This window comes from Triticum aestivum, chromosome 6B (assembly GCF_018294505.1).
Source record: "Triticum aestivum cultivar Chinese Spring chromosome 6B, IWGSC CS RefSeq v2.1, whole genome shotgun sequence".
Classification (NCBI taxonomy): domain Eukaryota; kingdom Viridiplantae; phylum Streptophyta; class Magnoliopsida; order Poales; family Poaceae; genus Triticum; species Triticum aestivum.
This window is the reverse complement of record NC_057810.1, coordinates 597285579-597357667: the sequence shown is the minus strand read 5'-3', so window position 1 is coordinate 597357667 and position 72089 is coordinate 597285579. Positions and strand designations below refer to the sequence as shown.

The 72089-nt window shown below is 48.3% G+C and overlaps 2 protein-coding genes and 1 long non-coding RNA gene across 3 annotated transcripts; 2 read left to right on the top strand and 1 right to left on the bottom strand.

The window, feature by feature from the left end:
* Window positions 1–27945: 27945 nt before the first annotated feature.
* Window positions 27946–31424, top strand: LOC100415861 (HVA22-like protein a). Its single transcript, XM_044558159.1, has 6 exons — window positions 27946–28053; window positions 28145–28234; window positions 29213–29239; window positions 29353–29475; window positions 29794–30034; window positions 30972–31424. The coding sequence occupies exons 2-6, from the start codon at window positions 28179–28181 to the stop codon at window positions 31089–31091; spliced, it is 567 nt and encodes a 188-aa protein (XP_044414094.1). The 5' UTR covers window positions 27946–28053; window positions 28145–28178; the 3' UTR covers window positions 31092–31424.
* Window positions 31425–31663: 239 nt separating this feature from the next.
* On the bottom strand, window positions 31664–32475 carry LOC123138226 (ATP synthase protein MI25-like). Its single transcript, XM_044558158.1, has one exon. It carries the CDS (start codon window positions 32446–32448, stop codon window positions 31807–31809), a length of 642 nt encoding a protein of 213 aa, XP_044414093.1. The 5' UTR covers window positions 32449–32475; the 3' UTR covers window positions 31664–31806.
* Window positions 32476–32525: 50 nt separating this feature from the next.
* Window positions 32526–53254, top strand: LOC123134534 (uncharacterized). The gene is made up of 3 exons (XR_006465661.1): window positions 32526–32673; window positions 41536–41538; window positions 53241–53254. It is a non-coding gene; the product is annotated as an uncharacterized lncRNA (long non-coding RNA).
* The last annotated feature ends 18835 nt before the right edge of the window (window positions 53255–72089 follow it).

The window sequence follows — 72089 nt, the reverse complement described above, 5'->3', positions numbered from 1 at the left end:
GATATGAACAAGCTACAGCACTCTATAATTGTAACCAGGGGCATGGATGGATAGAGGATGACATGTATATCAAAACATGTTTATAGAACATCTCCAGATTATGCATAGAATGATTTGTAGAAGCATGTTTATATAGCATCACGAAATAAAAGATTCAGCCTAGTAAAACAGCAACATCATGAACACTACTTAACAAGCTCGATTCACTCACCACAAGTCATTGCATGACAAGATAAGCATAGCATCATCAAGAAGACATGTTTGTGTAACAAACCAAGTCAAGAACAAGTCCATAGCATGCAAGGATCAACTATAGCAAGCTTGGCCAAATTGAATAACACGTAAACAATCTGCCAGGAAACATTTTGAAGCAAAAGTAGAGCACGAAAATGACATGCTAGACTACTCCATAATTGTAACCAAGGACATGAATGGATAGACAATAACCTCAAGTTCAAAACACCCTTACTGAAGTATCTCAAAATATGCATGGATCTCTCTGGAGCATCAAGTTTACATGGCATGAAAATAACAGCAGAACAGGGACTAAAATCAGCAACATCACGATGCCTAGTTTGCATGCTTGTGCTAGTCACCACATTGATCACAAAAATACATGGTAAGCATCTCTGTAAAGAAGACATGGCATAGTTAAAAACACATGTATACATCAACCTCATAGGATGCACACATCAATCATGGCAAAAATGACAAAAGAGCTCGTTCTGTTAACAAACAGCAGAAAACATCATGAAGCACTCTTACAACGATGATTCAGGCACCAAGATGACCTCCAATGAATATGATGCAATGGAATGAAATGATGTACTCGTTGAGCCGAACAATTTGACATATTACACGCACGAAACGGAGCTACGGATGCAGAGATATGATGGCATGAATATGGCATGAAAATTACACAGATTCGGGACTTAGACGATTTCGGGGAAAAGTCAACCTCAGGTTTTGGATCCAGATCTGGCGCGCATTCCGAGGTTGGCCGGACCGGGGTCGGGCTTGGCCGGAGAAGAGGAAGACGGTCGGGAACGGGGCGGCGTCGGTGAGGGGGCACCGGATCCAGCCAGAGCACGGAGGGCGGCGCACGCAGGCACGCAGGGCGCCGGTGAGGAGGGTGGCCGCGAGCTCCTCTCCATGGAGCTTCGCACGGAGGGCGACGGGGCAGCCGGGGCTCGAGCAGCTCCCGCGAGGCATGGGGCCGCTCGGCGGAGGCGGAGGCCATGCGGCGCGGCGGCGGGGCCACGCCGGCAGCGTGCAGGGCGGCGAGGTCCGGCGAAGCGGACGGCGGAGGCGGAGGGCAGCCGAGGCGCGCGGCGACGGACGGCGCGGGCCGGACGGCGGCAGCTCCGGCCGGGCGGGAGGAGGGGCGCTCGGGCGAGCGGGCCTCACGGACGGCGGCTCCGGGCGATGATGGCCCGCGCGGGCTTGCCCCGGGCCCGGGCGGGCCGCGGTGGCTGGCGCGGTGGAGGAGGAGAGAGAAGGGTCGGCGGCGGTGACGTGGCGGCGCGTGAGTGGCTGCGGGACTAGGGTTTCGTCTGCGATTTCGGGGGAGGGGGACTAATATATAGGTAGAAGGAGCTAGGAGAGTCCAAATGAGGCACGGTTTTTGGCCACGCGATCGTGATCGAACGACCGAGAGCATGGAGGGGAGTTAGGTGGGTTTTGGGCCAGTTTGGAAGGGGTGTTGGGCTGCAAAGAGAGAGGGGCTTTATGGTTACCCGGTTAACCATTGGAGTACCAAACGACCTCCAAATGGCACGAAACTTGACAGGCGGTCTACCAGTGGTATACCAAGGCTACTTGGCAAACCTCGGGCCATTCCGAGAAAGTTTAACACCCGCACACAATGAGAGACGAAAGGGGAACGCCGGAGAGCACAGGAGTGCCGGATTGCAAAACGGACAACGGGGAAAAGGCTCGGATGCATGAGAAGAACACGTATGCAATGCAATGCACATGATGACATGATAAAATGCAACACACAAGCAAATGACATGGCAACGACGGCGAATAACTGGCAGACACCTGGCGCATCGGATCCGGGCGTTACAGAAACAACTTGGGATCGTCCAGTCTGGACCGCATACTCGACCGCTCGTGCTAGATTCACGGCACCCCCGATAAACCAGCCAATCACACTAACAGAGATTGCTGGCTGTTCAAATAGGCCGGTAAGATAAATGCCGAGAACAAGGACAAGGGGCTGCACAGCGATGATGACGAGGAGCCCCGGCGCCCGAACACTGGAGGACAGAAGAAATTTCCCCCCCAGATCAAAATGGTGAATATGATATATGCCACTCACATCCCCAAACGGGAGCGAAAGCGTGCACTTAGGGATGTCTATGCGATGGAGCCCGTCGCCCCAAAATTCAACCCATGGTCATCCTGCCCGATCACCTTCGATCATAGGGACCATCCGACCAGCATCCGTCACGGCAGCTCAGCCGCATTGGTCCTTGACCCAATCATCGACGGATTCCACCTCACGCGAGTCCTCATGGACGGTGGCAGCAGCCTGAACCTGCTTTATCAGGACACAGTGCGCAAAATGGGCATCGATCCGTCACGAATCAAACCCACCAAAACCACCTTCAAAGGTGTAATTCCAAGGGTAGAGGCCCGCTGCATGGGCTCAATAACACTGGAAGTGGTCTTCGGATATCCGGATAACTTCCAAAGCGAGGAGTTAATGTTCGATATCGTCCCTTTCCGTAGTGGCTATCATGCACTACTTGGACGAACTGCGTTCACGTGTTTCAATGCGGTACCGCACTATGCATACCTCAAGCTCAAGATGCCAGGACCTCGCGGGGTCATAACAGTCAATGGAAACACAGACCGCACTCTCCGTACGGAAGAGCATACTACGGCCCTCGCGGTAGAAGTACAAAGCAGCCTCCTCCGACAAACAGCCAATCCGGCAACGACATCCCCGAACACTGTCAAGCGAGTTCGAAGTACCCCGCAACAGGACCGCCAGGCACGCCAGGAGCTCAATTAGCAACCCGGCCTCCACCCCGGCCCCATTCAAGCGGCGTTAGTGCCACGCGTACATAACTACACGCTCAAGATACCATGGGCATAGGTGGAGGCAGGACGACAATGCAGCCAGAGTGCGGTTCAGCCGCCATGAGGCCCGCATACGTTTTTCTTTTTTTTCAGGACCCCACTTTCGGGCAGCCCCTTTAGAGAGATCGGATAACCGGACTCATCACAGAAGGTACACCAAGGAGGCACAAAGGCATCGCATGCAAGGGAATACTCAGGTGGTCTTCTCCAATGATCGTTATACCTGTCCTTACATACACGCATGTAGCCTGCCCTTGTATAGGATATGTCCAATAGTCCTATTTTTTCTGCTTAATGCATCAATTGTACACCTACGTTTTGCCGTATTGTCCAAATAACTTGGAAGTAGTACATAGCGTCAGCTTCTTATTATTGTCCTTATATTTTTCGTTGAATATTTATTCAATATTTGCATCCGTACACTTTGGTATGGCCAGCTCGCCAGGGGCTTCTTATCAAGCCCCATAAAATGGCAAGCAAAGTCCGAACACTTTCAACAGTGCGGCACCCCGAACTTATAGCATTATATGCATCAGCTCCGGATCATGTCTTGGGTCAACAGTTGGGTTAGCCCAGCTCCCTTGTTTTGGTACCTTCCGTTCCGTTATATCGGCTAAGGTAGCGTAGGAAGAACTACTGCGATTGTGTCTCGGTTCTTTAGGACGAGCACATCAGTAGAGAAAGCCGAAAACTGACCGTCATGACACGGTGAGAGTTGGTCGCTGTTCGCGAGGTAGTAAAATCCCTAAAGATTTTTTTCTGCTTAAGGCGAGGAATCAGCCTTGCCCGATTTAGGCGTGTATAACACCCCAATTTTGCTTTCCGAATACTAGGGGCTTCGCCGAAATTTAAAATTATAGACTTCTATGGCCAAGTGAGAGTTATAAAGTTGAATAGTCCGATTGCCTGGTTCGCTGCGCTAAACACCTCCTTAAAGGACCAAAAATTTGGATAAAGAGTGTTTAGGTTTTCCACGAACACCCCAGTACTAGTTACAAGGGGGCGGAAGCCGACGACTGGCCTACTTTCAGGTTTTGATAAACGGCTGCAGAGAAGGTAATATTTTAAATCAAACAAAGTGTTATATAGTGCAATCAAACTCGTCCTCATATTACACAGACGACATGAGTACATTTACTCAAAAATAATGTTCTTAGGACATTCATTCGCCACAAGCCGAGCGCCTTTCATAACGCCATTATAATACATCTTGGGGTAGCGATGCTCCTTGCCCTTCGGGGGTCCATCCTTCATGAGCTGCTCAGCATCTAGTTTGCCCCAATGCACCTTCGCGCGGGCAAAGGCTCGTCAGGCACCCTCAATACATACGGATTGCTTGATAACTTCTAGCCGTGGACAAGCATGCACCATCCGCTTCACCAGGCCAAAGAAGCTGCCGGGCAGGGGCTCGCCAGGCCACATCCGGACTATAAGGTCCCTCATGGCCTGTTCGACTGCATTGTGGAGTTCGACCAGCTGCTTCAGTTGGTCACTCAGAGGCATAGGGTGTCCGGCCCCAATATATTGGGACCAGAACAGCTTCTCCGTAGAGTTCCCCTCTTCAGCGCGATAGAACTCCGCGGCATCCGAAATGCTGCGTGGCAGATCTGCGAATGCTCCTAGAGAGCTCCGGATTCGTGTAAGTAAAAGAAATGACTCCTCCACATGCTTGCTTTGCATAAAAATGCCTTACCCTCCGCTATCTTCTTGGCCGCCTGGATTTCCTGGAGGGCCTTTTGGGCTTCGGCCTTGGCGTCGGCCGCGCTCTGGATGGCCTTTGCAAGCTCACACGCTTGCGTCTTCTAGTCATGCTCTAGGGAGCCGAACTTCTTGCCGAGCTCCTGGAGCTCCTGCTGTACCTCTCCCACCCGAGCATCTTGCTTCTCTCGCTCGGTGCGCTCCGTATCCGCATTGGCTTCGGTCGGACAATGCTTCCTTCAGGGCCACCACTTTGGTCGCGGTCCCTATCAAAAGCCATGATGCTTTTTCTTAGCATCACCAACTTTTTATCCTCTATATGACATATGGACGGGGTTTCTCTTACCTTTGTTCGCCTCGAGATGCTTATTCACGAGGCCAGCTCTTCTTCGGCCTACCCCAGTTCGCGCTTGAGGCCGGCAACCTCAGTCGTGCGTGCAGCAGCAGTCAGTAGCAGTGCCTGTTTAATTCATTCAGACAAATACCATTAGCTTCCTTCGGTTCTTTAGTTGACCCTCCGTTTGGCTATTCTTTCCGAACACCAACTAGAGTATTAGGGGTTACTGTCTATAGGGTGATATTTTCTCACACTTTCTTTACCTCAAAGCCTGTTAGCAGGCTGGTGCAGGCTTCGGTCAATCCGCCCTTGGCGGACCAAACCTTCTCAATCACCGTACCCATAAGTTTACTGTGTTCATCCTCGATAGAAGCGCCTCGAAGCACTTCCAACAAATTATCCAATGCCTCCGGCTGGGCGGAGGTCATCAGCACGGCCGGGTCGCCCTCCTTCGAGAGGGACTGCTTACTAGAATTCGGAACCTTTGTAGGTTCCGGCGCAGTAACCGACTGGGAGCCAGACTTGCTGTGGCTCCCATCAGCATAATCCATGGGGTTCTCATCCCCATGTGTCCGGCGCCCAAGATTTTGCCTTGGGGCATCCCCGGAGCCGTTGCCTCCTGCTCCGGCATCCTCGGAGACAACACCTCGGTGTCATCCACAGGTCGTGGGGAGGTTGCCGTCGGGAGTGAATTCATCTCCGACTCGTTTAAAGACTCCTCCGAAGAGGACTCCTTGAGACCGGACCCGGCCGGACTGCATAAACTTGTCCAGCGTCATTATAAACCATGAGGTCAAAGTCGCACAGAAAGTATTATGGAATGCGGATACTTACGACCTCGCCCGGGGCTTGCCCCTGGGCAGCCACTCCTCATCGCTGAAAGCGGCGGTAGTGGATTGATTGGGAAGGGACGCTTTTCCCTTCTTCATCATCCCGGCCTCCCCTGATGAGGCGTCCTTCCTTTTCTTCTCCTCCCTAGCACGGGCAGGAGGCATTTATTCATGTTCTCCCCCGTCTTCGGGGGGGGGGGGGATCTTCCTCGTCATCTTCGGATGACGACTCTATCACGGCCTTGCACCGGGGACCCTTTTTGGTCCCCGCGGCCAACTTCTCGGACCCTTCGGCCCCCTCAGTTGAGGCGGCCTTCTTGTTCTTCCTCTCCTCCCCTTCGTGGGAGGAGTGCTCCTCGTCATCTTCTGGCGAGGCGTCTGGTGCGGATTCGCGCCGGAGACCCTTACGAGTCCCTGCGGCCTTATTTTCGGCCTTTTTCTCCGGCACCTTGTAAGGCGCCGGAACCAGCATCGCCGCTAGGAGTGCGCTCACTGGGCCCTCAGGCAATGGAGCCGGACAGTTAATCCGCTCCGCCCTCTCCACCCAATCCTGTTCGGTCAGTATAGTGACCTAAGAATCCTCCTGCGAACATACCAGGAAGGAAATATTTTACAAATGACCAGAGGACTTACCGGATTGGCGAGGCGGCTTGCGCTGAGCCCCCGGTCCTCGGAAAGGGGAGGAGGAACTTCGCCGGTCTTGAATAACACCTTCCAGATCTCTTTGTGCGTTGTGCCGAAGAGCTCTAGCAGCATCTGGTGTTCGGCCGGGTCGAACTCCCACATATCAAATGCCCGTCTTTGACACGGGAGAATCCGGCGAATGAGCATGACCTGGACCATGTTGACAAGCTTGATCTTCTTGTCCCTCATACTTCGGATGCAGGTCTCAAGTCTGGCCAGCTCTGTGGGTTCGCCCCAAGCCAGGCCCTTCTTCTCCCAAGAAGTGAGCCGCGTGGGGATTCCGGATCTGAATTTGGGGGCCGCCACCTAGTCGCCTTTGCGTGGCTCGGTGACGTAGAACCACCCCGATTGCCACCCCTTTACGGTCTCCACGAAGGAGCCGTCAAGCCATGTGACATTGGGCATTTTGCCCACCATGGCACCTCCAAACTCCGCCTGTTGGCCACTCACGATCTTCGGCTTCACGTAGAAGATCTTCAACCACAGGCCGAAGTGGAGCTTGATGCGGAGGAATGCCTCGCACACAACGATGAACGCCGATATGTTGAGGACGAAATTCGGGGCCAAATCATGAAAATCTAGCCCATAGTAGTGCATAAGCCCACGGACAAACGGGTGGAGTGGAAACCCTAGTCCGCGGACGAAATGAGAGAGAAATACTACTCTCTCCCGAGACTTCGGAGTGGGGGTAATCTGTCCCTCTGTTGGAAGCCTGTGCGCGATGTTCTTGGCCAGGTATCCGGCTTCCCGAAGATTGGCGATGTTCTCCTCTGTGACAGAGGAGGCCATCCACGTGCCTCCCGCTCCGGACATGATGCGATCCTACGGAGAAGGTGAGAACTTGGGCGCTGGAGCTCAAGGGTGGGAGAACGGATGAGCAAAGGAAGAAGAATGCGTGGGTGAAAACGGGAGATCTCCATCCCTTTATAAAGGTGATGTAGAATGTGCGCCTCCCCACTTGCCTCTCCAAATTTCTTATCTTTCCAAGCGCCTCGATTGATGGCGCTGGTTGGGTTACCCATACCCGTATTAATGGAGATCCCGCGATAAGAGAACATGATCTCTGCTTTGACAAGACGTGCCAAAGAAACCGCCTCGTAACGTGTGCGGGAGCAGGTTGTAAAAATGGTTCGTTTAAGTTACCGAGCTATGGCGTGATGTCACACAATGAAGAATTGTCAGTAGATTAGGTTCATGGATTATTATTCTCTCTACGGTGATATATGGAATTTATCTTACAGAGCCAAACACGGTCCTTGTGTTCGGAATTAATTTTGGAGTATTCGGAGGTGGAACCCGCCTCGCAATGCCGAAGACAATCTACGCGCCGGACTCATCGTCATTGAAGCCTGGTTCAGGGGCTACTAAGGGAGTCCTAGATAAGGGGGTACCCGGACAGCCGGACTATATACTTTGACCGGACTGTTGGACTATGAAGATACAAGACAGAAGACTTCGTCCCATGTCCGGATGGGACTCTCCTTGGCGTGGAAGGCAAGCGATTCGGATGTAGATCTCCTCCTCTATAAACCGACTCAATGTAACCCTAGCCCCCTCCGTCTATATAAACCGGAGGGTTTAGTCCGTAGGACACAACAATAATCATACCATAGGCTAGCTTCTAGGGTTCAACCTCTCTGATCTCGTGGTAGATCAACTCTTGTAATACTCATATCATCAAGATCAATCAAGCAGGAAGTAGGGTATTATCTCCATCGAGAGGGCCCGAACCTGGGTAACATCATGTCCCCTGCCTCCTTTTACCATTAGTCTTAGACGCACAGTTCGGGACCCCCTACCCGAGATCCGCCGGTTTTGACACGGACACCATCCTCGAAATCTCCCACTCATTGTCAAACCAAGTAAGGATCTCCTTCAACCTGGCTAACTTTGCCTGGTTGCCGCCGGTGATCTGCCTGATTCGCTAATGCATCCTCTCCATAGATGTCCTTCTGAGTGGTCTGGTGCTAGCTTTGGAAGATGGGAGGAGAGATGGTGGTCTTGCAATAGAGAAGAGGGAGAGGCGAGACGGTGGTTTTAGAATGGGGATGATGGAGAGGAGAGGAGGTGGTTTTGCAATGGAGAAGAGGGACAAGAGCGTGCGGCAGCGATTTAGGATTGGACGAGAGGGCCGGCGCGCTATGACTGGATCAAAATCAAAATCAATTTACCCTTCAATTAAGAAAGTGACCCCACATTAACTAGTCTCCCTTTTATTCTGGGTCATAATTGACCATGATTTTCGCACATAAAATATATGTTATACATTGCAAAAATAATATAATTTGAAAGTACATTCAGATACTAACCAAACGATACAATTTTTGGTGACATGCATTCACATTTTTCTTGTCAAATATAGTACGTGGTCAAACTTTGACCCAAAATACGCAAAACAACAAAAAAATACTTCCAAGACTAGCGTCGCTCTTCCACTCTTCTCCTCTTTAACCACCGCCGCTCCTCTCATGTTCCAATCTAAATCCAGCACCGCTCCTCTCCTCTTCCATTTCAAAACCACTGCCCCTCCTCTTCTGTTCCAGTCCAAAACCAGCGTCGCTCCTCTCCCGTTCTAATCCAAAACCAGCGCTGCTCCTCTCCTCTTCCATTCAAAAACCACCGCCGGCGAGTGAAGGTGCTGTGGAGAAGTAGATCGATGGAGGAGTACAACCGATACGTGAGGATCGCAGACGGCGACCCTGTGAAGCTAGCTAGGATGTTGGAGATACAGTCTTGGTTTGACAACAAGGACCAACTAGCGGCGACGGCGACATCCATGGCCAAATATCTGCAACAGAGCGAAAAGGCGGTGATACTCCCAGAGGGAGTCGCGCCAGAGTACATAGAGCTGCTCCTCTGGGCCATGGAGCAAACAGATTCACCAAATCCGATCGTGAGGGAGCGGTGGTGGGAGTATCGATCCCAGATGGAGCATCCACCAGAGATTGAAGGATCGAGCATCTACAGGGTGCCGTTTGTGAGGGTGTCCTGCCAGAGCGAGCCGGTGGAGTCTTCGTCAACCGAACCCAACTGCAAGAGGAGAAAAGCAGTTGGCCTGACGACGCTTCCCCGCCATCCTCTCCCTCGCCGTTCACATCGTCTCACGGGGCGGCTATCTGCCGCTGAGGAATAGGAGGGGACTGCCCCCCCCCCAGCCCAATAGTCGGGCATGTTGTGAATTGTCAGGAGGAGCTTAGGGTTGTCAGTATTTGCAGGTTGTGAATTGTGTTTTGTGTTGTGTATTTTGAGAGTACTTTCATATATGAATGTCTTTTGAATTTCAAATTTGCAGTATTGAGCATATGAAGTATTTTATGAATTCTAGAGATCTATTTTTAGCACTTAAAAAATGTATTTTCATAGGAGTGTAAAAGTGCAGACAATGTTATTCTCAGAGAAGAAACTGCAAGTTTTAGTTTCAGATAAGAAATTGCAAGTTCAGTTCAGATAAGAAACTACAACTTTCAGAGGCAGGGCATTTATATTAACACGGCCTTTTCAAACAGGGTTAACATCATGTTGGAAGTTTTATTCATGGTCGAAAATGGAACTACCAGCCAGTTAACATCATGCTGATCAACATTCATTCATAGCACATCTTCATATGATGCATAGTCAAAATGCCCACACAATGTCGAGTGTGCGAAACACAGAGAAAACGAGGGACGAAGTTTTGGCAAGTATTGGACATGGTGTGCGTAGATGACAATGGGGACCCACATGTCAATTAAGGTAGAGGCAAAAAAATTGGAGATATTTTCCCTGCATAGGTGTGAGGTGGAATCAAACCCAGGCGGAACAGCTGTCGGGTAGTGTCACTTGGCCACTAGGCTAGTTCAGTAGTTTCGTTAATAATAAGGCACTTCCTCAGGTGGTCGGATCCCCTCCTGCGCCTTTGTGCGCTCGCCGCGACACCGTTGTCTGCCGTTGTGAACATGCTGAATAAACGAGAGGGATCTGGAAAGGACTGTACGTGGAGAGGCGGACAGTCGGGACCCACCAGGTCTATGGCCGTACGCAAGCAAGTGCCTCATCGAAAAAAATACTTCCTCCTAATGCTATACTGACATTGGGGCCCATGGGTTTGTCAACATGGTTAAATTTTTTTAGGTGCTTCAACGTAGTTACTATAGGAGATAAATTCACAACGAAGACGGGGAGCTGGCATGTATCATTTATTATCACTGGGCCAGCAAGTATCAGCTGGGTTTTGGGCTGCCCGTCTAGGCTTTCATTTTTAACATGCGTAGCCCACGACCTCGGATGGGAGGTTCATAGGCCTGTTTGTATTTTCTTGAGGGCCGTCATGTATCGACCGGCCTATGGACCTCTCATCCGAGGTTTTATTTTTCCTAAATATCGGCAGCCCAATTTATGTATTTTTTTGAAGAAAACGCAGAGGTCTGTTCTATTTTTCTATATAATAATAGGAACGACAGGTCCAACTTATGTTTCCCTTCTAACTATATTATATATATTTAAATTATTTTATATGTTATATATATTATTGTTATTGTCATCATATATTTAACAGATACTTACATATGTAAGAAAACAATATCCCACATCTTATTAACTTATAAAAATAATTTCTTAACAATAAAATCATGGATTGTTTTGGCACGAAAATCCTGGTGATTGTGTACAAAAGCTTGGTAAGATTTAAGGACGAATGTAATAATATCACTTATTATTTAAATATATTTATAACAAAATGCTCAAGCCCTTTTTATTTTTTGATAACATTGCTGGCCCAACCCAACATTATAATTAGAATCAACCCAGCAAAATCATGTATTTCGAGAAAGTGCAAACGGCCTGTAATTTTTTAGGAAATAAAATAAATGGGCCGCATGGACGCTACATTATTTGTTCACCCAGCCCAGCTAATGGCTGTAATTCAAGAAAAAGATCAAATTGACTGTAAATTCTACCGCGCAAAGAAAAGACTGTAAATTCTGAAAAAAAATGGGTTGAATACGTGCCACATTTTTCGAGGATGAAATGTGGGCCAATAGGTTGAAGCCAACGCAAGTCATTGTCAATTTAGTCAACAAATAATTCTGACATGTTAGCCGTTGGATTTACATCCAACGACCGGCATCCATCTTCAATATCTTGTCTTCTTCCTCCAGCGCCGCCGGGACCACCTCCCACCTCCTGCTGCTAGCAGCTCTACTTAGCACGCTTCGCTATGAAGCGGTACTCCTCGTTGGCTAGGCCATCCCTCCACCCCTCCACACCTCCTGTTCTTCTCCACCGACTACCAAACCACACCGCACTTGAACCAGTTAACCCTCGTACACCTCTCCGTCTGCGACTCTACTCCCGCGTCTTCCCATCTCCGGCTCGTTGTTGTCCGGGGCCTCGCCGTCGTCCACCACCTTGGATGCGCTCGGCGTGGCGTGGTCAATGAATGACACCATCGGAAGTAGACTGTGCATGGAGAGGCTGACAGCTGGGTCCACGGCCGCACACAAGGAAATGCCTCCTTATTACGTGCAAAATAATGATTCCTCCACCTGACATCTGGGACCCACCGGAAGGGCCTCTGTATTTCGTGAAAAAAGCATGCCCCCCGCTGACAGGTCGGACCCACTAGCCATCTTCGCACGCAAGGAAGTGCCTCCTTATTACACAAAAAAATGAATACTCCCCCTGCCAGCTGGAACCCAGCATAGTGGGCGGCTGACTTGTGGGCCTACCAAGTTGACGGGGACGGAGGGCTTTGTCAACTTAGTCAATATGAACGATTCTAGCTCCTGTTACCGTACGATGTTCATCCAACTGCCGTAGTGCTTCTTCAACCTCTGGTCTTCTTACTCCAGCCGCCCAAACCAGCGCCGGTCGTGTCGCGTGCTCCTGCCTTCCGTGGCTGGCTGTGATGCTGCGAAGGCCTCACCGCCCCCTACTACTCCCACCGCTGGCCAGGCCATCCCTCTACTCACTCGCACCCCCTGTTATTCTGCGGCGACAGGAGCCTCACACCGCAGCCGAACCAGTGAACCCTCGTACTCCTCTTCGCGTGGGCATCCACTGCTGCGTCTTCCCCGGCTCCGCGTTGTCCCCTTCCTAGGCCTGGTTGTCGTCCATTGCCGTGGTGCTCTCGGCGCGGCGTGGTCAATGTGGTCAACGACCGAATTCCATCGGAAGAGTACTGTACGTGGAGAGGCTGACAGCTGGGTCCACGGCAGCCGCAAGGAAGTGCCACCTTATTACGAGGAAAATAATTATTCCTCCACCTGACAGCAGGGACCCACTGGACGGGCCACCGTATTTCACGAAAAAACATTTCCCCCTGACTAGTGGGACCTACTAGCTACATCTTCGCACGTAAGGAAGTGCGTCCATATTACAGGCAAAAAAAATGATTCGCCCCCTGACTGTTGGGACCTACCAGCTACATCTTCGCATGCAAGGAAGTGCGTCCGGAAAAAAAAGATTCGCCCCCCTAACTGCTGGGACCCACCAGCTACATCTTCACACGCCATGAAGTGCCTGATAGTCAGGACCCACCTAGTTGAAGCGTACATAGCGTTGTCATCCTGGTCGCGAACGTGTACGTACATACTGGTGGATGTAGATGCGCACACATGTCGTAGTAGAGGTGTGCACGTGTCGTAGTAGAGGCGTGTACGTGTCATAGTAGAGGCGCGCACGTGTCGTAGTAGAGGCACGCACGTAGCATGTACACGTACGTACAACGGCCAAGGTGCAAGAAAGAAAATACGGCCACGTATGTGTACATACGGGCGGGGTCTCGAACGCCTACTCGCGCATACATATGGCCAGGGCTCGTGTACATGGCTAGGTCAGAACGGAGAAACAGCGTCGTCGTCGTGTTCATGGGGAGCCAACCGGTTGGGTCACAACGGAATGCGTCGTCGTGTTCATCGGGAGGGCTTGGCCGGAACAAGCGATGGAAAGGAGGCCTGGCATACCGCAGAGCAGAGGAAACGGCCTTGTGTTCGACCGGCCATGTTTGAAACGGGATCCTGTTCATCGGGATGGGTCTGGCGTACCGCAAAACGAAGGAAACGGACCTCCTACGGTCGAAACGGGGGTCCTGTTGATCGGGAGGAGTGTGGCGTACTGCAAAACGGACAAAATGGACTTGTGTTGGAGCACTACGGTCGAAACGGGGGTCATGTTCATCGGGAGGGGTGTGGTGTACCGCAAAACGGGACTCCACGAGATACTATTCATCTCCACCGTCGACCTCCTCCAGCCTCCACGGGCTACCGTCGACCTCCTCTAGCCTCCACGGGCTCCTGTTCATCCAGCCTCCACCACGCACTACTCCACCGGCTACTGTTCAACCACCCCTCCACGGGCACCCCTCCACCGTCTACTATTCATCCAGCCCTCCACGGGGTCGTCCTATTCATCCAGCCCTCCACACCACAGGGTCCTATTCATCCAGAGGCAACGCCACCGCTCACTGTTCATCCAACCCCCCCCTGCAACGCTCACTGTTCATCTAGAGAGGCAGCATCCATCGACATCAGTTAGCAGCAGTAGCGAAGGAATCGCTCGATCGGGTTCAGTTAACAGCCATCGATCGATCGATCGGGTTCAGTAATGCGTAGCCTACAGTGCAATCACTCGGGTTCAGTTAGAGCCCAACGCCTCGCTCAGGTTTAGTTAGAGCCAACGCCTCACACACGCGCGCGTACGTGTATGAGAGAAACACGCATCGCTCGGCCCCTGACCCCCCACCGTAACTGGGAACTCCCCGAAATTTTGCTCGCCCTCGCTTCTACCACGGTTTTTTCCATCATGGACGGCCCAAAGAATGTCATGCAGCTGCGTCTCCAGCCCGCCAGGGACGAAAAGCCCATTTTCTGTCATGATTTTTTGTCATAGAAGTAGGAGCCCACCACATCTATGATGATACCGGGTTTTGTCACAATTATCGTCATAGAAGTGTCATATGTATGACAGAAAAGTTTCGTTCAGCCCAAAATGTCACGGATGTGTCTTTGTTTTGTAGTGCCAGGGAGCTTGGTAGGGAAGTACTTGTCGGGGCCTGACTTCCTTCGCTTATTCTACTCTGTTGATGGTTCAATGGATGGTTGAGTTAACTGAAGCACAAAAGTACCCTGGCTCCACAAGTAGCTTGAGGGCAGCGCGCTTTGACAGGTAATCGACGACGTCATTCTCCACGCGGGGAACATGCTCTGCCTGTATACTGTCAAAGCACTCCTCCAGTTTCCTCACTTCATCCACGTAAGCTTCCATTAACGGGCTCTGGTAATCCTTGTTGATCTGCCTGACGACAAGCTGCGAATCACCCCTGACGCTGAGCTTCTTGACTCCGAGGTCTGTCGCGATCCTGAGACCGGCAAGCAATCCCTCGTACTCGGCAGTGTTGTTTGTCGACATCTCCCTGGGAAAGTGCATTTGGATCACGTACTTGAGGTGCTCTTCGGTGGGTGCGACGAGAAGCACACCATCGCCGACGCCTTGTAGCGAGAAGGCTCCATCAAAGTACATGATCCAATTGCGACTCATTTCCTTGTTGGGGAGAGTGGTCTCCTGGACCTCTTCGTCGGGCGTCGAGGTCCATTCAGCAACGAACTCCGCCAAGACTCTGCTCTGAATCATCGACGTGCTTTCGAACTTCAAGCCGAAACTTGACAGCTCCAGGGCCCATTCCACAATCCTCCCCGTTGCATCTGGGTTATGCAATATCTGTTGCAATGGGAGGCGGGTGACAACGGTGATCTAGTGTGCTTGGAAGTAATGACGCAGCTTCCTCGAGGCCATGAGGAGGTCGAAGAGCAATTTCTGCACACCAGAGTACCTCGACCTAGCCCCCTGCAAGAGGGAGCTGACGAAGTAAACTGGGTGTTGCACCATCTTCTTCTTCTGCACCACTTCATCTAGCCGCATAGGCCCTGTCGCACTAGTGTTGGTCCTTGCCGGGACCGAGCCCTGCCGGGGAGGGTTCTGGCTCGCAATCCGTCAGCTCAGCCGCTACTGCCGCCTCTTTGTCGACCTCCCTCTGTGCCACCAGCACGACACTAACCACTTGATTTGTTGCTGCTAGGTACAACAGCAACGGTTCTTGTGGTTTAGGCGCAACCAGCACTGGGGTAGAGGAGAGGTACTTCTTCAAATCCTGTAGCGCTGCCTCGGCCTCCGGGGTCCACTCCATGGGGCCCACCTTCTTCAGGATCTCCGCGGACTTGGAGATGAACCTGCTCATGGTGGCAATGCAGCCAGTGAGCCGACGCATGTCCTTGATCCGCTTAGGTGCCTCAATCTGCTCGATGGCCTTCATCTTGTCTGGGTTTGCCTCAATCCCACGCTGCGACACAAAGAACCCGAGAAGCTTGCCGGACGGGACACCGAAGAGACACTTCTCAGGATTCAGCTTGAGGTCGATCTTGCGCAGGTTTGCAAAGGTTTCCTCCAGATCTTGCACAAGTGTTGCCTTGTCCTTGGTTTTGACCACAATGTCATCCATATAAGCTTCCATATTTCTATGTAGTTGGGGCTCAAAACCAATTTGGATTGTTGTTGCAAAAGTCGAGCCAGCACTCTTCAACCCGAAAGGCATCCGTAAAAAGCAATATGTACCACATGGGGTGATGAATGTTGTCTTTTCCTCGTCTTCTCTGGTCATGAAGATCTGGTGGTACCCTGAGTAGGCGTCGAGGAATGATAGCAGGTCCCACCCGGCCGTGGAGTCAACAATCTGGTCGATGCGCGGCAACGGGAAAGGATCCTTTGGACAAGCTTTATTGATATCTATGTAATCAATACATAGCCTCCACTTTCCGTTCGCCTTGTGCACCACTACCGGATTGGCCAGCCACGTCGGATGGAGCACCCCTCTTACCAAGCCTACCGCCTCTAGCTTCATGATCTCTTACGTGATGAACTCCTGCCTCTCCAGAGCTTGCTTCCTGACCTTCTGCTTGATGGGTCGTGCATGAGGACAGACAACAAGATGGTGCTCAATCACTTCCCTGGGAACGCCGAGGATGTCGGACGCTTGCCACGCAAACACATCGACATTCGCCCGCAGGAAAGTGACGAGCTCGCTTTCATATCTGCCATCGAGGGTGGAGCTTATGGTGAAAGCTCCTCTCGTGCCGTCCTCCTTGACGGGCACCTTCTTGGTCTTTGGTGGTGCAACTCTGGGCTTCTTGCTCTTGCCGGTGGAACTCTCTGGCACGTCCTCGACGGGAGCGCAACACCCCGAAGAGGTGCGCTTGTTGGAGTGGGTGCGAGGAGTCTCATCGGTCTTCTTTCCTCCCGGGTTTTTAATGGCAGGAGCAGATGCCTTACCGACAGCTGCTGCAACCGCTTCCCGGTAGAGTTGGTCAGCGCAAATCAATGCATCTTTCTTGTCGGAGAGGACAGTGATGATGTTCATTGGCCCGGGCATCTTCAGTGTGTTGTAGGCGTAGTGAGAAGCCGCCATGAACTTGGCCAGCGTCGGCCGGCCGAGGATCCCGTTGTAAGGCAAAGGGATCTCGGCTACATCAAAGACGATCCTCTCTGTCCTATAGTTCAACTCGCCCCCAAACGTCACGGGCAGCGTGACCTTTCCCTTTGGCTGGCTCCTCCCCTGGTTGACCCCTTGAAACGTGCCCGTCTTCTCAAGGTCCCCATCAGGGATCTGCAGCCTCTTGATCACAACAGGCGAGATCAAGTTCAGACCGGCCCCGCCATCAACTAGCATCTTTGTCACCTTGAGGTTGCGGATCATTGGTGAAACCAAAAACGAGAAGCACCCGACCGCAGTAGTGCGGTCAGGATGGTCCTCGGTGTCAAAGATGATAGGCGTGTTGGACCACTTCAGTGGCTTCCGTGCGTCGAGTGACGGCTCCACCGCTGTGATCTCACGCACCCACTGCTTGAGCTGGCGGTGGGATCTATGCAGCAAGCCACCACCATCGACGCACATGGCCTCTGTAGCTTTCTGGAACTCGTGGTCGCCGGACTCATCGTCCTTGTCATGATCATCGTCTTCCTGCTTCTTGTCGCGGCCCCGAGCGGGCCTCTCTTGCTGATTGTCCTTGTCGCGGTGGCCTCCTTGGCCGCCACGCTTCTTGCCGGATCCTTTGGCACCCTCTTGACCCTTCTCCTTGTCCTGCCGCTCATACTCGGCTTTCTGCTTCTCAGCGAGCAGCTCAACTTGCCGGCAGTTCTGGAGGTCATGGCCCTTGGTGCGGTGGATCTTGCAATACTGCTTGTCAGAGCTCCCCGGCTTCTCGGCAGCCGCCAAGGCCCGGCAAGCGGCACACCCGGCTACCTCCTTGCCGGGGTCGCTTGCCTTGGCCTTCTTGGCGGTGCCGGTGTCGTTGGACCCCTCGACGACAAGCACGGTCTTGCCCTTGCGCTTCCTGTTACAGCGCCAACCCTTCTTTGCCGGGGCGGCGGTGTCATCTATGGAGTCGATTTCCGTGCCGGTGGCCTCACCGGGGTACTTCCTCCCCTCTTCAGCTCGAGCGCACCGATCGGCCAGAACATAGAGTTTGGCCACATCCTTGACCTTGCTCATCGCCAGCTCCTCACGCATCTTGCGGTTGTGCACATTCTGATGGAACGCACTGATCACGGCGACGGGATGAACGTCTGGGATGGTATACTGCACTCGGTTGAACCTTTGGATGTACTTGCGCAAGTTTTCTCCTTCCTTCTGGGGGATGATGTGCAAGTTGCTCGCCTGTCCATGAGTTTGGTGGCCTCCAGTAAAGGCGCCAACAAACTCATGACACAGATCCGACCAAGAATAAATGGAGTCCACCGGCAAGTGCATCAACCACGACATAACATTGGGCTTGAGTGCCAACGGGAAGTAGTTGGCAAGCACCTTATCATCGCGAGCCCCAGCAGCTTGCATCCCGATGGTGTAGATACCGAGGAACTCCGATGGGTGAGTCTTGTCGTTGTACTTCTCGCCAACGTCGGGCTTGAACGTGCGGTGGGAGGGCCATTGGAACTGCCGCAGCTCATGGGTGAAGGCCGGACAGCCCACCTTGTAGGGTAGGCCACAGTAGCCTCCCGGTGCTGGGTGGTCCATAGTGGGCCTTGCCCGCCTGTCTGACTGGTGGCGCGCATCGCGTCAGCGCTCGATGGTGGTTCGAGCGTCTTCATGAGCTTGCTCCCGAAGAACTTGACGTTGATCGTGGTGGGTTCGCGGGTCGGACGATGCTACGGAGATATCATCACGAGCGTCGTCGCGATGGATCGACACCCGTGGTGGCTGGTGTGGAGGAGGGGAGTGCACCGTGGCTGCATCGCCTCCGGCCCGTCCATCGCTGGCGTGCGGTGGCTCGACGGAGCGGTGGCCTACGGGCCCTGCCAGTCGCAACTCATCTTTGTTGGCGATGCCGACGAGGCTCCGGACGGTGGCCCACCATTCGTCGAGCTTCTCCTCAGCAGGAGGAAAGTCGAGGAGCAGCTGCGCGTGCGCCAGAGGTTCTGCTGGTGTGGGTGGCGGTGAAAGCTGCATGGACCGTGATGCGCTTCGACTTCTAACTATGTTAGAAGGAGCCCTATCACGGCCCTGCGGCTGTCCACCGTTTCCGCCAGCACCTCGGCGCACATGCTGGCCCTCCTCATCATGTGAAGGACGCGCGGGACTCTTCCCAGGGCGGCGCCCGGGGTCACCAGCGGGGCGGTGCTACTCATCACGCACAACTTGAGAAGAGCACGCAGTGGGAGCTGGTGTTGGTGTCTTGAAGGTCGCCGTGCCGCCGTTTGGTGGTACGATGATGCCCCTGGAGGGCCCCACGCCGCCTGCGGGGGGCCCAACCCCGTCTCTGGAATTTGCAGCATGTGGCTCGCCGCCTGGCGTACGAACGACGCCGCTCACCAGGCCCGGACTGCCAGGGTGGTGTGGATGTTCGTGGGCCGCGCCACGGGTTCTTTCCGCGACTAGCCCGCTACTGGTCCGTACCGGTATAGGCAGTCTGGTCCCGGACAAACCGATCATCATGGTCGTCTTCCTATTGGGTGCCATGGTGATGAAGAGTTGTGCTGCTAGCTGCTAAACCAGATTCTCACTACTGCGCCCCTCCCTGGCGCGCCAAAGATGTCGGTGGGAAACGACACCTATGGGATCACAAGAATCCCTACTACGATTGCGGGGCGTTGGGTCGCGAGGAGAGCAATATTAGCAGTCAGTACGAGCACGCGGGTCATTTACCCTGGTTTGGGCCGCAGGGATGCGTAAAACCCTAGTCCTGCTTTGATGTGTATATCTGTGTTCTTGAGGTTCTTGCACTAGCTACAATGAGCATAACTTGTCCAAAAGTTCGAATCATTCTCCTGGATGCCTTGGGAGGCGATCGCCACAGTGGCACACAGGAGGTGGCATCGGGGCACTGTGCTTAAGCCTATCGCTTGTCATTATGGGACAAGACGCATTTAATGCGCCTCTGACATGTCCCCTCCACTTTACCGCCGCCTCGCCCTACCTTGACACGCGCCTGGGCCAGCGAGGCGGTCAGCGCCATGTAGGCTGGCAGGCTGCTGAGGTGGCGATGTGGTAGGGCCTTCACGAAGATTTGAATGCCACCACGTAGGCATGCGCTGAGCTGGTCGAGAAGCCTCATGTCGACACGCACGCGCCTGCCCAGCTGGTCGGTTGGCAGCTGCATGGGAGCGGTGGCTGAAGCTTGGCGGGTGCGGGCCTGGCTGTGGCCTCGCGGACGTCCTCGGCAAGGGCCTTGCTGGGCCCCGGCAAGGTCTTGCCGTGGCATTGCGGTCGTCCCCGGCAAGGATCTTGTCAGGGGTCTTGTGGGTTTCCTCGACAAGGATCTCGCCGAGGTCCGTCGTCTTATACTCTTCTGATTTGAAGTGTTCTTGTCTTCACAAAGATCTGCATGCCATCACGGAGGCGCCTCCCGAGCCTTGGTCCCAACGTGGTTGGTGGCGCTGGAGGAACTGGGGCTCAAGGGTGGTGCGCTCTGCTGGTGTCGAGGTAGGCTGCCCTGGCAAGGCCTCTTGCTGGGGCCGTGGAGGCCGCCCCGGCAAGGGTCTTGCCGAGGGAAACCACTTCACCTTATTGCTCTTTATGCCTCTGTCTTGGCGTTGCTTTGGCCGTCCCATGGCTTTGATTTCCCGTCTCTGCCCTGCTTAGGTGTGGTCGTGGGCATGGCTCTGACTGCCCGTGCACAAATAAGGGGTACAAAGGAGCGCCCCTACTTTAGTACACCAACATCTCCTCCACGATCTGATCGTAAGAACTTTATTTTTCTGTCACATTAATTCTCTACCTCACTCTAAAATTTCTTGAACTTTTCAAAGGTCTTAGACTTGTGTTTCATCAAGTAGACATACGCATATCTACTTAAGTCATTAGTGAGGGTGAGAACATAATGATAGGCACCGCGAGCCTCAATGCTCATTGGACCGCACACATCAGTATGTATTATTTCCAACAAGTTGGTTGCTCTCTCCATTGTTCTGGAGAACGGAGTCTTGGTCATTTTGCCCATGAGGCATGGTTCACAAGTGTCAAATCATTCATAATCAAGAGACTCCAAAAGTCCATCAGCATGGAGTTTCTTCATGCGTTTGACACCAATGTGACCAAGGCGGCAGTGCCACAAGTATGTGGGACTATCATTATCAACCTTACATCTTTTGGTATTCACACTATGAATATGTGTAACATCACGTTCGAGATTCAGTAAAAATAAACCATTGACCAACGGGGCATGACCATAAAACATGTCTCTCATATAAATAGAACAACCATTATTCTTGGATTTAAATGAATAGCCATCTCGCATTAAACGAGACCCAGATACAATGTTCATGCTCAAAGCTGGCACTAAATAACAATTATTGAGGTTTAAAATTAATCCCGTAGGTAAATGTAGAGGTAGTGTGCCGACGGCGATCACATCGACCTTGGAACCATTCCCGACGCGCATCGTCACCTCGTCCTTAGCTAGTCTCCGCTTATTCCGCAACTCCTGTTTTGAGTTACAAATATGAGCAACCGTACCGGTATCAAATACCCAGGAGCTACTATGTGTACTAGTAAGGTACACATCAATAACAAGTATATCACATATACCCTTGGTGTTGCCGGCCTTGTTATCTGCTAAGTACTTGGGGCAGTTCCGCTTCCAGTGACCATTTCCCTTACAATAAAAGCACTGAGTCTCGGGCTTGGGTCCATTGTTTAGCTTCTTCCCGGCAACTGATTTATCGAGCGCGGCAACTCCCTTGCCGTCCTTCTTGAAGTTCTTTTTACCCTTGCCTTTCTTGAAACTAGTGGTCTTATTCACCATCAACACTTGATGTTCCTTTTTGATTTCCACCTCCGCTAATTCCATCATTGAATATAACTCAGGAATGGACTTCTCCATCCCTTTCATATTGTAGTTCAACACAAAGCTCTTATAGCTTGGTGGGAGCGACTGGAGGATCCTGTCAATGACCGAGTCATCTGGAAGATTGACTCCCAGCTGAGACAAACAGTTGTGCAACCCAGACATAGTGAGTATATGCTCACTGACAGAACTGTTTTCCTCCATATTACAACTATAGAACTTGTCGGAGACTTCATATCTCTCGACCCGGGCATGAGCTTGGAAAACCATTTTCAGCTCTTGGAACATCTCATATGCTCCGTGCTGCTCAAAACACTTTTGGAGCCCCGGTTCTAAGCTTTAAAGCATGCCACACGGAACCAGGGAGTAATCATCACTACGCGACTGCCAGGCATTCATAATGTCTTGAGTTGCAGGGAAAATGGGTGCGTCACCTAGCGGTGCTTCAAGGACATATGCTTTCTTGGCAGCTATGAGGATGATCCTCAAGTTTCGAACCCGGTCCGTATAGTTGCTACCATCGTCTTTCAGCTTGGTTTTCTCTAGGAACACGTTGAAGTTGTTAGCGTGGGCCATTTGATCTACAAGACATATTGTAAAGATATTTTAGACTATGGTCATGATAATTAAGTTCATCTAATCAAATTATTTAATGAACTCCCACTCAGATAGACATCCCTCTAGTCATCTAAGTGATACATGATCCGAGTCAACTAGGCCGTGTCTGATCATCACGTGAGATGGACTAGTCATCATCGGTGAACATCTCCATGTTGATCGTATCTACTATACGACTCATGTTCGACCTTCCGGTCTCTTGTGTTCCGAGGCCATGTCTGTACATGCTACGCTCGTCAAGTCAACCTAAGTGTTTTGCATGTGTAAATCTGGCTCACACCCGTTGTATGCGAATGTTAGAATCTATCACACCTGATCATCACGTGGTGCTTCGAAACCACAAACTTTCGCAATGGTGCACAGTTGGGGGGGAACACTTTCTTGAAATTTTAATGAGGGGTTATCTTATTTCTTCTACCGTCGTTCTAAGCAAATAAGATGTAAACATGACAAACATCACATGCAAATCATAAAGTGACATGATATGGCCAACATCATCTTGCGCCTTTGATCTCCATCTTTGAGGCGCGACATGATCACCTTCGTCACCGGCATGACACCATGATCTCCATCATCATGTCTTCATGAAGTTGTCTCGCCAACTATTACTTCTACTACTATGGCTAACGGTTAGCAATAAAGTAAAGTAATTACATGGCGTTTTCAATGACACGCAGGTCATACAATAAATTAAGACAACCCCTATGGCTCCTGACGGTTGTCATACTCATCGACATGCAAGTCGTGATTCCTATTACAAGAACATGATCAGTCTCATACATCACATATATCATTCATCACATTCTTTTGGCCATATCACATCACATAGTATACCCTGCAAAAACAAGTTAGACGTCCTCTAATTGTTGTTGCATGTTTTTACATGGCTGCTATGGGTTTCTAGCAAGAACATTTCTTACCTACGCAAAAGCCACAACGGTGATATGCCAATTGCCATTTACCCTTCATAAGGACCCTTTTCATCGAATCCGATCCGACTAAAGTGGGAGAGACAGGCACCCGCTAGCCACCTTATGCAACAAGTGCATGTCAGTCAGTGGAACCGGTCTCACGTAAGCGTATGTGTAAGGTCGGTCCGGGCCGTTTCATCCCACAATGCCGCTGAACCAAGATAAGACTAGTAACAGTAAGCAAATTGAACAAACCAATGCCCACAACTACTTGGGTTCTACTCGTGCATAGAATCTACGCATAGACCTAGCTCATGATGCCACTTTTGGGGAACATAGCAATAATTCAAAATTTTCCTACGCATCACCAAGATCCATCTAGGAGATTCTAGCAACAAGAGAGAGAGAGGAAGTGCATCTTCATACCTTTGAAGATCGCTAAGCGGAAGCGTTACTAGAACGCGGATGATGGAGTCGTACTCGCGGCGATTCAAATTGCGAAAGATCCGATCTAGCGCTAAACGGACGACGCCTCCGCGTTTAACATAGATACAGCCCGGGGACGTCTCCTCCTTGATCCATCAAGGGGAGAGGAGAAGTTGAGGGAGAGCTCCGGCAGCATGACGGCGTGGTGGTGGAGCTTGTAGTTCTCCGACAGGGCTTCACCAAGCACTACAGAGGAGGAGGATGTGTTGGAGAGGGGTAGACCTACACCAAGGGAAGGGGTCCGGCAGCCCTCCCACCCCCCCCCCACTATTTGTAGGGGCAAGGGAGAGGGGGCCGGCCCCCTCCAGATGCATCTAGAGGAGGGGCAAGGAGGAAGGCTTGCCCCCCAAGCCAAGGGGGGGCGCCCCCTTTAGGGTTTCCCCCAACCCTAGGCGCATGGGCCCTAGAGGGAGTTGGCACCCAGCCCACCTAGGGGCTGGTTCCCCTCCATATTCAGCCCATAGGGCCCTCCGGGGCAGGTGGACCCTCCCGGTGGACCCCCGGAACCCTTTCGGTGTTCCTGGTACAATACCGGTAAACCCCCGAACACTTCCGGCGACCGAATAAGGACTTCCCATATATAAATCTTCATCTCCGGACCATTCCGGAACTCCTCGTGACGTCCGAGATCTCATCCGGGACTCCGAACATTCCGTAACCACATACTAATTCCCATAACAACTCTAGCGTCACCGAACCTTAAGTGTGTAGACGCTACGGGTTCGGGAATCATGCAAACATGACCGAGACATCTCTCTGGCCAATAACCAATAGCGGGATCAGAATACCCATATTGACTCCCACATGTTCCACGATGATCTCATCAGATGAACCACGATGTCGGGGATTCAATCAATCCCGTATACAATTCCCTTTATCCATCGGTATGTTACTTTCCCGAGATTCGATCGTCAGTATCCCAATACCTCGTTCAATCTCGTTATCGGCAAGTATCTTTACTCGTTCTGTAATGCATGATCCCGTTACTAACTCCTTAGTCACATTGAGCTCATTATGATGATGCATTACCGAGTGGGCCCAGAGATACCTCTCCGTCGTACGGAGTGACAAATCCCAGTCTCGATTCGTGCCAACTCAACACACACTTTTGGAGATACATGTAGTGCACCTTTATAGCCACCCAGTTACATTGTGACGTTTGATACACCTAAAGCATTCCTATGGTATCCGGGAGTTGCACAATCTCATGGTCTAAGGAAATCATACTTGACATTAGAAAAGCTCTTAGCAAACGAACTACATGATCTTGTGCTATGCTTAGGATTGGGTCTTGTCCATCACATCATTCTCCTAATGATGTGATCCCGTTATCAACGACATCCAATGTCCATGGTCAGGAAACCATAACCATCTATTATCAACGAGCTAGTCAACTAGAGGCTCACTAGGGACATGTTGTGGTCTATGTATTCACACATGTATTATGGTTTCCGGTTAATACAATTATAGCATGAACAACAGATAATTATCATGAACAAGTAAATATAATAATAATCATTTTATTATTGCCTCTAGGGCATATTTCCAACAGGTGGTGCCTCAAAAGGACACCTTTCGATATTTGGGGTCAATGTTGCAGGAGGATAGGGGTACTGATGAAGATATGAACCATCGAATCAAAGCCATATGGATAAAGTGCCACCAAGCTTCTGGCATTCTATGTGACAAGAGAGTGCCACAAAAACTAAAAGGCAAGTTCTATAGGACGACAGTTCGACCCGCAATGTTGTATGGCGCCGAGTGTTAGCGGACTAAAAGGCGACATGTTCAACAGTTAGTTGTGGCAAAGATGCGTATGTTGAGATGGATGTGTGGCCACACGAGGGAGGTTCGAGTCTGAAATGATGATATACGAGATAGAGTTGGGGTAGCACCAATTGAAGAGAAGTTTGTCCAACATCGTCTAAGATGGTTTGGGCATATTTAGCGCAGGCCTCCAGAAGCTCTAGTGCATAGTGGATGGCTAAAGTGTGCGGAGAATGTCAAGAGAGGTCGTGGTAGACTGGATTTGATATGGGAGGAGTCTGTTAAGAGAGACCTGAAGGATTGAAGTATCACCAAAGAACTAGCTATGGACAGGGGTGCGTGGAAGCTTGCTATCCATGTGCTAGATCCATGAGTTGGTCACGAGATCTTATGGGTTTCACCTCTAGCCTATCCCAACTTGTTTGGGACTAAAGGCTTTGTTGTTGTTACAAGGTCAAATGACCAAAATAAACTGCAAGGAGTTAAGGTTAAGGGTAATTAACTGAAGACACCTAAGATGATGATGTGTTCCAATGTTCACTTCCTTGGAGGAAATGTAATCACCGTTGAAGGGATGAATGTTATCACAAAGACACACCAACACCATAAAGGTTCACCCTATTCTTCTTGATATATCACCGCAAAGACGATTCCAAACCAATGGTGGCAGACCTCGAGGCGACCTTCAAATCCTCACAAATCTTTTAAGGGATAAATCACTAGTTGCACCAAAGAACTCCTGCCACCTAGGAGTCACCAATCTCCAAGAGTAGCAAGAACAAATGGGAAAAGCTTGAAACTAGCTCAAATCACGAATACATTGGCCAAAAGAGATAGGAGAATTGGTCTATGTTTGGGTTAATCTCTCAAGAAATCTTTGATTTGATATCGGGATATGAAGGGGAGCCTTTCTTAGATCTACTCATGTGTTGGTCAATCTCCCTAGGAGGTGGTGAAGGCGTATATATAGGTCGGAGAGAAACTAGTCATTTTAGTATGGGAATTACACAGTCGCAGTCTAATAACTGAACTTTGTTGAGGACTTGAGGTCAGCAGCCAAACACGGAGAAGAATAGTGGCCCGGACGGTCCGACAACTTTTCGCTGGACAATACGCCACCTAGAGAGGCAATGTGCGGACGTAGCCTGGAACTTTTGGGATTTTCGGCTATGATTTTGAGGTTATGTTACACGGAACCAATTAGCCACACAGTCCGACCATCGCTCGGAAAACCCTGGACAAACTCGCTAGGTTGAAGTACATATGGCTTTGGTATTTTGCAATGGGAGTGTGTTTAGGCTTTTGGGAAAATATGCATGTAGTGATGATTGTGGCCTGAGCTTGTCATTTTCAAACCCCTCTGACCCTCGCTTAGTAGTGTAGGGCCCCTATAATTCAGAAATGAAAAGAGTAAAGCTATGCTTCACTTTGTTATCGCAAGTCTTTGAGATATTAGCAGTTAATTTTTTTTTTGGGGGGGGGGGGTCTATGATCCACGACACGATATATCCATGCGACTAACACGTATAAAATTACTTAGCAAACATATTAGTCCTCTATAAGTACATTGTCATCAACATTAAAATATGATTAAGAGCGTGATTGAACTTTCAGGCGTGTGTTAGGAAATGTTTCCCGTGTATTTTGAACATGTTCAATGTGCATTTGACAAAACGTTCAACATGTATTCAAAGAAAAATGTCAATGTCTATTTAGAAAATGTTCAATATATATCTGGAAAATGTTCAACCTATATATATAAATAATATTTCATGTGCATTTGCTGAATATGTGTTCAAATAAAATGATCAATGTGTATTTTAAATAAATCAACGTGTATCTAAAAATTTCAGCATGGATACGAAAAATGTTCAACATGCACTTGTAAATAAAAATAAAAGAAGTAAAAGAAATAATAATCCACAAAGTAACACACAAAAAAAAGGAAAAAGGAAAAATATGCTCGGAGCCTTTCCAAAACTGGATGGAAGGTTTCCGAAATATACTTCCACTTTGGGGCGAGATATTGTTTCATCTCGCAATGGGCGATTTCTAGCATTTACGGTATCACGTCCCAGCCCACACGGGCCGGACCCAGCTCTAGCGCGTGCTTTATAGCAGGAAACAAAACTATTTCTCAAAAAAAAAAAAGCAGAAAAAAAGTTCCCCGCGGACGCGCAACGAGATCTGGGTCCACGCGTCCCGCCCGCTGCTCACCGGAAGCACGGCCGTCAGGTCTACGAAGCAAAGAAACACACAAGGCAACAAGAAAGCGTGGGTCGGCGGAAGGAAAGGGTGAAGAAACCAGAGGAACCCAAGAAAAGGTAGGTGGCCTCCTTCCTAACCAACCCCGGGCGGCGGAAATAAATCGGCAATCCCCTGCGATTTACTGCCGCTTCAAGTTCAACTCCTCAGATTCGCAGCTTCGGGGGAGCGGATTGCTGCGCAAATGGGGTCCGGATCTTTCCTCAAGGTGCTCGTCAGCAACCTGGACGTTCTCGCCGGGTACCGCTTCTCTCCCTGATCTGCTTCCTGTTCCTCTCCTTGGACGGATTAGCTTCGTGTTCTTGGTAGCAATGGCGTGCCGGGCGGCGCTGTTTCGCTCGGGTCGGGGTGGTCGTTTTGTGCGCTGTGTCGTGATGGCTGGCTGAGGGGGAGTGCGCGCGAGCCGTGGCCGTGGTTTCTGGGCCGCGGGCTGTAGTGTCGCTCACAGTCTCGCTCCAAATCTTCAAATGTTCAGTGGTTTGCGGTAGGAAATTCGATTGTTGGTGTAGATGGTGGGGAAATTTTGCATATGTGGCAGGGTTCAGGGTTTTTGGTTCGTCAGACATTACGACGTACTACCAATAGAATTCAGAGGACTAGTTTATCAGGGCTGCCAAGGAAGCTCTGAAAGGACCTACAGAACATTGATGTAATGAAGTAATCTTCTGGCTTAGGACTTCATCATATGTGACCTGTCTTCCGGCCTAAATTATGTAGATTCGTTGCTCAGCTTCTTTGGCAAGACATGCCGTCATGTATGGTTCCACAAAAGGATCAACATACAGGGAAAACCCCACATACAGTTAGTGCTTTCGATAAAAAAATTCCCTAGCATTTTACCAGTAGGGCTTGCTATTTCGAGTTTATGGTTTTACATCTTTTGCATAACTTACCAGTGCCCTCTGATGATGTTCCGTAAGACTGGGATATCCCCACATTATACTACCATAATAATCAAGATAACACATCTTGCTATTTATATGGACATTCGTGACATGGCTATGTCATATATGCCATCTACAGAATATGGCTAGATTATGACTAGCAAATGCAAGAACATTTTAGCTGCAGTTAGCGTTATTTCCATTAGTTAAGTTGCACTTACTAGTTACTTGGGCGCTGTAAATTGGGGAAGCAGCTAATGCAGTCAACTTGTGGATTTTAGAATGGTTCTCATCCTGTATTAGTACTGATGAGGTGCTTTTATTTTTCTTGCAGGCCCATAGTTTCACTCGCTTATCCTCTGTAAGTAAATGTTTTCTCGTCAAGCAGATACAAATTTATCCTTGTCCTTCCATTTTGCCACAATTGTTTTTTCTTTTCTTTTTTATTTAAGACTGTAATTGACACGTTTGCAGGTATGCGTCTGTTCGAGCAATAGAAACAAAATCTCCTATTGATGATCAGCAATGGCTCACTTACTGGGTGCTGTACTCGTTTATCACTCTGTTTGAGCTCACTTTTGCTGCAGTAATTGAATGGTAAAAGGCAGTTCCCTATCTCATTGGACTTTTCTTTTTTGTAAATCCTTCAGTACTTCCTTGTTACTATGATACTGTCTAATATAGTGGGATTAGTAGAGCGTATGTCTTACTGTAATGATCACCTGGGGAACCTTATTTGTGACCTGCGGTTTCTTTAAATAAATTTCTTTCCCCGTACCTTCTCTGCTTTGGTAGTATTATATAATTTGTGATTTGCTGCTATCCTCATTGCTGGGGATAGATTTATGTTAAGTACATCATGAGATGGATGGATATGCTTACTAGTTACTACAGACTAATGTTTGCGCTTTGCAGGCTCCCTTTCTGGTCTTATGGAAAGCTGTTTTTCAATTGCTGGTTGGTCTTGCCCTACTTTAACGGTGCTGCGCATGTTTATGAGCATTTTGTGCGGCCAATGATTGTGAACCAGCAGGTTGTAAACATCTGGTATCTTCCAAAAAAGGAAGGTTCAGACAAACCTGACGATGTAATTTCAGCTGCACAGAAATACATTGAACAAAATGGATCAAAAGCATTTGAGACTCTCGTTAACAAGGTATGGTTTATCTTATGTAAATTTTACAGTATTCGTTTGTGTATATGGCGGCAAGTGGCCAGCAGTTCTTTGTGCAGTAAGAAGCGTCACCATTGATACTTCCTCAGCGATTAAAGTTGACTTTTGTAATGCATGATAATGTGATTACTGATTACAGAATTTTAGCATTAAGTGTCGAGGGTTCTATACTGCTGCATATTAGATGTCACATGGTTATCTGATTCACTAGATGTCATGGTTATCCTATGAACCTTCAGATTTGGATCATAGAATGACTATCAAAATGACTATGTCACATCTAAACAATAGATTGTTTTTGTCAATACCGTAAGCTACTCTTTACAGAAAAGTGACCATTGGTAGGTTTAATGTTTTATAGGCTTGTCATGGGTTTAGAATGTAGGTCCACTCGCCCTAGTAAGTTGGCTTGTTAAGTTCAACAGTTAACACTAAACTTGCGGCAAGTGTTTTTATCCCTTTGCTTAGAAGATGTAGTCCGTCCATCATGAGTATAGTGAACAACTGAACATTCAAAATTTGTTCATAAAATACATATTCCATTGTGACATAACTTCTACACTAAGTTTTCCCTTGCATACCCGTCCCTTTGCCTATTTCCAGTAACCATTTATTTGTATGGTCTAGAGAATACAACTTCCGAAGGTAGCAAGTGACCTGATTAAGGGAGGTAACGCAGTTTCTACATGTGTTTTTGTTGGAGTATCATGTCTTCAAGAACGGATGCAGTATTTTATAGAATACAAAAAAAGTGGAAATAAGTGCCCCAACTTAGTCTCCTTTTCTTTGACAATTAACATCCTTGTTCACACCAGAGATGTTTTCAGTTTCGCGTTTAGCATCTTTTTTGTTGTTCAATGCAACAGTGCAATATGTTCATGTGGATTAATCTTTGGCACTACCTAATTTTCACTCACAGTTTAAGACTACAAACGCGAGGCGCTCAATTTTGGAGGAGGTAGAGGCGGAAAGGAGAGCCAGGGCTGAACGAGAGCTGGCAGCGAGGGATGTGAATCCATTCTTCCACCCGAATTACTGATTCTGCAAAGCTCTACTGTTCAGGCATCAGGTGACACAATGTATGTTCACCTGATGCGCTGCTAGTTCTTTTTAGCTTATATACTATATTTAGCCCTGCATTTTGTGTGATTTCTCCTTCAGTGCCTTTAATGTAGGAATTGGTCAGACCAAGTTGAGGGGATAATTGTAGAGGATCATATTTAGATTTGATATTACATAGCTGAACAATTATGAAATGTTGTAAATAGGTTCTGTCTTTGGATGGTTGTATGAATCTGGACCATGTAATGGTCACGACTTTCTCAGGGATGACTGAAATGTGTATGCATAAATAGCATTCTGGCAGTCAGAATATTTCTCCAAGCAACATGTGTTGCTGCACTGGCAAATGAATGAAAAAAATGAAGGCAAATGGATTTAAGAAGCTGGCTCATGGGAATATACATTTGAATATTTCATTAAACCAAGCATCAAAAGCGTGTTCTTTGTTTTAGACATGTTAAATGAAGCAACATCTTCCACTATGCCGTCAGAGGCTTATCTGGCTGATATGACTTCCTGAAATTCTTCTTTCTTGAGAAAAACCTAAAATGGAGGGGTTGGGGCTTTGGCTCCAGGCTCAAACTCTATCTTGTGGTAGACTGCCCTCCTAAGGAGCGCTTGGGCAACTAACTTGTGGGGCATGACATCCAAAATTCATCATTTACATTAGGAATTTCCTGGAAAAAAAAGTCTTATGTGTATTGGATCCGCTCTTTTGTTAGCATGAACACATGAATGAGATTCTTCTTATTCTTCCTAAATAGACCCCCCACCCTCAGCTTTCTTAGGACTATCAAGCCTTCTCGAATTAGGTCTATGCTAGAAGCTTTGAACGTAGACCCGGATACAAATCTTTCACTCACTGAAAAGTGAAAACCTATGACTATATCGTCCTGAAGACGGATGCGGCGGGAAGAAGTGGCATTTAGAAGTGTTACTGACTTTACATTTAGGTTTCGACATAACAAAACTTGCACTGTCTTTTCACACTTAGGCACACAGCGTGGCGTTGGTAATGATTCTACTACGGTGCTGCAAATTCGCAAGCTGATCCTAAGTAATCGTTGTTGTTCATTGGATTCCTCCGGAATTACTTCGTTACGATTGAAGAATTGCAACAATTCTTCCTGAATAGACTCGATTCTCCTGTCGAGAGTTTCTTTGAAAGTCTTACCTAAACTCTTCCGACTGAATATGAGAAAGCCTATAAAACAACGAGCTACTATCATTTCTTCATTATAAATTGAGATCTTCTTCAGACTTGATGCACAAATAGATGGAATAGCAGCAAATAGCATATTTCTATCCTTCATATCCGTAGAAAGAAATCTCATCTCCAGGTAACTCCATCTTTTTCAGCTCTGCTCACTCACTTTTGAAAGGAAAGGAGACTGATCTTGACGTCAGCGTTGGTTTTTCCAACGAAACGAATAAGTTTTGGATTGAGATTTCACATAAGCATTGCACAATGATCCGCATTAGGCGGGGAGCAGCAATGATACCGCCGGCCAGGAATAAGTACTTATCCCTCTTATACTTAATAAAAGAGAATAGAAGTGGTTCCTTTTCTTTCTATACGAAATTCAACGATTTCGTTTGTGTTCATGTTGGCATAGGAGAACTACTAACTTCCGCCATCTGCATTAGTTACGTTAGCGTAGGTAGGCGGTTCTCATGCCAAAGGGGAAGATCTCGCTCACCCAAGTGCACAACCTGAGTAAGTAAACTTATCGAGGAGTGATAGGGCAGCAGAGTTTGAGGCAAAAAAAGATTTGGGTGGCTATGGGTGATATGGGGAATCTAACAATTAATTGACAATGATTTCACGGTGATGTGCATTGGTAGCTTCAAGATGAAGGCATTTTCCATATGTAAGCCACAATTTCAGTATCTTATTCTTCTGAACCAGGAAAAGCGTTCTAGTAAGGAGGATGAAAGAAGAGTACGAAAAAGGAAGTCAAAAGTAGTAGTCTTTAACAAGGCTTTCCTTCATCAGTGTAAATATCTAAAGTAGAGGCTTTGGTAAAAACATAAATCCCATATTAGAGGGATCGGTCATCACATTCTGCTTTGTTAAGAAAGAAGGATAACCTAGATAGATAAAGGTGGAATGGACTACGTGCAATCCCATCCATGGAAATATTTTATTTACTGTAGAAATATGTATGATGTGCGGCTAGGAAATCCGCCATCGCTTGCCCTCTAATGGCCTTCTGCGACGCATACACAATATCGAACTCAGTAAGGATGATGGCTCCATCTTGTCAATCTTCCTGTAAGCATTGGTCTTGTCATGAGATATTTAAGTGGGTGAACTTTGGAGATGAGGGTGACCTGATGTGCTATCATGTAGTGCTGTAGCTTCTTGACAGCGAACACCAGTGCAAGGCAATGTTTTTCGATAGGAGAGTACGCATGTTCAGTTCCTACGAGCACACGACTGAGGTAATAGAGGGCATTCTCTTTCCCGTTTTCATTTTCTTGTGCCAATAGAGCCCCAAGAGATTCATCCAAGTCCGTGGTGTAGAGTATAAGCTCCTTCCCTGGTATCGGCGCAGCCAGGACTGGCAGATTGAGGAGATAGCTTTTGATGCCATCTAGGGCTTGTTGGCAGTTTTCATCCCAAAATAATGGAATGTCTTTTATGGTTTTTCTTGTAAAAGGTTGGATTCTTCCAGCAAAATTGGCTATGAATCGCCTGATGTATGCCAGGCGCCCTTGAAGCGAACACAGCTCCTTAAGGTTTTCAGGAGGAGGCATTTCGAGTATGGCCTTGATTTTACTCGGGTCGATTTCTAATCCCCGATGTCGAATGACAAACCCTAGGAATTTGCCTGACAAGACCATGAAGGCGCACTTCAAAGGGTTTAACTTGAGTGCATGTTGCCTTAGGCGGTCGAATATAATTCTGAGATGTTGAAGATGTTCTTCATAGGATACCGCCTTTACAACGAGATCATCTACATAGCACTCGACAATCTTATGTATTATCTCATCGAAGATCTTAGTCATGGCGCGTTGATATGTAGCATCAGCGTTTTTGAGACCTTTGGGCATAACCTTGTAACAATATATGCCTATTGGAGTGCAAAAGGCTGTGCTTTATCAAGGCAAGCTTCTCTTTCTTTCTCCAATGAAGTTCATATAAGTGTATAGAAAGCCTTCTTTTCACAACCATGCACAAACCAAAGTGCTGCTGAAACGTGAAATCCATGCATCAACAAGTTCCAGTTCATAAGCAATGAAAAAGCAGAGTATATGGGAGGATAGTGGCTAAACTGTTCACTTGAGGAGAGTGGGAAGTGACTAGTACGATGGGTGAAGAGCGGAAGTGCGATCTTTCGATCCAATCTACATCCACTAAAATCCATGTCTCATGGCATGAGGGCCATTGCGAGTTGAAGTTGTTGATTTACTGTCATAGTCTGTCCTCAAGAGAGGCATCCATTCCTGGCCAGACAAAGTTCCTATTAGTTCTCTTATAGGAAGCTAGTATACCTGAATGGCCTCCGGTAGCTGTCGCATGCAGTTCTTGCGCTATCCTGGCTCTTGCATTTCCAGCGATCCCCACATAAAGCCTCCCTTTTTTCCTTAATACCCCTTCCTCCTCTTCCCTACCATCTTGTCCTCCTCTCGCTTCACTAATGCTCTTCTTAACTTCTTCAGCTAATTTGTATCCTTCGTAGCTTTGTTTCACTTCTCCTATCCGATCCGTCAACAACTTGCTCACAAGGGTGCAACCACTGAATTTGTAACGACACAATGATTTGAAAAACAATCAAAAGATATGTAAAGAACACAGACAGTAAAGGTAGAAGATTATTTCTAGGTAGATAGGAGAGCTATTAAAATCCACAAACATGAATCAAAGTTTCGACTGGGTTCTCCAGATTTAACCAAAAGAAGACTTTTCTACAAATAAGAGAATTTCTCATTTTTTGGTTTATACCGAGCCAAAACATAGAATTTCCATTGAAGAAGGAAGTAAGGATGCTAGCCGGAGAACCAAGAAATAAATAGTTCCCATTCCGATTCTTTTTTAGTTCCCAAGATAGAATTTCTTTATTTTTGGCAAGAGCGGTGGGTGACAACGTGCAAGACTAGATAGGTTTGGCTTTGATCTGATCAATAGGAATAGGAGGAAGCATTAGAGAGGTACCAAATGACTGAAGAGGGGAACCCATATGACCACATGTAGAGCCAGCCCATAAGTCAATTCAAGAGAATTTCTTCATCTTCCAAAGTATGTGAGTGAGGTAAAAATTCCATGGATCGATCTCATCACTCACATCCAACAACTAGTGAAAGATGTAATGATGAAGCTATAGGAGAAGAAAAAGCGTTGGTTTTGATTGGTAATCTTGAGTTGTCATCTTTTGAAAGAGAGTAACTTGCTGGATGGAGAGCAGCTAGGAGAATAAAGTTCACCTTTACCCCATCTTTCATTCCAACTCTATTTTCTTGTGTGCGATCCTTCTTTCTAGTTTGCAATCCAAGAAGCTCAATGGGCTAGTTTCAAGTTCGACCAGACACGAAATCTGGTATAGCCACCAGCCTAGATAGAACGGGCGGGGGAAGAAAAACTAGGAGCGAGCCACATTCAAGAGGGTTGTCAAAGGCCCTCTCAATAGGGCTATTTTTTCATTGAATCGATGGAGGGAAGACTCCTTCGGTAGGTGCCCCCGACTCTTCCAGTTTCTGGGTAGGATCTTATGGCTTAATCTCTGATTGCACAGGATTCATCTTTGTTTGGTAACCTCAGATCCTGAACCAGGAGTTGGAAGCGCCTTTGCCAGACTTTCCAATTGAACACGATGCGGGCGATGCAACTCGGCAAGGAGAAGGTTGAACCCTAGTGCTACACTATAGCAGAAGCTTTGGTAGTTTACCATGGCTTGATGTTCTAGTTGTCATGCTAAAGCCGTTGATAGCTACTTTGCTTGATGAGCTAAGTAGAAAGACTTTGTGGATGAATCCACAACTGATGGTGCTTTAGGTTGATCTAATCCCTAGAAGGAAGAGTTTTGGGCTTAAGGCATAATTGCTCTATTGCGGTTGCCATGGCTATGTCATCCGATGATGTTCACAAAGCGGCTCTTACTATAGACCCGGCTATCTCCGAGTTGAAATCGAACCCAGCCCCAGGTTTCCGTCCATCAATCCAGAGCTCAAGACAACCGCGATACTTAAATCGCTGCAATAGCCACCTTAGACGGACACAACCATTAGAAGAAGATACTGAAACTCGATGGAGTACCCTAAACTAGAGATCCTCAACAAAGAAAGTCTTGATTCGAGGAACGAAATATCAATAGAGGAACAAAAACCGCAGGGTATGAAATTTGGGTAGGGTTGGCAGGGAAAGTCCAACTGAAACTTTCTTTGATTACCTTTTTTCTCCAACTAACTCAGAGATTGCATTTGCCCTTAACCGGTAACCTCCTTTGAATCCTTTGTTTAGACCCTCTCTATTGGTATTGGCACTGGCTCGAGAGCAAGGACCTTATTTGATCGCTTAGAACTTGATGGAGGGAAACTCACTCGCTCGAGATATGCTTAAGCTAGCTTAGGAAGAGTACTAATTTTATATGCCTTAAAGAGGGGATTCAAAGAGTAGCCTTTTACTAGGGCTTAAGTGACTCGTTTCATATTGCTTATTATGGTCTGGACAGTGAGGAAGGTGAGTTGGAAGATATACCTAATGTCAAATGAGACTTTCTCCTCACCAAATTGAAGCATGAGCTTAGCATCTTTCACATCGGTGACAGCCCCTGCAGTAGCTAGAAAAGGTCTCCCAAAAAATAGGAAAGCTCTTATATATCCTAATCTCCAAGACAACAAAATCAACTAGAAATGCGAAGTTACCAACTATCACAGGAATATCACCCAAAATGTCTGCCGGATCTTGATCAGCAAGGTGGAGAGTGATGCTAGTCGGCCGTACATCACCCAATGGTAGTGGCTCGTAGACAGTGAAGGGAATCACAGTAGACCCAAGACCACATAAAGCATGGAAAGTTTGACTTCCTATCAAGCATGGAATACTGAAACTGGCAGGCTCATCTAAGTTGAGAGGTAGCTTATTTGAGAATTTTTGTCCAAAAAGACCACCTGCCGAGTTGAATTGACAGAAAAGACTATCTCTGAAACACATTGACAAAAAAGACCAGTTGCAGCTTGGCGGCAGGTGCGCCAGCTGACACGTGGCACCTGTCGCCACAGACGCCGGCGGCAGCCCCTGCTACCACCGGCGCAGGTGGCAGCCCCGGGGTTAACAGGTTTTCTCACATCAACTGTAACGGAATGGACGGACACGCAACAAGGCTGCAGCTACTACTGCCGCGCGCGCGCCGCGACAGGCCATGTGGGCCATGACGACACTACCAGAGGCGGCAACCAATGCGTATTGTAGCTTGTCCCAGCGGTAGCTACAGCTCAGACTCTTTCAAATGCATATCAATTTGGAGAAACTAGTACTTGGGTTAATGGATAGAGCCGTTTTCTTTTGGTCGGCAGTTGGTATGACTCGAGTCAATCTGTCGTACGTACATGATTACACTAAGCAATAGCCTAATCTGACGGTATCTCTGCCCTGCTCTAGCAGCGCCGATTAAATAAAGCGACATGGCCACCGCGCACAGGGCGCCGCTGCCATGCAAAGGATGTTGCCTCGGGCCATGGTGGCACGGCCCACCTGGCTTGTCGTCGCGCATGCAGCCTCAGTAGCTGCCGCCCTTCTGCGTGGCGGCATGGCTCACCAATCCGATCCGTCCCGTTACAGCTGACGCGCAGACAAGGAAACCTGTTAAGCCCAGGCTGCCACCTGCGCTCATGGTGGCAGGGGCTGCCGCCGACGTATGTGGTGGCAGGTGCCACGTGTCGGCTGGCGCACCTGCCGCCATGTTGCAGCTGGTCCTTTTTGTCAATTTGTTTTAGAGATAGTCTTTTTTGGCAATTCAACTTGTCAGGTAGTCTTTTTAGACAAAAATTCCTACATTCCTTAGTAAGAGTAACCAGTTCTGGCTCGTTAATGTTTCTCTTCTTTGCGAGCTGGTCCTTAAAGAACTGTGTATACATCGGCACCTATAAGACACCATCAAGGATGGGGGCGGTAATCTGCATATTTGTCATCATATCCGGAAGCTTTGCAATCTGCTTGTCTTCAGTTGACTTCACAAACCGTTCTGGAAATGGCAGCTTTGGGTTGACAGGTGAAGTAGATTGATGATGGATCATTAGGAGCAATAACTGATGGTGTAGAAGAACTAGGTTTGTGCAGCAGAAGTAGTGGACTGTTGAGGTCCCTGCGGAGAAGGTATTGGGCCAGCTAGGGTAGAAGGCAGGTGGTACATACAACGCTGGCATTGGTGAAGAGGATCGGTTGTAGTCTTACCACTCCGACTAGTAAAGGCTCCACGTGGGTGAACTTCAGGTTGAGGTGTAAGTCTCCCTTGTAGATGGTTGTGAGGCTACCATACGAGTGGTCGATGTTTGCATAGAAGAATCCTTACACCCAATATTGTCACTCCTTCTAGAATACCTATCTACACCTACATCAGCAAGATGTAGTTTTATTAAGTCGGCTTCCATTCCTTATTCGGAAGGCGTTGGATACTTGATATACGCTATGCTATGTACTCGGCCCACCATTGCGCATGTTGTTTTAGGAAGCATATTTCGATCCTTATTCAGGGAAAGCTCATATCCATGAAAAACCAATCGAAGTCCAGCTTTATCCCGAGCATCTGTTGTTTGCCTCGATTGAAGATCCGACACGACACCCTCTCTTCCATCTCTGGCTTCCTAACCAGATCCATTTACCCCTGCTTGAAAAGGTGTTTACATTCGTAGTTTGGGGTTTCCTAGTCCCAGGTTTATTCGTAACTGGCTCCCTATCCAGGTCTTCCTCCTCAACAACTATCTTTTGTTTGGCAGTGTTCGTTGCCAATGCAATAGTAATATATGTTTGCTTTCTTCCTATTCGCATATCCATATCAAAAACTCTTCTTTCGTAGGCACATTTACTTCAATTCAACTACTTCATTGATGAATCAATTTGAGGAAATTCAAAAATACCTTGCTCGCCTTCGCAACTGCCTTCTTTTATGTGCCTTCCTAGTTTGCCAACCCTATGTTTGATTGCGAGTTCCGGCGGGGTGAGTACCTGGACGGACAAGGGTTCCTTTTCGATTTCCATTTGAGAGATTCTCTCTAGTTCGAATATATAGAACTTCCTTCTTAGAAATGGAATACCTTCACCTTAGAAGGGTGTTCTTCCTACTAGTGAAACCAGATCTGCCTTTTTTGGCTAAGACGATTCCAATGATCGGACGGACAATACTTGCTTAAACCTAGCACCCTGTTGCCTTGCTTTTTCTCCAGCCGTACCTGCCTCGCCGCTCGTGATACCCAGGAAGGGCATCCCTCACTTCCCAGATAGTGTCGCACTTCTTTTGTCACTGGCACACACGCTCTCGTGGGTCTATCACTGAGAAATCCCTTTTCGCTGGGCGGTGCGGTAAGTAAGACTAGTCGATGGACAACTGCTGACTGAATAGGGAGAATATGCATTTTCCTAGGCTCTTTCTACTTTGCTCATTGGGTATAGCCGTCAGTGATCCACATATACGACGCTTTTGGATTCATAAAGGGATAGGATAGTTCTTTCTGGGCTTTAGAGGTCTCCCCTTTAACCTAGTACTCTTAGGAAGGCTGGGTTAACCTTCTACTAGAACTGTTCTACCTACGAAATTGGAAAGTAGGGTTAACTTGCCATAATATATAGCCCAACTTGATCCGCCTTAGAGTAGCCGCCTATGGAACCGCCCTCGAGTCAACAATGCACCCGATCGCGAGCCTTATATGAGTTTCATAGTCAGCCTGCTCTTTCAAGAACGTGCCTTCTAAACTCGTTGTTCCGCTTGTAGATTGGAGTTTCCTACTGACTATCCGGGTTCTTGATACCGCCGGCCGGGAATAAGTACCTATCCCTTACGGGAATCGAACCTGTGTCTTCGACATGAAAAGACGATGTCCTAACCTCTGGACGAAAGGGACCAAAAAGCTATTTTTCATATACTTAGAGAAGAGAAGTGGTTCCTTTTCTTTCTATACGAAATACTTGATGCACTTATTGAATGGAAACTTGAATTGAGAGAAAAGGTGTGCTACGCTTCTTCATTCTCGTAACTCAATCAATATCAAGAACATAACGAGTTTGTATAGAGATGGATTTCTCTTCAGTTCCAAGACTTTTCTGTGAATGGCTCATGTTGCGCTAGTGACACGAGGGTAAACGCTCGAGTTGGCTTGCTGACTCGAGGAGGGAAATGCTCCATTTGCTTTAGTGAATGGAGGAAGAAACAACCATAGTAACTGATATGTCTCCAACATATCTATAATTTTTGATTGTTCCATGCTATTATATTACCTGTTTTGAATGATTATGGGCTTTATTATACACTTTTATATTACTTTTGGGACTAACCTATTAACCGGAGGCTCGGCCCATATTGTTGTTTTATTACCTGTTTCAGTATTTCAAAGAAAAGGAATATCAAACGGAGTCCAAACGGAATGAAACCTTCGGCAACGTGATTTTTTGGAAGAATATCACCCAGGAGACTTGGAGTTCACGTCAGAAGACCCTTGTCAGTGTCAAAACCGGCGGATCTCGGGTAGGGGGTCCCGAACTGTGCGTCTAGGTGGATGGTAACAGGAGACAAGGGACACGATGTTTTACCCAGGTTCGGGCCCTCTTGATAGAGGTAAAACCCTACGTCCTACTTGATTAATATTGATGATGTGTGTTACAAGTGGATCTACCACGAGATCAATGAGGCTAAACCCTAGAAGCTAGCCTATGGTATGATTGTTGTTCGTCCTAAGGACTAAAGCCATCCGGTTTATATAGACACCGAAGAGGGCTAGGGTTACACAGAGTCGGTTACAATATTAGGAAATCTACATATCCGTATTGCCAAGCTTGCCTTCCACGCCAAGGAAAGTCCCATCCGAACACGGGACGAAGTCTTCAATCTTGTATCTTCATAGTCTTGGAGTCCGGCCGATGATGATAGTTCGGCTATCCGGACACCCCCTAGTCCGGAACTCCCTCAGTAGCCCCTGAATCAGGCTTCAATGATGACGAGTCCGGCGCGCATGTTGTCTTCGGCATTGCAAGGCGGGTTCTTCCTCCGAATAATTTATAGAAGATTGTGAACACCAGGATAGTGTCCGGCTCTGCAAAATAAATTCCACATACCACCGTAGAGAGAATAATATTACACAAGTTCGATCTGCTGACGTATTCTGTGGCATGACATCACACCATTACCAAGCCTTTACTTGAATTGTTTTTATTGTTCCACCTCTGCGCGTTTAGTGAGGCGGTTTCCTTGGCACATCTTATCGAAGCAGAGATCGTGTTCCCCTTATTCCGGGATTCTCATCAATACGGACGTGGGTAACCCAACCGCGCCCGTTGCCACGCCCCCTCCATCGAAGGCGGGTTCCAAACGGTCACGAGGATGGCTCTTGGTATTCTTCCCCTTTATAATGAGACCAATGCCCGTTCTTTTTATTCAATCTTCTATCAAATCCGCCCCTCTCCCCGAGTTCCAACACCCAGGGCTCCAGATTTGGGTACCTTCAATCTTCGACAATGTCCGGTCCCGACCTACGAGGCCGGTGGATGCCCTCCTCCGCCACGGAAGAGGATGTGCTAAAGCTGAGAGACGCCAGGTACTTAACCTACGAGATTTCGCATAGGCTGCCTTCCCGAGGGCAGGTTATCCCTACTCCCGAGCCTGGCGAGAGCGTCGTGTTCGTGCCTCACCTCCGTCGGGGTTTAGGCTTCCCGACGGATCCTTTCGTGAGGGGGCTCATGTTTTACTATGGACTGGAATTCCACGACTTGGCTCCGGAGTCCATCCTCCATATCTCATCATTCATTGTCGTCTGTGAAGCCTTCCTCAGCACTACCCCTCACTTCGGCTTGTGGCTCAAAACCTTCAACGTGGAGCCGAAGATGATTGAGGGGCGTCAGGCAGAGTGCGGCGGGGCGGTTATAAGCAAGAGGGCCGAAGCTCCATGGCCCAAGGGCTCTTTTCAGGAGGAGTTCGGCTTGTGGCAACAGGAGTGGTTCTATATCACCGCTCCCAGGGGCAGCAGGCAGAGGCCGCCGCCCGTCTTTCGCTCGGGCCCTCCACAGCAGCTGACGTCATGGGTCAACAAGGGGCGTGTCTGGGGGCCGTCCAAAGACGTACCCCTGTTGCTGGACCGGATTCGAGGCCTCCAAGAAAGGGAGATCGATCTGGTCGCAGTGGTACAGGTTATGTTGATCCGGCGCCTACTGCCCTGCAAACGTCGCCCCCTCCGCCTGTGGGAATTTAATCCGGAGGGGCCACGAGCTCTTCAACACTTCATGGGTTTGACACCCGCGGAGATGTACAAACTGTTCTTCGGATCACAAGAGATGCGTGCGGAATTGACCGAGGATGCTGGCCTAAGCTGCAATCGCCCGGATACTCAAGTAAGTAGCCCTATGTCCGGACACACCGTCCATTTATTTATCGTGAGTTTGCCTTTTAACCAGCTATCCCTGGACATGAGTGGATAGCGCAAGCAAAACTGATACGGTGTCCGGTCCCCCTCCCTGAGACCACGCAGGATCCCGTGTTAATCACAATGTTAGAGGTTGCACCTTTGGAGGAGGGCGAAGAAGGGCACAGGGGACATACCACCTCCGCCACAGAGGCTTTTAGTAAGGGAGGAATCGAGAGTCCCTCCTTCCATGGGGAGAAGAGGACCGCTTCCGAAGACCCGGAGGCCAAGGCCTCAAAGCGGGGGAAGAAATCTGCACCAGAAGGTCCTGGGCCGGGAAGAGCCCCAGCCAAACTGTCTCCTCGGAGGAATCAGCCCTCTAGCGAGCCGTAAGTAAAAGGGGGATTTTTGTAATAGTGGACATCCCTGTTTAATTTCTAAGGGTAACCGAAGTTTTCACCTTGTAGTTCGGACCTCAGCCCATCTCAGCACAGCTCATCTTCGGGAGACCTTCGTCCGGAGATGGTGGAGAGCGAAGCGCCTCCATCTGCCGCCCCATCGCGCGGGGCGGACGATCCTGAGGTGTCGTCGCGGAGGGTCTCCCCGAGTCCGGCAGGGCCAGAGAGTTCGGCACCCATTGGAGTACGGCCGGTGGAGCTGCAGGATTTGCTTAAGAGTGCGTCCATCTCAGAAGATCACTGCACATTAATGGGTATGGTGATTGAAAGGATCTCGTCCGCCGAAAGCGGGTTGTGCGAGGCCGTCGAAAGTTTGCTAACGGGATTTGAGGTACGCAAAAAATGACATACCTTTTGACAGTTTTGCACATGAAGTGCGCCCTGTATAGATAGTAGCCCCTGAGACTTGGTATGCTGTCGAAAGCGGCAGCGTGCCGAGGATCATAATCTCAGTTATAGATTGTCGCCTTTCCTATGCAGGTGGCGGAACGTTTGGTGTCCAGCCGAACTGAAGGATTTGCCGAGCTGAAGAGGCAACTCGACGTTGCAGATGCGGACATCTCGCTGGTCAATAAACGACTCGATGAGTCACAAGGTATGTGGTTGCTCTGCGGTCGCCTAGTAAGGGAGCTGACGCCTGTTCCTTACGATTTGTATGCCTGATGCAGATAGTGCTGCTGCTGTGGAAGGCCTTCGAGCAGAACTTGCTCGGGCCAAGGAGCAAGCCAGAAAAAGCGAGGCGGCTACCTCGAAGGCAGCGGAAGAGCTAAAAGCCGAGAAGGCTGCTCACTGCCGAAGCAGGGAGGAGATGGACGGAATGGCCATGAAATTAAAAGTTGCTACCGACCGCCTGGAGGTTCTTGAAGGAGAACGCCGAGCGGAGCAAGAGGACCTGAAGAAGGCCGACGCCGAAGCCAAGGATGCCCGTAGTGCGATGCGGGCTATGAAGGAGGAACTGCGTTAGGTCGAAGACATTGTGGCTGGAAAGCCCTTTATGCTGCGTAGGAAGTTCATGGATCCAAAGTATGCTCAGCTGGGCCAATTGTACGGTGCGGAGGATCCTTATCTTGACTTGGCGGCGAGTGCGGCGGACGCAGTCGTGCACTTTCGAAGCCAGGAGGATCATGAAATGGAAGAGCTTTTCTGGTCTCAATTCCATAGTCCGGAGCATCCACTTCCGTTGAGTGATCGGCTGGTTGAGTGGGCTGAGCTGAATAGATTGTCCGGACTAGCCATGACGGATGTGGTCGCTCATCTGTGGCCAAAGAGGCCCAAGCCGAAGAGTTATTTTGGCTTGTTGCAGCAATTCCTTAGGGCGGTGCCGCATATTGGGGCGATGAAGCGGTCGGCATGCATAGAAGGTGCACGGATGGCTCTCGCCCATGGCAAGACATACTGGCGGAGATGGATGCCACCGCTGTTGCATCCCGGGGTTCGGACAAAAGCCGATTCCCCACCGAGCACTATTTTGAGGAAGTCCTGCAGGGCGCTCGTATAATAGAGTCGCAGTGCTCGAAAGATGTTATGTTTGAATGACATGTATGATTTCTGAGATTATATTTATAATGCAATGACTTTTTATACTTGTGTGTTCAAGTATTGAACTATCTCCTGTGCGGCCGTATATGTATGTATAATCTGAAAGATGGCAGTCTTTGGCTTCAGCCCCCACGCACATGGTGCGGGGGTGTTTGCAAAAAGAAAAGCGCTTTTTCACACTTAATCCAACGTCTTGGTCCTTTTAAGGAGGTGATAGCGTAGCAAACTAGGCAACCGGACTATAATGCTTTATCACTTTCACTTAGCCATAGGAGCTCGAATGTGGGGCTACTATATAGCCCCTGGTGGCACCGCTCTTCCCGAACTCGGGGCGCGTATGTGCCTGACCGGGAAGCGGTCCTTCGTCAAAGCGGAGGAATTCTAAACATTCCAATGGTCGATCGAGTGGTTGACCAGTCTCTTGCTATATCATGATAGTCAGTTTTCGGCTTTCTCTACTGAGGTGCTCGCCCGGCCGAACTGGGGCACAATCGCAGTAGTTCTCCTGGTGCCGCGTTAGCCGATGATACGGAACGTAAGGCAGCAAAACACAGGAGCCGGGCAAACCCAACATTTGACCAAAGACATGATTCGGAGCTGATGCATATAAGGCCTAACTCGAGACGCCGAACACTCCCTGAGGTGTTCGGTCTTTATGATATCGGGCAGAACAAGGCCCTAAGCCCCTAGTGTCCAGGTACAGGCGGGAACTTCTGACGCGGCCGATGCCAAAACGCCAGCCTCCTCCTCGGCTATGGTAGGAAACCGGGGGATGTGTATCAACAAGAGACAGTAAGAAAGGTTTACGCAGGGTCTTAATCTGAAAAGAATCCTTGCAACGGGTCCCTACTGCACGTCTGCGCCTGTGTCTCTGTTGTGCTGTATCCTGGACGGGTGTAGCACATGCTTCATCAGTGAAAGAGAAGGACTTAGTTTCTAAGAAATATCGTGCAAAAATTGTATTAACATAAAGTATAATTTGGAAGATGAAGAAAGTTGAGCTTTATTGGCTTTCATTATTTATGCGCGCGGCCCCTTATAAAAAAAAGGGGGGTATGCGGCTGGTAAGCCCCTTGTTAAGTTACGCCGGACTCGTCTAACCATGTCCGAGGTCTAAATGACCTGTTTTTAGGGGCTTTGACCTGCAAGGTCGGATTAGTGAGTGGCTGTCGAGGCAGCCGCACATTCTCCGTGGTCGAGAGCCACTTGGAGTTTTGAGATTATGCCATGTGGACCGGGCATTTTTAAGCGTAAGAGACGTGTAATGTGGTATTGCATTAAAGCGGGCGAAAGTTGTGCGCCCCAGTAGTGCTTAAGGGCTACTGCTAAATGGGGCGATGGAGAGGGAGCTTTTCGCGACGGGAGTGTTTGAATGAACCGAACACAACCTCTAGTGGTACAGAGCCTGTATAATTGGCTAAAAAGGCCTGGCGTCACTCCTTTGAAGGAAGTGCTGCTATAGCTAATTTTGGTAGGTTCTATCCCCAGTCTGCGGACGGTGTCCTGGTATGGCAGGTGCCGCGCTGGGTGTTATCACATGAAGTGAGTTCACTATTTTGACTTCTAGTGGGAAAGTCTTTTGTTTTCCGGAGTGCTACTTTTGGGTTTCGTCACTCTCACTTGGTGTGTCGAGCCCCTTGTGTTCGGCGTTAAGTCGGCCGGACTGCTTGAAGACCCAACAATCTCTGTGGGTATGGTTTGCAGGCTTCCCGGAGGTACCATGTATTTGACACAGTCTATCCAGGATCTTGTTTAGGTTGGATAGCTCGTCACTGTTATCCTTTAGGGGCAGTGTTTTGTTGTTCGGCCGAGAGCTTTTGAATCCGGTGTTGACCGCCGTACTATTTGGGCCATTTTCCTTATTCCGGCGCTGATCTTTTCTGCGTCGTGATTTCCCATTTCCGTCCCTAACTTCGGATGTACTCGGGTCGCTGGTGCTGCATCTAGCCAGCCAGCTGTCTTCCCCCGCGCAAAAGCGGGTCATGAGGCTTGTTAGTGCGGCCATTGTTCTTGGTTTTTCCTGGCCGAGGTGTCTGGCGAGCCATTCGTCTCGGACGTTGTGTTTAAAGGCCGCTAAGGCTTCAGCGTTCGGACAGTCGACTATTTGGTTCTTTTTAGTGAGGAACCTGTTCCAGAATTTGCGTGCTGACTCTCCGGGCTGTTGAGTTATGTGACTTAAATCGTCTGCATCCGGAGGCCGGACATAAGTCCCCTGAAAATTTGCTCGAAACGCATCCTCAAGCTCCTCCCAACTTCCAATGGTATTTTCTGGGAGGCTTTTAAGCCAATGCCGAGATGGCCCTTTGAGCTTGAGGGGTAGGTATTTTATGGCATGGAGATCGTCTCCTCTGGCCATATGTATGTGTAGGATGTAATCCTCAATCCAGACTCCGGGGTCTGTTGTTCCGTCATATGCTTCTATGTTTACGGGTTTCAATCCCGCTGGGAATCCATGATCCAGTACCTCATCGGTGAAACATAGTGGGTGTGCGGCGCCCCTGTATTTGGGTGTGCCGTTGTCTTTGGATGCTCGGCGGGTTATGTTGCTTCCTGGAGTCTTCTTTTTTGGCCCATAAATAGATCTGACTGGGTCGTCCCTTTTCCGAGGATCTTTATGCTGATCGTGTGCCGGCTTGTGTGCGGCGCCCCTTGTTGCTCTTGGTCTGTTATCTGGTCGTCTATCCGGCCAGGCAGCTTCTTTCTTTTTTGACTGCGGGGGCTCTAAGGCCTCCTCGTCAAATTCGGGCAACAGCTTGCGCTTCGGGTAGCTCTTTGTCTGGTGACTAGCGCCATGTTTATCTGCGCTGTTGAGTACTTTGCTCCATCTCATTCTGAGTGCGTCCTCCACTGTTTTGAGCTTCCGCTTTTGCGTCTTCAAACTTCTTGCAGTGGCGACGAGCCTTTTATGAAGATTCATATGCTCTGGTGATGTGAGATCATCTTCGGCGGGGATGGGTTGCTTGTCCAGTTCATGTCCAGCTGGCTGCTTGTTGACATGTGCGTCGTCCACTGCTTCGCCCTGCTCTAGGGCCGGGTCCGTATGGGTGCCGTTTTTGTCGATGCCGATCTTCGGGCGGCGCTTGCGTCGCTGCTTTGGTTGTTTGTTGGGGGAGTTGTCCTTCGCCACGTCCCATTTTTCCTCATTATCGCTTCCTCTTGGTGTATCCACCATGTATACGTCATGAGTTGGGGTGGCTTTCCCGTGCCCGGTAAGCGCTGATTCTTGGTCGTCTCCGGCATCGTCGTTCATACCGTCGATGTCTTCGGAGTCATAGTTTAGCATGTCGGTTAGATCGTCGACAGCGGCTACCAAGTGGGTGGTGGGTGGGCTTTGAATTTCTTTGTTGTCTACATCCCAACCGTCCTGACCGCAGTCCGGCCAGGGCTCTCTTGATAACGAGAGACACTTTAGAGAACTCAGGATGTCGCCAAAAGGTGAGTGTTGAAAGATGTCCACTGCGGTGAACTCCATGATCGGCGCCCAATCGGATTCGATCGGAGGGGGCGCGGGAGGTTCGGAGTCCGGCAAGGAGTCCGGCACCTCGGAGTCACGAGCTTTATGAGGGACAAGGTCAGTGTTCGGCTCTATCGCCGTAGAGGTTGCAGCCCCCGAGGCGGTGTCTAGCCATCCATCCTCGATCTGCGCAGCTGGCTCCGAATTGAAGATCGGAGCGAGTTCGAGTGCGGCCTCCAGGGTACTGTCCGGCTGCAGAGCTAAATCATGCCCGCCGTGACAGTGCGGCACGCTTGGCTGTGGCTCGAATCCATCAAGGATCAAGTCCCCGCGGATGTCAGCCGTGAAGTTCAAACTTCCAAACCTGACCTGACGGCCAGGGGCGTAGCTTTCGATCTGCTCCAGATGGCCAAGCGAATTGGCCCGCAGTGCGAAGCCGCCGAATACGAAGATCTGTCTGGGGAGAAAGGTCTCACCCTGGACTACGTCATTGATGATGGTCGAAGAAGCCATCGAGCCTATCGGTGACGACACAGAGGAACTCTCAATGAAAGCACCAATGTCGGTGTCAAAACCGGCGGATCTCGGGTAGGGGGTCCCGAACTGTGCGTCTAGGCGGATGGTAACAGGAGACAAGGGACACGATGTTTTACCCAGGTTCGGGCCCTCTTGATGGAGGTAAAACCCTACGTCCTGCTTGATTAATATTGATGATGTGTGTTACAAGAGTGGATCTACCACGAGATCAATGAGGCTAAACCCTAGAAGCTAGCCTATGGTATGATTGTTGTTCGTCCTAAGGACTAAAGCCATCCGGTTTATATAGACACCGGAGAGGGATAGGGTTACACAGAGTTGGTTACAATGGTAGGAAATCTACATATCCGTATCGCCAAGGTTGCCTTCCACGCCAAGGAAAGTCCCATCCGGACACGGGACGAAGTCTTCAATCTTGTATCTTCATAGTCTTGGAGTCCGGCCGATGATGATAGTTCGGCTATCCGGACACCCCCTAGTCCGGAACTCCCTCAACCCTTGAGGAGGCCACGAGATAGGAGGGTGCGCCCCCCCTACTGGGCGCGCCCCCTATCTCGTGGGCCCCTCGAGCACCCCCCGACCGACTTCTTTTGCCTATATATACCTACGTACCCTAAAACCATCAGAAATCAAGATAGATTGGGAGTTCCGCCGCCGCAAGCCTCTGTAGCCACCAAAAACCTCTCGGGAGCCCGTTCCGGCACCCTGCCGGAGGGGGAACCCATCACCGGTGGCCATCTTCATCCTCCCGGCGCTATCCATGACGAGGAGGGAGTAGTTCACCCTCAGGGCTGAGGGTATGTACCAATAGCTATGTGTTTGATCTCTCTCTCTCTCTCTCGTGTTCTCTCTCGTGTTCCCTCTATGGCACGATCTTGATGTATCCCGAGCTTTGCTATTGTAGTTGGATCTTATGATGTTTCTCCCCTTCTACTCTCTTGTGATGAATTGAGTTTCCCCTTTGAAGTTATCTTATCGGATTGAGTCTTTTATGAGAACACTTGATGTATGTCTTGCCATGCTTATCTATGGTGACAATGGGATATCATGTGCCTCTTGATGTATGTTTTGGTGACCAACTTGCGGGTTCCGCCCATGAACCTATGCATAGGGGTTGGCACACGTTCTTGACTCTCCGGTAGAAACTTTGGGGCACTCTTTGAAGTACTTTGTGTTGGTTGGATGAATCTGAGATTGTGTGATGTATATCGTATAATCATGCCCACGGATACTTGAGGTGACAATGGAGTATATAGGTGACATTAGGGTTTTGGTTGATTTGTGTCTTAAGGTGTTATTCTAGTACGAACTCTTTAATAGATCGATCCGAAAGAATAACTTTGAGGTGGTTTCGTACCCTACCATAATCTCTACGTTTGTTCTCCGCTATTAGTGGCTTTGGAGTGACTCTTTATTGCATGTTGAGGGCTTGTTATATGATCTATCTATGTTATTATTGTTGAGAGAACTTGCACTAGTGAAAGTATGAACCCTAGGCCTTGTTTCCTATCATTGCAATACCGTTTACGCTCACTTTTACCACTTGTTACCTTGCTGTTTTTATAATTTCAGATTACAAAAACCTTTATCTACCATCCATATTGCACTTGTATCACCATCTCTTCGCCGAACTAGTGCACCTATACAATTTACCATTGTATTGGGTGTGTTGGGGAGACAAGAGACTCTTTGTTATTTGGTTGCAGGGTTGTTTGAGAGAGACCATCTTCATCCTACACCTCCTACGGATTGATAAACCTTAGGTCATCCACTTGAGGGAAATTTGCTACTGTCCTACAAACATGTGCACTTGCAGGCCCAACAACGTCTACAAGAAGAAGGTTGTGTAGTAGACATCAAGCTCTTTTCTGGTGCCGTTGCCGGGGAGGCTAGGTAAAGGGCACTCACTCACACCCCGTCAACTAAGCTCTTTTCTGGCGCCGTTGCCGGGGAGGTGAGTGCTTGAAGGTATATCTTTAGATCTTGCAATCGAGTCTTTTTGTTTCTTGTTTTATCACTTGTTTAGTTTATAAAAAAACTACAAAAAAATGGAATTGAGTTTGAATCACACGCTTCATCTTTTTAATATCTTTCGTGAGAATGATGGAAAGGAAAATTGTGCTCAAGTGCTAGAAGAAGAAATCTATAGAATGTTTGATACTAAATCTTTGAATGATGAGCATTATTGCAATGTTGTTAGTATGAATTCCTTGAATATCCATGATGCCAATGATATGCAAAGCCACAAGCTTGGGGAGCAGATTGAAAGCTATGCCCCTGGCCATCAGGTCAGGTTTGGAAGCTTGAACTACACGGCCGACATCCGCGGGGACTTGATCTTCGACGGATTCGAGCCACAACCGGGCGCGCCGCACTGTCACGATGGGCATGACTTAACTCTGCCACTGGACAACGCCCAGAGCGTCGCTCAGGTGTCCGCTCCAACCATTAGCTCGGAGCCCACTACACCAGTCGGGGATGAACAGTTGGACACCGCCCCGGAAGCCGCAACCTCTACGGCGATAGAGCCGGATACCAGCCTAGTCCTTTGCAGGGCCCGTGACTCCAAGGTGCCGGACTCCGCTCCGTACTCCGTATATCCCGCACCTCTTTCGATCGAGCCCGATTGGGCTCCGGTCACGAAGTTCACCGCCTCGGACGTCCTTCAGCACTCGCCCTTTGGCGATATTCTAAATTCACTAAAGTCTCTCTCTTTGTCGAGAGAACCCCGTCCGGACTACGGTCGGGGTGGTTGGGATGCGGACAACGAAGAAATTCGAACCCCACCCACCACCCACTTGGTAGCCACTGTCGACAATCTAACCGACATGCTCGATTTCGACTCAGAAGATATCAACGGTATGGACGCCGATAAAGGAGACGATCAGGAACCAACACCTATAGGGCGCCGGAAAGCCACCTCATCATACGATGTATACATGGTGGACACACCTAACAGAAACGCCAACGAGGATCAAAAGGATGCGGCCAGGGATCGCTCCCTCGAAAAACAATCAAAGCGGCGGCGTAAGCGCAAGGCCAAGCCCCACCTCGACAAAGACCCAGCCATAGAGCAGGGTGAATCAACGGAAGACGAACATGCCGTCGAGCATCCGTCCAAACAGGGCGGACAATCCGAGCAACCAATCCCCGGGAAAGATAATAGCCCGGACAACCTCACGCTGGACAAATTGCTGTAACATCAGAACCTCCACCAAAGGCTCGTTGCCACTGCACGTAGCTTGAAAAAGCAGAAGCGGAGGCTCAAAACAGCGGAAGACGCACTCAGGATCAGATGGGGCAAAGTACTCAATACCGCACACAAGTACGGCAACAATCGTCACACAAAGAGCTATCCGGAGCGGAAACTACTACCGGAATTTGATGAAGAGGCCATAAAGCCCCCACAGTCAAAAAATAAGGAAGCCACAAGGTCGGATAGACGACCCTACGATCAATCTCACGCATCAAAGGACGCCACACTCAATATGGCACGCGATCCGTCCAAGAATTTGCATCAAAAAACTGGCCCAACCAGATCCATCTATAGGCCAAGAAAGCAAGCTCCAGTGAGCGATGCAATGGAAAACATAACCGAACATCACGGCACGCCTAAATACAGGGGCACCGCACACCCCCTATGTTTTACCGATGAGGTGCTGGGCCATGAATTTCCAGTCGGATTCAAGCCCGTGAACATAGAAGCATACGACGGAACAACAGACCCTGGAGTCTGGATCGAGGACTACATCCTCCACATACACATGGCCAGAGGAGATGACCTCCACGCCATAAAATACTTACCCCTTAAGCTCAAGGGGCCAGCCCGGCATTGGCTTAAAAGCCTTCCCGAAAACACCATGGGAAGTTGGGAAGTGCTTGAGGATGCTTTCCGGGCAAATTTTCAAGGGACCTATGTCCGGCCCCTGGATGCGGATGATCTGAGTCATATAACTCAGCAGCCTGGAGAGTCAGCTCGGAAGCTCTGGAATAGATTCCTTATCAAAAAGAATCAGATAGTCGACTATCCGGATGCAGAGGCCCTAGCAGCTTTCAAACATAACGTTCGAGACGAATGGCTCGCCAGACACCTCGGCAAGAAAAACCGCGAACAATGGTTGCGTTAACAAGCCTCATGGCCCGCTTTTGTGCAGGAGAGGATAGCTGGTTGGCAAGAAGCAGCACCAGCGACCCGAATACGTCCGAACACAGAGATGGGAACGGGAAGCCGCGCCATAACAAAGAACCACGTCGGATCAAGGACAACAGCCCGATGAGCACGGCAGTAAACGCCAGATTCAAAAGCTCTCGGCAAAATCAGAAAAAGCCGCCCCCAAAGACGATAGGGACGAGCTATCCAACCTCAACAAAATCTTGGACAAAATATGTCAAATCCACAGCACTCCTGGGAGACCTGCAAACCATACCCACAGAGATTGTTGGGTCTTTAAGCAGTCCGGCAAACTCAACGCTGAACACAAGGGGCTCGACACACCAAGCGAAAATGACGATGCACCCCACAAGAAGAACACCGGAGAACGAAAGAAGTTCCCACAAGAAGTCAAGACAGTAAATCTACTTCATGTGACAAAAGGGAAGAGCAGAACGGCACCTACGAAGACATGCGTCGTACGACCAACCCCACTGGTTGTTACAACCAATCACCTTCGATCATCAGGATTACTCCAGAGGAGACCAGAACGCAGGCTGGACTGCCTTGGTTGTAAATCCAATTATTAACGGACTCCAATTTACAAACGCCCTTATGGACGGCGGCAACAACTTGAACCTGTTATATCAGGACACAGTCCGCAAACTCGGGATAAACCCAGTTATAATCCACCTTGGCAACACTTCCTTTCAAGGAGTCACGCCAGGCCCGGATACCCCAAGTATGGGTTCCCTTACGTTAGAAGTCACGTTTGGATCACCCGACAACTTCCGAAGCGAAAATCTAACATTCCACATCGCCCCATTCATAAGTCGCTATCAAGCGCTACTGGGACATGAAGCTTTCACCCGCTTTAACGCAATACCGCATTACGCATCCCTTACACTCAAAATGCCCGGCCCAAAGGGCATCATTTCATTACAGGGGAACATAAATTGACCCCAAAGTACGGGCAATGCGCGGCTGCCTGGACAGCCGCCCACAAATCCAGCCCTACTATCCCGGACACGGCTCGACGAGTCCGGCGTAAACATGCTTAATAGCTGCATATCCCCGTACAAGGGGCTCCGTATGCTCACGCCCGGAGACAATACGGCTCAACTCTTGCTCCAACTATATTTTGTTTATTTCAATATAGATTTCTCGCACGCTTATTTTTTTACTAAGTTCCTCTCTTTCGCAGAAGAACATCGTGCTACGCCCGTCCAGGATACGACACAACGGAGACACAGGCCCAGACGTGCAGCAGGGACCCGTTTCAAGGATTCTTTTTAGATTAAGACCCTGCATAAACCTTTTTTACTGTCTCTTGTTGATAACATCCCCTGGTTTTCTCTATAACCGAGGAGGAGGCTGGCGTCTTGGCATGTGGCCACGCCAGAATTTTTGCGCGTACCTGGACACTAGGGGCTTTTTTTACCAAGGGCTGTATTTCGGCCCGTCCTCATAAAGACCGAATACCTTAGGGAGTGTTTGGCGTCGCGAGTTTGGCCCTATATGCATCAGCTCCAAATCATGTCTTTGGTCAAATGTTGGGTTTGCCCGACTCCTGTGTTTTGCTGCCTTACGTTCCGTTATATCGGCTAACGCGGCACCAGGAGAACTACTGCGATTGTGCCCCGGTTCGGCCAGGTGAGCACCTCAGTAGAGAAAGCCGAAAACTGACTGTCATGATATAGCGAGAGACTGGTCAATCACTCGATGACTTTCAGAATCTTTAGGATTCCTCCCCATTAACGAAGGGCCGCTTCCTGGTCAGGCACACTCGCGCCCCGAATTTGGGCGAGCGCGGTGCCCCTAGGGGCTATTCAGTAGCCCCCCTGTCAAACTCCTATGGCTAAGTGAAAGTGATAAAGCATTATAGTCCGGTTGCCTAGTTCGCCGCGCCGCCACCTCCTTTGTAGGACCAAGACGTTGGATTAAGTGTGAAAAGGCGCCTTTTTGCGAACACCCCCGCATTCTATGCGTGGGGGCTGAAGCCAATGACTGCCATCTTTCAGGTTATATGCAAATATATTCATTAAACGGCCGCACAAGAGGCATCATGATTCTTGCAAGCACAAGTATAAAAAGCTTTTTTCATAAAAAAAATCGTTTTACAAATAGTATAAGCTATTCGAACACAACATCCTTCAAGCACTGCGCCTCTATTATATGAGCGCCAGGAAGAACTTCCTCAAAATAGTGCTTGGCAGGTACTCGGCTTTCGTCCGAATCTCGGGACGCAACAATACTGGCCTTCATATCTGCCCAGTATGTTTTGACACGGGCAAGAGCCATCTATGCGCCCTCTATGCACGCCGACCTCTTCATTGCATCAGCATGCGGCACCGAACCAAGGAACTGCTGCACCAAGCCAAAATAACTCTTCGGCTCCGGCTTCTCCGGCCACAGACGACTCGCAATGTACCTCATGGCGAGTCCGGATAACCTGTTCAGCTCCTCCCAGGCGGCCAAACGGTCGGATACTGACAGTGGGCGTTCTGGATTGTGGTACTGCGACCAAAAAAGCTCTTCCAATCCATGGTCACCTCGGCTGCGGAAGTGTTCGGTCGCGTCCGCCGCACTTGCTTCCAAATCCAGATAAGAGTTTTCTGCACTCCACTGCCGGTCTAATGGAGCATACTTGGGGTCTCCGAACTTCATCCGCAGCATATAAGGCTTTCTAGCCGTGATATCTCCGGCCTGACGCAGCTCCTCCTTCATCGCTCTCATTGCAGAGCGAGTATCCTTGGCTTCGGCAGTGATCTTTTCAAGGTCCTTCTGAGCCGCCCTATCTTCTTGTTTGAGAAATTTACAGCGGTTGGTAGCATCCTTCAATTTTATGGCCATCTCGGCTATTAACTTCTTGCTCTGGCAGTGAGCAGCCTGTTCGGCTTTTAGCTCTTCAGCTGCTTTAACGGCAGCCGCATCACTTTTCCTTTCTTGCTCCTTGGCTCGGGCAAGTTCCGCCCGAAGGTTCTCCACGGCAGCAGCACCATCTACATCAAGCACATATATATAAGGCCCGAGCATCGAGCTCCTATTACCGGGTGTCTTTTGAACATACCTTGAGCCTCGTCTAGCCGCTTATTTACAAGCGCGATGTCGGCATCTGCTACGTCAAGTTGTCGCTTTAGTTCGGCAGATTCATCAGTCCGGCTAGCCACCGAACGCCTCGCCACCTTCATGGAATAGGCGACATATTATACCTGAGGTTATGATCCTCTGTCCACCGTCACTCGTGACGACACACAAAGTCTCAGGGGCTACTATTCATACAGGGCACATTTAATATGCGGGTCTACCAAAAGGTACACATTTTTACGTACCTCAAAGCCTGTTAGTAAACTCCTGGCAGCCTCGTGTAATCCGCTTTTCACGGATGAAATCCTTCCAATCACCGTATTCATCAACATACGGTGTTCTTCTGAGATGGACGCCCTACCAAGCAGATCCTTCAGCCCCTCCGACGGCGCGCCAGAGGGTGCCAGACTAGCCTGACGACCTTTTCCAGGGTCCAAACATGGAAAAACCCTCCGGGATGATACCTCGGGGTCGCCAGCCTCGTGAGACGGTGCAACAAGGGGAGGCGTTTCGCTCTCTATCATCTCTTGACGAAGATCCCCTGAAGATGAGCTCTGCTAAGAAGGGTTGAGATTCGAACTGCAAGATAATGTTTCGGTTATTTTCCTCAGGAATAAAAAAGGAGTGTGATTCATTATAGAACCCCTCCCTTCACTTACGTCTCGGGGGAGAGCGGGTCCCCTTTAGGGGGCAATTCGGCCGGGGTGTTCTCCGGTGCCGAACCCTCCGACGAAGATTTCTTTCCCCGTTTTGAGGTTATCACCTCCGGGTCTTCAGAGGCAGTCCTTTTCTTTCCCTGGTCGGGGGAATTTTCGATTCTTCCCTTCCTAACAGCCTCCTTCGCGGAGGCGGTAGCTGCTTGGTTCCCCCCTTTGCCTTCCGCCGAAAGCGTGACCTCCAGCATCCTGGTCATCATGGGATTCGGCACGGTCTCGGGCAGGGGGGATGGACACCTGATAAGCTTTGCCTTCGCCATCCACTCCTGTTCAAAGGACAACTCTGCTAAAGGGTAATTTTGATAAAAATATGGATGGTGTGTCCAAATACGGGGCTACTTACTTTAGCATCCGGGCGATTGCGGCTCAGACCTGCGTCCTCGGACAAATCCAGACACCTTGCTTGTGATCCGAAGAACAATTTGTACATCTCCACCGGTGTCATTCCCATGAAATGTTGTAGGACTCGTGGTCCCTCCGTATTGAACTCCCACAGGCGGAGAGGTCGACGTTTGCAGGGCAGTGTGCGGCGAATCACCATGACTTGTGCCACTACGGTCAAATTGATATCTCTTTCTAGAAGATCTCGAATACGGCCCTGCAGCAAGGGCACGTCTTTGGGCGGCCCCCAGATAAGTCCTTCTTTAACCCATGACGCCAGCCGTGGTGGGGGACCCGAACGAAAAGTAGGTGGTGCTACCCATGTGGTGCCCCTGGGGGCTGTGATGTAAAACCAGTCTCGTTGCCATAAGCCGAGCTCCTCTTGAAAAGAGCCTTCGGGCCATGGAGCGTCGTCCATTTTGCTTATTATAGCTCCTCCGCACTCAGCGTGCTGCCCCTCGATCAGTTTCGGTTCCACTTTGAAGGTTTTTAGCCACAATCCGAAGTGAGGAGTCATATGGAGGAAGGCCTCGCACACGACAATGAATGAAGAGATCTGGAGGATGGACTCCGGAGCTAGGTCGTGGAACTCCAGCCCGTAGTAAAACATAAGCCCCCTCATGAAGGGATCGATCGGGAAGCCTAGCCCCCGAAGGAAGTGAGATGCGAACACCACGCTTTCACCGGGCTGGGGAGCGGGAATAGCTTGCCCTTGAGCAGGCAGTCTATACGAGATTTCGCCGGTTAGATACCTGGCATCTCTCAGCTTTTTCACATCTTCTTCCGTAATGGAGGAAGGCATCCACCGGCCTTGAAGGTCGGAGCCGGACATCGTCAAAAGTCCAAAGCGCCTAAAACTAGAGCTTTGGGTGTTGGGACTCGAAGCGAGGGGCGGATTTGATTGGTTTGAGAAGAAGGGAGCCGGGCCTTGGTTTCTTTATAAAGGAGGTGAATACCAAGAGCCCTCCCCGTAACCGTTTGAGACTCGCTTTCAATTAGGGAGTCATACCTAAGACACGGTTGGGTTACCCACACCCGTATTGATGAGAATCCCGGAATAAGGGGACACGATCTCTGCTTTGACAAGACGTGCCAGGGAAACCGCCTCGCTAAACGCGCTGAGGTGGGACATGAAAACGATCCGAATGAAGGCCTGGCCGTGATGTTATGCTATGGAATACGTCAGCAGATCCGATTGATGCAAATATTATTCTCTCTACGGTGGAATGTGGAACTTATTTTGCAGAGCCGGACACTACCCTGGTGTTCAAACATCTTCTATGGAATATTCGGAGGAGGAACCCGCCTTGCAATGCCGAAGACAACTTGCACGCTGGACTCGTCATCATTGAAGCCTGGTTCAGGGGCTACTGAGGGAGTCCCGGATTAGGGGGTGTCCGGATGGCCGGACTAAGACCTTTGGCCGGACTCCCGGACTATGAAGATACAAGATTGAAGACTCCGTCCCATGTCCAGATGGGACTTTCCTTGGCATGGAAGGCAAGCTTGGCGATATGATATGAAGATCTCCTCCCATTGTAACCGACTCTGTGTAACCCTAGCCCCCTCCGGTGTCTATATAAACCGGAGAGTTTTAGTCCATAGGACGAACAACAATCATACCATAGGCTAGCTTCTAGGGTTTAGCCACTCCGATATCGTGGTAGATCTACTCTTGTACTACCCATATCATCAATATTAATCAAGCAGGAGTAGGGTTTTACCTCCATCGAGAGGGCCCGAACCTGGGTAAAAACATCGTGTCCCTTGTCTCCTGTTACCATCCGCCTAGACGCACAGTTCGGAACCCCCTACCCGAGATCCGCCGGTTTTGACACCGACACATATGCTTCATGATGCTCCCATTATGTTTCAATTCTTATCTTTTATTTGAGCATCATTGTCATCATCACGCCTAGCTAGAAAGGCATTAAAGAAAAGCGCTTGTTGGAAGACAACCCAATATTTATCCTTTCTGTTTTTGTGTGTCCACATGATTATGCTACTGTAGAAATCATGTTTTATAGCTTTTGTTTCAATAAAGTGCCAAGTAGAACCTTTGGGAAGACATGGGTGAAGTTTATGTGATCTTACTGTGAAAAACAGAAACTTTAGCGCTCACAAGATTAGCTGCCATTTTTTACTGGAGAGTGCTTTAGGTTGATTATTTTTGCATATGATTAATAGACAAATTTCTCAGGTCCAGAAATTTATTTCATAATTTTTGGGGTTCCAGAAGTATACGTTTGATACAGATTACTACGGGCTGTTCTATTTTTGACAGATTCTGTTTTCATTGTGTTGTTTGCTTATTTCGATGAATCTATGGCTAGTATTAAGTGGTATGTGTTGGGGAACATTGCAAAAAATAAAAAAATTCTACGCTATCACCAAGATCAATCTATGAGTTCATCTAGCAATGAGAGAAAGGAGTGCATCTACATACCCTTCTAGATCGCGAGCGGAAGCGTTCAAGAGAACGGGGTTGAGGGAGTCGTACTCGTCGTGATCCAAATCACCGATGGTCCTAGTGCTAAACGGACACCACCTCCGCGTTCAGCACACGTACGGTTGAGGAAGACGTATCCTCCTTCTTGATCCAGCAAGGGGGAAGGAGAGGTTGATGGAGATCCAGCAACACGACGGCGTGGTGGTGGATGCAGCAGCGATCTCGACAGGGCTTCGCCGAGCTTCTACGAGAGGGAGAGGTGTAGCAAGGGGGAAGGGAGGTGCCAAGAGCATGGGTGCGGCTGCCCTCCCTCCCCCCTCTTTATATAGGCCCCCTAGGGGGGGCGCCGGCCCTAGGAGATGCAATCTCCAAGGGGGGCGGCGGCCAGGGGGGAAACTTGCCCCCCAAGCCAGGTGGAGGAGCCCCCACCCCTAGGGTTTCCAACCCTAGGTGCAGGGGGGGCAAGGGGGGGCGCACCAGCCCACCTGGGGATGGTTCCCCTCCCACTTCATCCCATGGGGCCCTCCGGGATAGGTGGCCCCACCCGGTGGACCCCCGGGACCCTTCCGGTGGTCCCGGTACAATACCGGTGACCCCAAAACTTTCCCGTTGGCCGAAACCTGACTTCTATATATAGTTCTTCACCTCCGGACCATTCCGGAACTCCTCGTGACGTCCGCGATCTCATCCGGGACTCCAAACAACTTTCGGGTTACTGCATACTAATATCTCTTCAACCCTAGCGTCATCGAACCTTAAGTGTGTAGACCCTACGGGTTCGGGAGACACGCAGACATGACCGAGATGCCTTTCCGGTCAATAACCAACAGCGGGATCTAGATACCCATATTGGCTCCCACATGCTCCTCGATGATCTCATCGGATGAACCGCGATGTCGAGGATTCAATCAATCCCGTATACAATTCCCTTTGTCAATCGGTACGTTACTTGCCCGAGACTCGATCGTCGGTATCCCAATACCTTGTTTAATCTCGTTACCGGCAAGTCACTTTACTCGTACTGTAATGCATGATCCCGTGACCAGACACTTGGTCACATTGAGCTCATTATGATGATGTATTACCGAGTGGGCCCATACATACCTCTCCGTCATACGGAGTGACAAATCCTAGTCTCGATTCGTGCCAACCTAATAGACACTTTCGGAGATACCCGTAGTGCACCTTTATAGTCACCCAGTTACGTTGTGACGTTTGGCACACCCAAAGCACTCCTACGGTATCCGGGAGTTGCACAATCTCATGGTCTAAGGAAATGATACTTGACATTTGGAAAAGCTCTAGCTAAACGAACTACACGATCTTTGAGCTATGCTTAGGATTGGGTCTTGTCCATCACATCATTCTCCTAATGATGTGATCCCATTATCAATGACATCCAATGCCCATAGTCAGGAAAACATGACTGTCTGTTGATCAACGAGCTAGTCAACTAGAGGCTTACTAGGGACATGTTGTGGTCTATGTATTCACACGTGTATTACGATTTCTAGATAACACAGTTATAGCATGAATAACAGACAATTATCATGAACAAAGAAATATAATAATTTATTGCCTCTAGGGCATATTTCCAACAGTCTCCCACTTGCACTAGAGTCAATATTCTAGTTACATTGTGATGAATCGAACACCCATAGCGTTCTGGTGTTGATCATGTTTCGCTCTAGGGAGAGGTTTAGTCAACAGATCTGCTACATTCAGTTCCATATGTACTTTACAAATATCTATGTCTCCATCTTGAACATTTTCACGCATGGAGTTGAAGCGACGCTTGATGTGCCTAGTCTTCTTGTGAAACCTGGGCTCCTTGGCAAGTGCAATAGCTCCGGTGTTGTCACAGAAGAGTGCGATCGGCCCCGACGCATTGGGTATGACTCATAGGTCGGTGATGAACTCCTTCACCCAGATTGCTTCATGTGCTGCCTCTGAGGCTGCCATGTACTCTGCTTCACATGTAGATCCCGCCATGACGCTTTGCTTGCAACTGCACCAGCTTACTGCCCCACCATTCAAAATATACACATATCCGGTCTGTGACTTAGAGTCATCCAGATCTGTGTCGAAGCTGGCGTCGACGTAACCCTTTACGACGAGCTCTTTGTCACCTCCATAAACGAGAAACATATCCTTAGTCCTTTTCACGTACTTTAGGATGTTCTTGACCGCTGTCCAGTGTTCCTTGCCGGGATTACTTTGGTACCTTCCTACCAAACTTACGGCAAGGTTTACATCAGGTCTGGTACACAGCATGGCATACATAATAGACCCTATGGCTGAGGCATAGGGGATGACACTCATCTCTTCTTTATCTTCTGTCGTGGTCGGGCATTGAGCCGAGCTCAATCTCACACCTTGCAATACAGGCAAGAACCCTTTCTTGGACTGATCCATATTTAACTTCTTCAATATCTTATCAAGGTATGTGCTTTGTGAAAGACCTATGAGGCGTCTCGATCTATCCCTATAGATCTTGATGCCTAATATGTAAGCAGCTTCTCCAAGGTCCTTCATTGAAAAACACTTATTCAAGTAGGCCTTAATGTTGTCCAAAAGTTCTATATCATTTCCCATCAAAAGTAGGTCATCTACATATAATATGAGAAATGCTACAGAGCTCCCACTCACTTTCTTGTAAACGCAGGCTTCTCCATAAGTCTGCATAAACCCAAACGCTTTGATCATCTCATCAAAGCGAATGTTCCAACTCCGAGATGCTTGCACCAGCCCATAAATGGATCGCTGGAGTTTGCGTACCTTGTTAGCATTCTCAGGGTCAACAAAACCTTCCAGCTGCATCATATACAGTTCTTCCATAAGATGGCCGTTAAGGAATGCCGTTTTGACGTCCATTTGCCATATCTCATAATCATAGTATGCGGTAATTGCTAACATGATTCGGACGGATTTCAGCTTCGCTACGGGAGAGAAAGTCTCATCGAAGTCAACCCCTTGAGCTTGTCGATAACCCTTAGCGACAAGTCGAGCTTTATAGATGGTAACATTACCATCCGCGTCGGTCTTCTTCTTAAAGATCCATTTGTTTTCTATCGCTTGCCGATCATCAGGCAAGTCTGTCAAAGTCCATACTTCGTTTTCATACATGGATCCTATCTCGGACTGCATGGCTTCAAGCCATTTGTTGGAATCTGGGCCCGCCATCGCTTCTTCATAGTTCGAAGGTTCACCGTTGTCTAACAACATGATTTCCAGGACAGGGTTGCCATACCACTCTGAAGGAAATATGCCCTAGAGGCAATAATAAAGTTATTATTTATTTCCATATTTCATTATAAATGTTTATTATTCATGCTAGAATTGTATTAACCGGAAACATAATACATGTATGAATACATAGACAAACATAGTGTCACTAGTATGCCTCTACTTGACTAGCTCGTGAATCAAAGATGGTTAAGTTTCCTAGCCATGGACAAAAGAGTTGTCATTTGATTAACGGGATCACATCATTAGGAGAATGATGTGATTGACTTGACCCATTCCGTTAGCTTAGCACACGATCGTTTAGTATGTTGCTACTACTTTCTTCATGACTTATACATGTTCCTGTGACTATGAGATTATGCAACTCCCGTTTACCAGAGGAACACTTTGTGTGCTACCAAACGTCACAACGTAACTGGGTGATTATAAAGGTGCTCTACAGGTGTCTCCGAAGGTACATGTTGGGTTGGCGTAATTCGAGATTAGGTTTTGTCACTCCGATTGTCGGAGAGGTATCTCTGGGCCCTCTCGGTAATACACATCACTTAAGCCTTGCAAGCATTGCAACTAATGAGTTAGTTGTGGGATGATGTATTACGGAACGAGTAAAGAGACTTGCCGGTAACGAGATTGAACTAGGTATTGGATACCGACGATCGAATCTCGGGCAAGTAACATACCGATGACAAAGGGAACAACGTATGTTGTTTTGCGGTTTGACCGATAAAGATCTTCGTAGAATATGTGGGAACCAATATGAACATCCAGGTTCCGCTATTGGTTATTGACCGAGAATAGTTCTAGGTCATGTCTACATAGTTCTCGAACCCATAGGGTCCGCACGCTTAACGTTATGATGACAGTTTTATTATGAGTTTATAAGTTTTGATGTACCGAAGGTTGTTCGGAGTCCCGGATGTGATCACGGACATGACGAGGAGTCTCTAAATGGTCGAGACATAAAGATTGATATATTGGATGACTATATTCGGACACCGGAAGTGTTCCGGGTGTTTTCGGAGAAAAACCGGAGTACCGAAGGGTTACCGGAACCCCCCCCCCCCGGAAGTAATGGGCCTTGATGGGCCCTAGTGGAGAGAGAGAGGGGCCGACCAGGGCAAGAGGCGCGCCCCCTCCCCTTGAGTCCGAATAGGACAAGGAAGGGGGGGGGGGCGGCGCCCCCCTTGCCTCCCCCTCTCCCACTCCTTCCTTCCCCCTCCTTCTTGGAATAGGAAAGGGAGGGGGCAAACCTACTTGGAGTAGGTTTCCCCCTCCTAGGGCGCGCCTCCCCTTAGGCCGGCCCCCTCCTCCTCTCCCCCTTTATATACGGGGGAGGGGGGCACCCCATACACACACAAGTTGATGTACGGATCGTTCCTTAGCCGTGTGCGGTGCCCCCCTCCACCATATTCCACCTCGGTCATATCGTCGCGGAGTTTAGGCAAAGCCCTGCGCCGGTAGAACATCATCATCGTCACCACGCCATCGTGCTGACGGAACTCATCCCCGACGCTTTGCTGGATTGGAGCCCGGGGAGCATCATCGAGCTGAACGTGTGCTGAACACGGAGGTGCCGTACGTTCGGTGCTTGGATCGGTCGAATCGTGAAGACGTACAACTACATCAACCGCGTTGTCATAACGCTTCTGCTTATGGTCTACGAGGGTACGTGGACAACACTCTCCCCTCTCGTTGCTATGCCATCACCATGATCTTGCGTGTGCGTAGGAATTTTTTTTTTTGAAATTACTACGTTCCCCAACAGTGGCATCCGAGCCTAGGTTTTATGCGTTGATGTTATATGCACGAGTAGAACACAAGTGAGTTGTGGACGATACAAGTCATACTGCTTACCAGCATGTCATACTTTGATTCGGCGGTATTGTGAGATGAAGCGGCCCGGACCGACATTACGCGTACGCTTACGCGAGACTGGTTTCACCGTTACGAGCACTTGTGCTTAAAGGTGGCTGGCGGGTGTCTGTCTCTCTCACTTTAGCTGAATCGAGTGTGGCTACGCCCGGTCCTTGCGAAGGTTAAAACAGCACTAACTTGACGAACTATCGTTGTGGTTTTGATGCGTAGGTAAGAACGGTTCTTGCTAAGCCCGTAGCAGCCACGTAAAATTTGCAACAACAAAGTAGAGGACGTCTAACTTGTTTTTGCAGGGCATGTTGTGATGTGATATGGTCAAGACGTGATGCTATATTTTATTGTATGAGATGATCATGTTTTGTAACCGAAGTTATCGGCAACTGGCAGGAGCCATATGGTTGTCGCTTTATTGTATGAAATGCAAACGCCCTGTAATTGCTTTACTTTATCACTAAGCGGTAGCGATAGTCGTAGAAGCAATAGATGGCGTAACGACAACGATGCTACGATGGAGATCAAGGTGTCGCGCCGGTGACGATGGTGATCACGACGGTGCTTCGAAGATGGAGATCACAAGCACAAGATGATGATGGCCATATCATATCACTTATATTGATTGCATGTGATGTTTATCCTTTATGCATCTTATCTTGCTTTGATTGACGGTAGCATTTTAAGATGATCTCTCACTAATTATCAAGAAGTGTTCTCCCTGAGTATGCACCGTTGCGGAAGTCCTTCGTGCTGAGACACCACGTGATGATCGGGTGTGATAGGCTCTACGTTCAAATACAACGGGTGCAAAACAGTTGCACACGCAGAATACTTAGGTTAAACTTGACGAGCCTAGCATATACAGATATGGCCTCGGAACACGGAGACCGAAAGGTCGAGCGTGAATCATATAGTAGATATGATCAACATAGTGATGTTCACCATTGAAACTACTCCATCTCACGTGATTATCGGACATGGTTTAGTTGATTTGGATCACGTGATCACTTAGATGACTAGAGAGATGTCTGTCTAAGTGGGAGTTCTTAAGTAATATGATTAATTGAACTTAAATTTATCATGAACTTAGTCCTGGTAGTATTTTGCAAATTATGTTGTAGATCAATAGCTTGCGTTGTTGCTTTCATATGTTTATTTTGATATGTTCCTAGAGAAAATTGTGTTGAAAGATGTTAGTAGCAATGATGCGGATTGGATCCGTGATCTGAGGTTTATCCTCATTGCTGCACAGAAGAATTATGTCCTTAATGCACCGCTAGGTGACAGACCTATTGCAGGAGCAGATGCAGACGTTATGAACGTTTGGCCTAGCTCAATATGATGACTACTTGATAGTTTAGTGCACCATGCTTAACGGCTTAGAATCGGGACTTCAAAGACGTTTTGAATGTCATGGACCATATGAGATGTTCCAAGAGTTGAAGTTAATATTTCCAGCAAATACCCGAGTTGAGAGATATGAAGTCTCCAACAAGTTCTATAGCTAAAAGATGGAGGAGAATCGCTCAACTAGTGAGCATGTGCTCAGATTGTCTGGGTACTTCAATCGCTTGAATCAAGTGGGAGTTAATCTTCCAGATAAGATAGTGATTGACAGAATTCTCTAGTCACCATCACCAAGTTAGTAGAACTTTGTGATGAACTATAGTATGCAAGGGATGACGAAAACGATTCCCGAGCGCTTCGTGATGTTGAAATCAACGAAGTTAGAAATCAAGAAAGAGCATCAAATGTTGATGGTTGACAAGATCCCTAGTTTCAAGAAAAAGGGCAAAGGGAAAGAAAGGGGAACTTCAAGTAGAATGACAAGCAAGTTGTCACTCCCATGAAGAAGCCCAAAGCTGAACCAAAGCCTGAAACTGAGTGCTTACACTGCAAAGGAAATGGTCACTAGAAGCGAAATGCCTTGAATATTTGGTGGATAAGAAGGATGGCAAAGTGAACAAGGGTATATTTGATATACATGATATTGATGTGTACCTTACTAGTGTTTATAGTAACCCCTGAGTATTTGATACTTGTTCGGTTGCTAAGATTAGTAACTCGAAATAGGAGTTACAGAATAAACAGAAACTAGTTGAGGGTGAAGAGACGATGTATGTTGGACGTGGTTCCAAGATTGATATGATCATCATCGCACACTCCCTATACTTTCGAGATTAGTGTTGAACCTAAATAAATGTTATTTGGTGTTTGCGTTGAGCATGAATATGATTTGATCATGTTTATTGCAATACGTTATTCATTTAAAATTAGAGAATAATTGTTGTTCTGTTTAAATGAATAAAACCTTCGATGGTCATACACCCAATGAAAATAGTTTGTTGGATCTCGGTCGTAGTGATACACATATTCATAATATTGATGCCAAAAGATGCAAAGTTGATAATGATAGTGCAACTTATTTGTGGCACTGCCGTTTGTGTCATATCGGTGTAAAGCGCATGAAGAAACTCCATAAAGATGGATTTTCGGAATCACTTGGTTATGAATCATTTGATGCTTGCGAACCGTGCCTTTTGGGCAAGATGACTAAAAACTACGTTCTCCGGAACAATGGAACAAGCTACTGACTTATTGGAAATAATACATACCGATGTATGCGATCCAATGAGTGTTGATGCTCGTGGCAAGTATAGTTATTTTTTGACCTTCACAAAATGATTTGAGCAGATATGGGTATATCTACTTGATGAAACATAAGTCTGAAATAATTGAAAGGTTCAAAGAATTTTAGAGTGAAGTGGAAAAATCATCGTAACAAGAAATAAAGTTTCTACGATCTGATCGCGGAGACGAATATTTGAGTTACGAGTTTGATCTTCAGTTAAAACAATGTGGAATAGTTTCACAGCTCACGCCACCTGGAACACCACAACGTTATGGTGTGTCCGAATGTCGTAACCGCACTTTATTGGATATAGTGCGAGCTATGATGTCTCTTACTGATTTACCATTATCGTTTTGGGGTTATGCATTAGAGACAGCTGCATTCATGTTAAAAGGGCACCATCTAAACCCGTTGAGATGACACCGTATGAACTATGGTTTAGCAGTAGACCTAAGCTGTCGTTTCTTAAAGTTTGGAGTTGTGATGCTTATATGAAAAAGGTTTTCAACCTAATAAGCTCGAACCCAAATCGAAGAAGTGCGTCTTCATAGAATACCCAAAGGTAACTATTGGGTACACCTTCTATCACACATCTGAAACCAAGATTCGTTGCTAAGATGGATCCTTTCTAGAGAAGGAGTTTCTATCGAAAGAAGTGAGTGGGAGGAAAGTAGAACTTGATAAGGTAATTGTACCTTCTCCCAAATTGGAAAGTAGTTCATCACAGAAATCAGTTCCAGTGATGCCTACAACGATTAGTGAGGAAGTTAATGATGATGATCATGAAGCTTCAGATCAAGTTACTACCGAACCTCGTAGGTCTTCCAGAATAAGATCCGCACCAAAGTGGTACAGTAATCCCGTTCTAGAAGTCATGTTACTAGACCATGATGAACCTACGAACTATGAGGAAGCGATGATGAGCCCAGATTCCGCGAAATGGCTTGAGGCCATGAAATCTGAGATAGGATCCATGGATGAGAACAAAGTATGGACTTTGATTGACTTGCTCGATGATCAGCAAGCCATGTTAAATAAATGGATCTTCAAGAGGAAGACGGACACTGATAGTAGTGTTACTATCTACAAAGCTCGACTTGTCACAAAAAGGTTTTCGACAAGTTCAAGGTGTTGACTACAATGAGATTTTCTCAACTGTAGCGATGCTTAAGTCTGTCTGAATCATGTTAGCAATTGCCACATTTTATGAAATCTGGCAAATGGATGTCAAAACTGCATTCCTCAATGGATTCTTTAAAGAAGAGTTGTATATGATGCAACCAGAAGGTTTTGTCAATCCTAAAGGTGCTAACAAAATGTGCAAGCTCCAGCGATCCATCAATGGACTGGTGCAAGCATCTCGGAGTTGGAATATACGCCTTGATGAGTTGATCAAAGCATATGGTTTTATACAAACTTTTGGAAAGGCCTGTATTTACAAGAAAGTGAGTGGGAGCACTGTAGCATTTCTGATATTATATGTGTAAGACATATTGTTGATCAGAAATGATGTAGAATTTTTCTGCAAAGCATAAAGGAGTGTTTGAAAAGAGTTTTTCAAAGAAAGACCTCAGTAAAGCTACTTACACATTGAGCATCAAGATCTATAGAGATAGATCAAGACGCTTGATAAGATTTTTCAATGAGTACATACCTTGACAAGATTTTGAAGTAGTTCAAAATGGAACAGTCAAAGAAAGAGTTCTTGCCTGTGTTGCAAGGTGTGAAGTTGAGTAAGACTCAAAACCCGACCATGGCAGAAAATAGAAAAGAATGAATAGTCATTCCCTATGCCTCAGTCATAGGTTCTATAAAGTATGCTATGCTGTGTACTAGACCTATTGTATACCTTGCTCTGAGTTTGGCAAAGGAATACAATTTTGATCTAAAAGTAGATCGCTAGAACAGTGGTCAAGAATATCCTTAGTGAGGACTAAGGAGAGGTTTTTCGATTATGGAGGTGATAAAAGAGCCAGTCGTAAAAAGTTACAACGATGCAAGCTTTTACACCAATCCAGATGACTCTAAGTCTCAATCTGGATACATATTGAAAGTGGGAGCAATTAGCTAGAGTAACTCCGTGCAGAGCATTGTGGACATAGAATATTTGCAAAATACATACGGCTCTGAATGTGACAGACCCGTTGACTAAACTTCTCTCATGAGCAAAACATGATCATACCTTAGTACTCTTTGGGTGTTAATCACATAGGCATGTGAACTAGATTATTGACTCTAGTAAACCCTTTGGGCGTTGATCACATGACGATGTGAACTATGGGTATTAATCACATACAGATGTGAATATTGGTGTTAAATCACATGGTGATGTGAACTAGATTATTGACTCTAGTGCAAGTGGGAGACTGAAGGAAATATGCCCTAGAGGCAATAATAAAGTTATTATTTATTTCCTTATTTCATGATAAATGTTTATTATTCATGCTAGAATTGTATTAACCGGAAACATAATACATGTGTGAATACATAGACAAACATAGTGTCACTAGTATGCCTCTACTTGACTAGCTCGTGAATCAAAGATGGTTAAGTTTCCTAGCCATGGACAAAAGAGTTGTCATTTGATTAACGGGATCACATCATTAGGAGAATGATGTGATTGACTTGACCCATTCCGTTAGCTTAGCACACGATCGTTTAGTATGTTGCTACTGCTTTCTTCATGACTTATACATGTTCCTGTGACTATGAGATTATGCAACTCCCGTTTACCAGAGGAACACTTTGTGTGCTACCAAACGTCACAACGTAACTGGGTGATTATAAAGGTGCTCTACAGGTGTCTCCGAAGGTACATGTTGGGTTGGCGTAATTCGAGATTAGGTTTTGTCACTCCGATTGTCGGAGAGGTATCTCTGGGCCCTCTCAGTAATACACATCACTTAAGCCTTGCAAGCATTGCAACTAATGAGTTAGTTGTGGGATGATGTATTACGGAACGAGTAAAGAGACTTGCCGGTAACGAGATTGAACTAGGTATTGGATACCGACGATCGAATCTCGGGCAAGTAACATACCAATGACAAAGGGAACAACGTATGTTGTTTTGCAGTTTGACCGATAAAGATCTTCATAGAATATGTGGGAACCAATATGAACATCCAGGTTCCGCTATTGGTTATTGACTGAGAATAGTTCTAGGTCATGTCTACATAGTTCTCGAACCCGTAGGGTCCGCACGCTTAACGTTATGATGACAGTTTTATTATGAGTTTATAAGTTTTGATGTACCGAAGGTTGTTCGGAGTCCCGGATGTGATCACGGACATGACGAGGAGTGTCGAAATGGTCGAGACATAAAGATTGATATATTGGATGACTATATTCGGACACCGGAAGTGTTCCGGGTGTTTTCGGAGAAAAACCGGAGTACCGGAGGGTTACCGGAACCCCCCCCCCCCGGGAAGTAATGGGCCTTGATGGGCCCTAGTGGAGAGAGAGAGGGGTCGGCCAGGGCAAGAGGCGCGCCCCCTCCCCTTGAGTCCAAATAGGACAAGGAAGGGGGGGCGCCCCCCTTGCCTCCCCCTCTCCCACTCCTTCCTTCCCCCTCCTTCTTGGAATAGGAAAGGGACGGGGCAAACCTACTTGGAGTAGGTTTCCCCCTCCTAGGGCGCGCCTCCCCTTAGGCCGGCCCTCTCCTCCTCTCCCCCTTTATATACGGGGGAGGGGGGCACCCCATAGACACACAAGTTGATCTACGAATCGTTCCTTAGCCGTGTGCGGTGCCCCCCTCCACCATATTCCACCTCGGTCATATCGTCGCGGAGTTTAGGCAAAGCCCTGCGCCGGTAGAACATCATCATCGTCACCACGCCGTCGTGCTGACAGAACTCATCCCCGACGCTTTGCTGGATTGGAGCCCGGGGAACGTCATCGAGCTGAACGTGTGCTGAACACGGAGGTGCCGTACGTTCAGTGCTTGGATCGGTCGAATCGTGAAGACGTACGACTACATCAACCGCGTTGTCATAACGCTTCTGCTTACGGTCTACGAGGGTACGTGGACAACACTCTCCCCTCTCGTTGCTATGCCATCACCATGATCTTGCGTGTGCGTAGGAAATTTTTTTTTGAAATTACTACGTTCCCCAACAGTGGCATCCGAGCCTAGGTTTTATGCGTTGATGTTATATGCACGAGTAGAACACAAATGAGTTGTGGGCGATACAAGTCATACTACTTACCAGCATGCCATACTTTGGTTCGGCGGTATTTTGAGATGAAGCGGCCCGAACCGACATTACGCGTACGCTTACGCGAGACTGGTTTCACCGTTACGAGCACTTGTGCTTAAAGGTGGCTGGCGGGTGTCTGTCTCTCTCAGTTTAGCTGAATCGAGTGTGGCTACGCCCGGTCCTTGCGAAGGTTAAAACAGCACTAACTTGACGAACTATCGTTGTGGTTTTGATGCATAGGTAAGAACGGTTCTTGCTAAGCCCGTAGCAGCCACGTAAAATTTGCAACAACAAAGTAGAGGACGTCTAACTTGTTTTTGCAGGGCATGTTGTGATGTGATATGGTCAAGACGTGATGCTATATTTTATTGTATGAGATGATCATGTTTTGTAACCGAAGTTATCGGCAACTGGCAGGAGCCATATGGTTGTCGCTTTATTGTATGAAATGCAAACGCCCTGTAATTGCTTTACTTTATCACTAAGCGGTAGCGATAGTCGTAGAAGCAATAGATGGCGTAACGACAAACGATGCTACGATGGAGATCAAGGTGTCGCGCCGGTGACGATGGTGATCACGACGGTGCTTTGAAGATGGAGATCACAAGCACAAGATGATGATGGCCATATCATATCACTTATATTGATTGCATGTGATGTTTATCCTTTATGCATCTTATCTTGCTTTGATTGACGGTAGCATTTTAAGATGATCTC

What these genes read in the sequence shown, in the direction of transcription:
- LOC100415861 (XM_044558159.1), top strand. Translation starts at nt 28,179, where the DNA reads ATGGGGTCCGGATCTTTCCTCAAGGTGCTCGTCAGCAACCTGGACGTT. An exon ending in AACCTGGACGTTCTCGCCGG is followed by an intron (nt 28,235 to 29,212) that starts GTACCGCTTCTC and finishes TTTTTCTTGCAG; the next exon opens with GCCCATAGTTTCACTCGCTT. An exon ending in TTTGCTGCAGTAATTGAATG is followed by an intron (nt 29,476 to 29,793) that starts GTAAAAGGCAGT and finishes TGCGCTTTGCAG; the next exon opens with GCTCCCTTTCTGGTCTTATG.
- LOC123138226 (XM_044558158.1), bottom strand. Translation starts at nt 32,448, where the DNA reads ATGAGATTTCTTTCTACGGATATGAAGGATAGAAATATGCTATTTGCT.